The sequence below is a fragment of the Wyeomyia smithii genome, chromosome 1 (genome assembly GCF_029784165.1).
Source record: "Wyeomyia smithii strain HCP4-BCI-WySm-NY-G18 chromosome 1, ASM2978416v1, whole genome shotgun sequence".
In the NCBI taxonomy this organism is placed as follows: Eukaryota; Metazoa; Arthropoda; class Insecta; order Diptera; family Culicidae; genus Wyeomyia; species Wyeomyia smithii.
In genome coordinates this window covers 82,763,790-82,835,878 of record NC_073694.1, presented here as the reverse complement: position 1 = coordinate 82,835,878, position 72,089 = coordinate 82,763,790, and the positions used below count along the sequence as shown (strand labels likewise).

General features: G+C 39.2%; 5 protein-coding genes and 1 long non-coding RNA gene across 9 annotated transcripts; 1 reads left to right on the top strand and 5 right to left on the bottom strand.

The window, feature by feature from the left end:
• Positions 1-21,611: 21,611 nt before the first annotated feature.
• Positions 21,612-28,878, bottom strand: LOC129718622 (uncharacterized). Its single transcript, XM_055669558.1, has 4 exons — positions 28,793-28,878; positions 27,879-28,149; positions 27,262-27,594; positions 21,612-21,893 (listed from the first exon to the last, which is right to left on the bottom strand). The coding sequence occupies exons 2-4, from the start codon at positions 27,966-27,968 to the stop codon at positions 21,738-21,740; spliced, it is 579 nt and encodes a 192-aa protein (XP_055525533.1). The 5' UTR covers positions 27,969-28,149; positions 28,793-28,878; the 3' UTR covers positions 21,612-21,737.
• A 3,219-nt stretch (positions 28,879-32,097) lies between these two features.
• On the top strand, positions 32,098-46,325 carry LOC129718620 (uncharacterized). 4 transcript variants are annotated; one of them, XM_055669555.1, is made up of 4 exons: positions 32,098-32,946; positions 33,014-33,242; positions 43,220-43,540; positions 44,598-46,325. In XM_055669555.1, the coding sequence occupies exon 4, from the start codon at positions 44,848-44,850 to the stop codon at positions 46,177-46,179; it is 1,332 nt and encodes a 443-aa protein (XP_055525530.1). In that variant the 5' UTR covers positions 32,098-32,946; positions 33,014-33,242; positions 43,220-43,540; positions 44,598-44,847; the 3' UTR covers positions 46,180-46,325. The 4 variants fall into 4 exon arrangements, 2 of the variants coding, with proteins under 2 accessions (XP_055525530.1, XP_055525531.1); XM_055669556.1 differs by lacking the exon at positions 43,220-43,540; XR_008726981.1 differs by lacking the exons at positions 43,220-43,540; positions 44,598-46,325 and adding an exon at positions 35,167-36,489 and having other exon boundaries at positions 32,152-32,946; positions 33,014-35,100.
• Positions 46,326-49,029: 2,704 nt separating this feature from the next.
• LOC129716884 (uncharacterized protein K02A2.6-like) lies at positions 49,030-49,638 on the bottom strand. The gene has a single exon (XM_055666728.1). The coding sequence runs from the start codon at positions 49,636-49,638 to the stop codon at positions 49,030-49,032; it is 609 nt and encodes a 202-aa protein (XP_055522703.1).
• Positions 49,639-52,508: 2,870 nt separating this feature from the next.
• Positions 52,509-54,628, bottom strand: LOC129716883 (uncharacterized protein K02A2.6-like). Its single transcript, XM_055666727.1, has 2 exons — positions 54,143-54,628; positions 52,509-53,111 (listed from the first exon to the last, which is right to left on the bottom strand). Exons 1-2 carry the CDS (start codon positions 54,626-54,628, stop codon positions 52,509-52,511), a joined length of 1,089 nt encoding a protein of 362 aa, XP_055522702.1.
• Positions 54,629-55,218: 590 nt separating this feature from the next.
• LOC129716882 (uncharacterized protein K02A2.6-like) lies at positions 55,219-56,577 on the bottom strand. The gene has a single exon (XM_055666726.1). The coding sequence runs from the start codon at positions 56,575-56,577 to the stop codon at positions 55,219-55,221; it is 1,359 nt and encodes a 452-aa protein (XP_055522701.1).
• A 10,980-nt stretch (positions 56,578-67,557) lies between these two features.
• Positions 67,558-68,325, bottom strand: LOC129718623 (uncharacterized). Its single transcript, XR_008726982.1, has 2 exons — positions 68,233-68,325; positions 67,558-68,131 (listed from the first exon to the last, which is right to left on the bottom strand). It is a non-coding gene; the product is annotated as an uncharacterized LOC129718623 (long non-coding RNA).
• Positions 68,326-72,089: the final 3,764 nt, after the last annotated feature.

The window sequence follows — 72,089 nt, the reverse complement described above, 5'->3', positions numbered from 1 at the left end:
GAACTTTTCGCGACGCGTTTATAGTAACTACGGAAGAGTCTCCATTTTCGATGTTGGAATTTTCAATGGCTCTCCTGTCGTGCAACAATAAGGCTCCAGGGTTAGATAGAATAAAATTCAACCTATTGAAGAATCTACCCGACTCTGCAAAAAGACGCTTGTTGGACTTGTTCAACAAGTTTCTTGAGCTAAATATTGTTCCGCATGACTGGAGGGAGGTAAAAGTCATTGCTATTCGGAAACCCGGGAAACCTGCCTCTGATCACAATTCATATAGGCCGATTGCGATGCTCTCTTGCCTCCGGAAATTAATGGAGAAAATGATCCTCTTACGGTTAGACAAATGGGTCGAAACAAACGGTTTGCTTTCAGATACTCAATTTGGCTTTCGCCGGGGCAAAGGGACGAACGATTGCCTAGCGTTGCTTTCTACTGAAATTCAACTCGCATTTGCTCGAAAAGAGCAAATGGCTTCTGCGTTCTTGGATATTAAGGGGGCTTTTGACTCTGTCTCTGTAGAAGTTTTAAGCGCGAAACTTCATTCGCAGGGACTTTCACTAAATCTGAATAACTTTTTGCTCAATTTGTTGTCAGAAAAGCATATGTATTTCTCACATGGCGATTCGACAACTTCCCGAATTAGTTACATGGGCCTTCCCCAGGGCTCATGTTTAAGTCCTCTCTTATATAATTTTTACGTCAATGACATCGATGAATGTCTTGCAAATTCATGCACGCTAAGGCAACTTGCAGACGATAGCGTTGTATCCATTACTGGTAGCGTGGCTAGCGATCTGCAAGGACCATTGCAAGATACCTTAGACAATTTGTCTGAATGGGCTCTTAAGCTGGGTATCGAATTCTCTCCGGAGAAAACTGAGTTGGTCGTTTTTTCTAGGAAGCATAACCCAGCTCAGCTGCAGCTCCTACTAACGGGTAAAACGATCTCTCAGGTTTTAGTCGCTAAATATCTCGGGGTCTGGTTCGACTCTAAATGCACCTGGGCTTGTCATATTAGGTATCTGACACGAAAATGCCAACAGAGGATTAATTTTCTTCGTACGATTACCGGAACCTGGTGGGGAGCCCACCCAGGAGACCTTCTAAGGCTTTACCAAACAACGATATTGTCAGTTCTTGAGTACGGCTGTTTCTGCTTTCGCTCCGCCGCGAACACGCACATTATAAAATTAGAGAGAATACAATATCGTTGTTTGTGTATTGCCTTGGGTTGCATGCAGTCGACTCATACGATGAGTCTTGAAGTGTTAGCGGGTATTCTTCCGTTGAAACATCGTTTTTGGAATCTCTCTTACCGGTTGCTAATTCGATGCACAGTTATGAACCCATTAGTAATTGAAAATTTCGAGAGGTTGGTCGACCTTCAATCTCAATCCAGATTTATGACTTTATATTTTGACTATATGGCTCAAGATATTAATCCTTCTTCATACGATTCCTCCAATGTCGCACTTTTAGATACTTCTAATAATGCTATATTCTTCGACACCACCATGAAACAAGACATTTCTGGTATCCCGGATCAATTGCGACCCCAAGAGATCCCTAAGATTTTTTCCAATAAGTTTAAACATGTTAGTTATGATAAAAGGTTTTACACTGACGGATCTAATCTAGATGAGTCCACTGGCTTCGGTGTTTTCCACGAAAATTTTACCGCCTCCTACAAACTCGATGCTCCTGCTTCCGTGTACGTCGCAGAACTTGCTGCTATTCAGTACTCTCTTGGAATCATCGAAACTCTACCCACAGACCACTACTTCATCTTCACAGATAGTCTCAGTGCCATTGAGGCTCTGCGATCGATGAAGCCTGTGAAGCACACCCCGTATTTCCTGGGGAAAATACGGCGGTTTTTAAGTGCTTTAACAGATAAAAATTACCGGGTTACCTTAGCGTGGGTCCCTTCTCATTGCTCGATTCCGGGTAATGAAAAGGCTGACTCTTTTGCTAAGGTGGGTGCTATTGATGGCGATATTTATGAAAGACCAATTGCTTATGATGAATTTTATAGCATTTTGCGTCAGAGAACACTCAACAGTTGGCAATCATCATGGAACTCAGATGAACTGGGACGGTGGCTACATTCCATTTTTCCTAAGGTATCGACGAAAGCATGGTTCAAGGGGTTGGATGTAGGTCGGGGCTTCATTCGCGTGATGTCCAGACTTATGTCCAATCACTACACGTTAAACACGCATCTCTTTCGTATAGGGCTTGTAAACAGTAATCACTGCGTTTGTGGCGATGGCTACCATGACATCGAGCATGTTGTTTGGTCGTGTACCGAACACTGTGGTGTTAGGTCCGAGCTTATAGATTCCCTTCGGGCCCGAGGAAAACAACCGAACGTACCCGTTAGAGACATTCTGGGAAGCGGTGATCTCCAGTACATGACACAGCTATACTGCTTTCTGAAAAACGCTGACATTAAAATTTAAAATTTTCTTTGTCTATTTGTCAGATTAAGGATACAAATATGCTATGCTGAAGACACGGAAACGAAGAGCCCGCATCTATGCTTACACAAATATTTTGAACCCACAACAAACAAGAATACAATTGCTCTACCAGTCGAAAAACAAAGTTCCAAAATAGTTTTAAGTCAAAATTGTATCTTCCCTCCTCTCACCTTAAATCCCCACTAGCTCGTAGTCGGCCGCGAGAATAAAGAAAAGGCCTCCCTCTTTTCCCTGCTAACGTAGAATTAATACGAATTGTACTTGGCTCAGTAAAACAGAAAATGTATCGTGCCGTGTCAAATAAACTAATTTAAACCTTCAAAGGCATCGCTCAATAAGGTTGTGCTTTTTTCTTGCTCATCACAATGCCTACTAAAAAACTGCTGTGATGTAATTTTTGTGTTCATAAATGCACAAAGATGAGTAAGTGGACAAGACTGGCCATGATATATAAAATAAAAGTCATGGGACAACTATGTCTATAAAACTCAATTTTGAAGATGCAGGAGACAGACATAGAAACGATGCGCTGTAGACTTTTGCGGTACTGGAAAACATTTATGTTATCTCAGGAAACAAATTTTCAAAAAAAAAGACTTTCTGAAGCACCGGAATTCTCAAGCTGGAACCAACAGAAGTTATGGGGAAACTAGGCCTTCGAATTTCGTTTAGCGGTAGGGCTCAGGTTTTTTCGAAAAATGTCCTCAATGGTAAAAATAAATTAAAGCTGAGAGAGTTCCCAGCTGTAAAATATATAACTATTTTTTCTCTACCACAAAAGATCAAAATAATGGTCGCAGTTATCCAAATCTTACAAAAAAAAAAACACTAGATTTTAACGTTTATTGCATCTCTAAGAAATTTGACATCACAATTTTTTTTATCGAACATTTTTTCATTGGTAAAAAAGTATAATTTTACCCGCACGACTTCCCGAAGTCCGATTGTGCTGAAATTTAGAATAGTGACTTCTTTCGAGAAGACGAAACTCTTGAGCCGTACCTCTAAATCTCTGAACGAAATTCAGAGGCCTTTTTCCCATATATCTCATCGACACATTTTTTTGTTGTGGTTTCAACCGGCGGTCATTCACCAGTCAATGAAAACTATGTTATATTGCATACTGTTTAAGCAACATCAAATAATGGATTATAACTAGTTTATTCGTAGAACATTCTGATTGCAAACCATATCAATGCGGCTCTGCTGCATAGTCGAAGGCAAGGAATCAAGGGGGCTTCAATGCTATTCAATTTCAATTGAAGTAAATTAAGAGTCTGCATACGCTTTGACAAACAAGTTCATGAGTCGCATTTTATCGGTGCTGTCTGAAATTGTCATTTTCGGTTGTCAGTTGCGGTTGTCAGTTAGAGCGCAAAACTCTAATTTTTCTCTGGAATCACCAGGGGGATTTACCGCTGTCAAATTTCATATATGTGTGCGTTAACGCAGATCAACTCTGGTCCATGAAGTTTGTTTGGTCCATGACGTTTGATAAATTACCAATGTGGCGATAAAACATCACCAATTTTCGTTAAAAACTAGTTGCTGTCCCAAAATTTCACTACGGAACGCATTATTAATAAAAGTCGAAATCTGAAATCTGAAAAAAAATCTACCCGTGATCCGAAAAAATTTCGCTCGCGCAGGCAAAAGTCTGTAAAAATCTGCACACATTTCATGAAAATCTGCGCAAATATAAGGAGACTCTGACAAGAATCTGCAGAAACCGTGGAAAAACTGCAAATATCTGCAAATCAATAAAAATCTGCACACGGACTCCAAAAATCTGCGTTTTGCAGACAAATCTGCACATTTGGTATCCTTGGTTCCATTTTACTACGATCAAAACGACAAAAACCAAAACAAACAGACGCCTTGTTGCCAAATGTGTTGGTTTCACGATATTTGACAGATAGATTCCCCCTGGAAATCACAAAATATCACATTTTATCACCTCCCTGACACCGTAATCCCATTACCTATAGTTTGATAGTACTCCCATTATGACGAACCCCTCGATGCCGAGCCCCAAACAACAATGGCCGCAAAGGGAAGACATCTGACGTGCTCTTCACTCCCGTTCAGTGTTGCCTAATCTATCGATGTCGCTGTTTATAGCAAAGTGAAGCACAGCAGTGTAACATGCCATTTCATTCCCTAGTATACAAAAATACAGGCTACGAACGTGTCAGGGAGGTGCATATAATGATCATTTAACAAGACCAGAGAAGCCAGATATTTTTAAAAAAATTTTGCAACTGCTCGAAAAACCAAAAAAAACTGCTTGAAATCTGAAAAAAATTCTATCTGTGATCCGAAAAAGTTTCGCTTACGCAGGCAAAAGTCTGCAAAAATTTGCACACATTTTGAGAAAGTCTGCATAAATGTAAGTAGGCTATGACAAAAATCTACAGAAACTATTGAAAAACTGCAAATATCTGCAAATCAATAAAAATCTGCACATGCACTCTAAAAATCTGCGTTATGCAGAAAAATCTGCACGTCTGGTGTCCTTGAACAAGACTAGCGACGTTCCAATACACTCTGAAAAAAATGCACGTAAAATTTACCGCGAAAAGTGGCTGATTCTCATCCACCTTCTTTTCACGTAACTTTTGCCGATTTCTCGAAAGCCGTTCATGTGTTAGTGTGTTAGTGTCAACTTCAGTGTCAATCGTCTACGTGTTGGTCAGGTGATTATAACCTGATTTTCACGTACCTTATTACGTGATATTTAGGTGAAACCATAAACAGAACGCATAAACCCCACATGATATTCGCGTACTTTTTACGTGTTATTCAGATGGAATCTACGTGAATTTTAAGTAAATAAACTAGACAACGCGTATAAAAAATATAATTTTTTTCAAATACTAAAATATAATTACATGTTTAAAATCATCAAATTTCCGACAGGAAAAAAACAGGAATGGCCGGAAAGATGTCGACCGTTCAACCGGCAGGAGGTGTTCCGCTCGAAAATGACCGTTGACGATTCCAATCGTCTGGAAAGGATTCACCAACTGAAAATTCGGAAAATGTATATGTTTTTTCTGTTAATATAAATATTATTCTGGCTACTTACATTGCGTGTTTTCCAATATAGAATTAGCTGAAGCAGCTTACGAATTCTTTGTACGCCATATTGACTTTTTTTGCCTACTAAAAATTCACGTAAATTCCGCTGTCGGAAACGTCACACCACAGTCGCACTAACACTAACAAAGTCAAAACACACAAATACCAACGCGCTCAAACTATTCACATTATAATTTGACCGATTTACGTGAATTGACAGTGAATCGTACGTGAAATTTAGGTGAAAGTTACTAATGTCACGTAAAATGGCAGATTCTCTGAAGGTCAGTCACTTACGTGATTTTTCAGGTGGATTTTACGTGCCTATTTTTTAAAGTGTAGAGATACTCAGAGAGAGAGAGAGAGAGAGAGAGAGATAAACGATGAAAAAACCGCCTGTTTGCCAACTACACTCAAAATATTTTTCACGTTATTGTTAAGTTAAAGTTTTTATACTTGTTCATTTTCTGTCATTTTGCATGATTTATGTGACAAACATGAAAATCACATGTATGTCTTGGTTTATCATGATCATCTACGTGAACTTGACAACGTCAAACATGATGTATCGCGTGAATTCTCTGTGCGAAAATATCCACAAACCAAATTGTCTGATTCAGTGTCAGAACATAAACAGAATTTCTCGATGGTTTGCAAATAAGTGTGTTTTGGGAAAATCTAAATAATATTCAGTCTTTAGCTTACAGATTTCACACCGCTTTAGTTCGGTGGTGGAGAAGTTACCTGAACACAAGCAGCTTCAGCGGGTAGTAACCATCGCCGATGAATGTCGTAATATTTATCAGTTTTGATATTGTTTTATGCATTCACGAATTGACGAATTTGTATACCCGAGATTTATTACGCAATATATTTCGATAATGTCGGATAACCATTTCTGATCTATTAAAAATTATAGAAATAAATAAAAAATATACGTTGCATAAAACGTGATGGCTATCGGATACTCGAATGCTTTTCACTTTACCAGTAAATGAATTCTACGTGAAATTCACATGAAATGCATATGTCTACTGCATAAGATTCATAGGATAAATCATCTCATCAGTTCATGATGAACTCAAATGACAATCACGTGAAATCTACGTGAAAATGACAGTGAAAAATATTCACATAACTTTTCCGGTAATTATAACGGGAAAAATATTTTGAGTGTAGGTTTTACGTGTCAGATGCGCCAGATCTCTTCTCAAAGCGCATTGTTGACTAACTTTTTCATTCGATTCGTAGAACTAATTTTGACGGTGGAAGTCCTGGGGAATAATAAAGTGCATCGCAAAAAACGTGAAGGTGTTAAATTTTATATTTAGGTTTAATTTTATGTACTTGCACCATAATTGATAATTATTTTGTTGACCATACAAAAGGTTTGTGAACCACCAGTTTAAAGTCACTGTGGTAAAGCAATTTTAGGGCATTCTCAATTCATTCATTCATTCATTTCGTAATAGAACACGAAAAGCGTGTGAAAATAAAAATATCCATTATTGTACCTGATTGCAATACCTCTCAATGTGTTACCTTTCTTGTTCGTCTCACGACATTCTCTTCGCATATCTTTCCCTCTGAGTATTGCTACGTTGCAATTGGGTTGTTTAGTTACTCACGGATTTCAGATTTTTGTACACGGTTATAGGATTCTAACTATGTTTAGGTTGAAACTACTCAAAATGCCCTTAAACCGCACATACTCAGATTTTGAGTAAAACCACCATACTTGCTTCTAAGTAAAGTGATCGTACCCAGATTTGAATAACTGAACGTACCTAATAATGGCTTGTTTCTACAAGAAAGTGAATTTATGAGTCCATTGAAAAGAAAGAGGGTTACGAGTAAATTTGATCAAACTCTCTGGATACTACTCAAAAAAAAAATATGGCGCCCAACCTAAAATTTGTGTGTTTTTACGAATAAATGGTTTATTGTTATATTATTATAGGCAAACTCTTCTGTTTATTGTTTTGCCAGATTAGGATTTTTTATCTCATAAATAAGGGAATGTCTTCCAAAAATAGGTAATATGTATCATTTTCTATCGATGATAAATTTTTATTTTTAACAGACAAATAAGTCAATACTGCCAAGCAGTTTTATTTTCACAGTCCATTATACCTCATAAATAAGTAGTTGCTACAAATAATCGAATTACCTTTACCCATATTCAATCAGTTTCTACTTAATATCATTAACCAAAATTGGAAAGTTTTATTTTCATGATGAGTTAGTGGAATCGACGTTTAGGCAAATTGGAGCGCTCATCACCAATCATAAATATGTATTTTTGACGAACAAATTTTTTTACTACCCGAACTTAAACAAAAACTAGGAAGGTTTAACTGATCATTTATATACATAAAAACCTAGTTTTAGTAGATTCAACAAATAAATGGAAAAACTCACACTAAAAAGAAGTAGTTTTGCTGATTAAACATAACCATAATTGAATAGCTTTAGCATTTTTACAAGGTGCTTGAGCCCAAAAGTAAGTAGTTTCAGGATTCAATCACTGAATATAAATGTGTATTTTCAATGAAAGAAAACGACAAAAACACGCAAAATACATTAATTACATGCACAATTCAAACTATACCGTAAATAAGCGGACATAACGAATAAATAAATAAACTGCAATCAAAAGAAGGTACTATAATTTATTATTTATTCGTCTTAGCTTTTTAGTGTGTTTAAAACGTTTCAAATTGTTTTTTCTGTTATTATTGATCGTGTTTTTCGTTACCTATAGATAATTGTTACTATTCATTATTATATAAAAATACCTAATTTCAACAAAGTATATATCTAGTAAGCGATTATATGTAGTGTTTATTATAAAAGCATTCACTTGCCAAGCAATTCGGTATTCACTGCTTATCACCTTGATTTTAAAGTAGTTTTTATTGATAATTGTTTTTATAAGCTACGTAAATTATGATGTATATAGATGAAATGGAAAATTTTAACAATGAAGAAACAGGCATTTGTTTTGTTTTATCTCAGCCTGGGACGTACTATATGCATTAAAAAAGGAGAAACTATCCAATAAAATGTTGAAGAAAATAAGTACGGCATTTTCTGCGTTTTTGTTTTCTCTAATTCTGGTCAATCATTCAGTTGTGATAAAGCATTACAAAGATCATTCACTCTGTTACGTGAACTGTACTTAATTGTTTTGAAGACACATAGCTCAATGAGATCAATAATTTTAGCCTGGCCAGAATTAGGTTTGATGTTAAAAACAGTAAATGATTTAAAAAAACAGGAGGGTCGTGTGCAAAGCCACGACCGCAAGGTTGAAGTAGAATACTTTTACAAGAAAGATAACCTTGCGTGTCAGTCATTTTTTCTAGTAAATAAACGTTGACTAATCAGATCAATCAAATTTTGCGCTTCAACAAGGATTGACAATTTTCAATAATATAGTAAGTTGCTTGTCATGGTTGGGGCTTGACAATTTTTATGTTTTGAGATGAAATTTTTTCGGATGTCGTGCTCATGACTGAAGAAAAAGATTATTCAGTACGTTCTGAGACACGGAAATAAAGTAAAATTTATAACTTTTACAAATTTAAAAATGTAAATTAACTCATTATAAAATATTAGCTCTTCAATCAAGTTTTTTTTTCATCCTGAAAAGGACAATTTGTTGTTCAATTTAGTATCGGATAAGATGCCGATTACATCTTTGCGTTATCACTGATAGTGCGAACAAAGCATTCGTTGTGATAAAGTAAACAGTGAAATGCTGATATAACACTCAAAACTAGACGGATCACGTGTTGTCAAAATGAGTCAACTTTTCATTGAATGCATTTACTAGTGCCCACTACCGCACAGAGACTGCATTTCACTAAAGTGCCTCACTGCATCAGCCGCTATCGATGCTGAGATCCGCTGCAACTAGTTCGCTATCCATATCCATGCCACAGTTGTGGCCGCTATACGCTGCCATTTGGTATCCGCTGTCCATGCATCAGCTGGCCCAGCTGCTATCGTTGCTGGGATCCGCTGAAAATAGTGCGCTATCCATTCCTACGGCACAGCTGTGGCCGCTATCCGCTATCGCTGGTGCTGCTGCTAAGGGAGGACGACTGCTGTTGTCGCTGTCTAGAACTATTATGAGCGGCTTCGATTGATTGATTGATTTCTTTTGAAGGGACTTCAACCCCAAACGGTCATTCGTCCCTAATATAAGCGGCTTCGACTGAAACAGGCTCTTATATAGAGATGAAAAACTTATCGATAGTTATCGATAGGAGTAAGAAATCATCGATAACTATCGATAGCCGCATCAGTTGATATTTCCCATCGTTACTTTTATACTGACAAAGAGCACATTTCAAATTCCAAAGTCTATGTTTTTGTCGACTGTGCTTGGGAAGCAATCATGTTAACGACTAATCAATCGATAGAATTTTGCGCTTCAACAAGGATTGACCATTTTCAATAATATAGTAAGTTGCTTGTCATTATTGGGGCTTGTTTTTCAATTTTGATTATGCGAAGAATTGATTTTTATGCAGATAGTAAAAGTTTCAGCTGTCGTGTTCATGACTGAACGAAAAGATAATTCAGTACGGTCTGACACACGGAGATAAAGTAAAATTTATAACTTTTACAAATTTGAAAATCCGAATTAACTCATTAGAAAATATTAACTCTTCAATCATGTTTTTATCTCATCCTGAAAAGGACAGTTTGTTGTTCATTTTAGTATCGGACGAGATACCGATCACATCTTTGCGTTATCATTGACAGTGCGAATGAAGTGTTCCTTGTGATAAAACAAACAGTGAAAAGCTGATTTAACACTCAAAACTAGACGGCTCACGTGTTGTCAAAATGAGTCAACTTTTCATTGAATGCATTTACTAGTGCCCACTATCGCTCAGAGACTGCATTTCACTAAAGTGCCTCACTGCATCAGCCGCTATCATTGCTGGAATCTGCTGCAACTAGTGCGCTATCCACTGCTACGCCCAGACTTCCTGTGCACGTGCTTTTTTTTCAAGCGACGAGAGAAATCTTTCTCTCGCTCGTAGAATTTCCATGTATGTGCGACGAGACGAGACACGTCACATGCAATTTGCAGGTTGCTCTTTCGCTTCTCTTTCGCACTACGAACTGAGCGAGACGCCCGTACTGTACATACTTGATACAGCTTGTGCGCTACAGCTCGTGACTCACTGAGTCGTGAGACTTTCTCGTGTACACAGACTTCCTGTACACGCGCTTTATACTCAAGCGACGAGAGGTTTCTTTTCTTTTTTTTTCGGTAAGAGACTGCGGCGCACCAGACGATGTCTCATAGCTTTACGAACTGAGCGAGACGCCCGTACTGTACCTTAGTGAACTTGTATATTAGAGAAATGACAAAGCATTCACCGTTAAGAAAACTGTCAACATCAGAACGGGGGAGCTGTATAATTTTGCATTGCCGTTATCCGTTTTGATGTTGACAGTTGCCTTAACGGTGAGTGTCTCTGCGTCTCTCTGGTGTATAGGCTGCCTAACGTACCTACATACGATATATGCCGTCAAACCCTTCTGTAGGTGTATTAATCGGAAGAATTCACAAAACTATATAACTACGATCAGATTATCACGAACCTTCAGAACCTGATTTGCAATATCTATACACTAAGGTCGCTTTTTACGCGGCTTTTCTACGCGGATTCCGGAATTTATTCGATGTTTTTAACGCGGATTCCGGAATTTACGCGGTATTTTTTTTGTGCGGATTCCGGTTCCTCTTCACTCGGATTGCAGAATTTACGCGGTTTTTTTACGCGGATTCCGGAATTTACGCGGTTTTTTACGCGGCATGTATTTCCCGCATAAGAAGCGACTTTAGACTACTCAAATCGAAAATTCTATCCAACATCAACATGTACTAGAAAATATAAACAATTTTAATGGTTTTACTGTTTTTAACTCCGAAAAACTTATGTTGTATTTTCAAACCACATTTTTTATTCTTAGAACTACAAAACAGAGTTCTATCATAAGATAGTCAATGACATCTAAACCGACGCAGTAGCGTAGCTAGGGGGGTGCGGTTGGTGCGGTCCGCACCAGGCCCACCACTCAAGGGGGCCCCAAAATGTTGCGAACACCGAACCGGTCAACATGCCCATCTGAACTTAAACTCATGTATCTGTGCTCGCCACTCTGCTCTCGTGATCCACACGGACGAAGTATACGTGATACCGATGTTCATTTTTACCATGATTCGTGATTCGACTGACGCCGAAGTTGAATGTTTTGCGATCGCAGAAAACATTCGATGCAACACGGAAACACGCAACGAAGGAGCGATTTTTTGCAATGCTGAAAACCAGACTTGGTAAAGCACGCACCGCACTAGAGGCGGAACAAAAATTGAGCTCTTGCTCTCAGATTAGACTAGGTATCACGCATTTGAGCGAAGAATGAAGAACACCACCACAGAGCGGATATCTCTTCGTTGGTGTTTTTCTAAAGTTACATATAGCGCACGGTGATTTTGCTTGCTTTTTTGCTTCGTGGCATCTCCGTCTCCTTTTACTCTGCCTATCTTTGCTATGTATATTACATTATTGATTTTGTGAATAACTTTTTGACAGTTCCTTATGGGATTTTCTTTGGGGCTCGATAAGGCCGAGAAAAATAAAATTCATTTTGTTCATTATTTATCGAGCAGTTTGACAGGGCGAGGTACGGAGTACTATGGGGCAACGTGTAAAAGAAAAAAACGCCAGTGTTACGTATGTCTTATGTATGTGATAATACCACATACATAAGACATACGTAACACTGGCGTTTTTTTCTGGTACACGCTGCCCCATAGTACTCCGTCCCTCGTCCGTCCAACTGCTCGACAAATAATGAACAAAATGAATTTTCTTTTTCTCAGCTTTTTCGAGCCCCAAAGAAAATCCCACAAGGAACTGTCAAAAAGTTATTTACAAAATCAATGCAGCATTTTTCGAGTTGGAACGAGACCAACTTTTTTGGAAGATTTCTTCCTGAGTGTTACGTATGCCTTATGTATGTCATAATACGCTCGTGGTGTTTGGTGTCTATGATTTGGCGATGTCACCGAGCGGCTCAGAGCGGTGCTTTTACCAAGTCTGGAAAACGCTGTCTATCTGTGTTGTTGTGTGGCTAACTTGAAAACATGAAACAGAGCGAGGGAAATAATCTGCGTTCACGCGAGACTATATGCACCCGAAAATAGTTGGTTCTAATTTAAAGTTGATCAAGTTTCTCTAAGTTAAAGTTGATCAAGAACTATTTGGGTCAACGATGAGTAACTTGAGATTAACAAACCTTGCCATTTTATCCGAGCCTTTGGCATCCCTATATCGAGTAACAGTGAATGACAACGAACTCATGTCCTGGACGTCCTGGACTCAAATTAATTTGTGCCCGCTGTCAGCAGTAAAATAAAAGATGTATGAAAAGAGGCGATGATATCTATCCCGTTTACACATATGTTGAGATGTTAGCCCTTGAAGCATGACACGATGCCGAAGTGGTGATTTTATCAATCGAACGTGGAATCACTGATTCCATTGATTTTAAATCTGTAATTTTTGATTTTGCCAACCAAACGGCTCGGAAAGTGAGTATCTAAATGCCTAATTATTGATTTTGCGGACAACGAAATAAATAAGTAGAAAAATCTAAGTTTTTTTGTTCGTCTCAATTCCTTTTATGGAAGAAAAACCTGCCCAGTCATTTTCATTGGGGCCCACGTTTTTGTTACCGCACCAGGCCCACCAAACCGTAGCTACGCCACTGAACCGACGAAAGAAACACTTCTGTTAACCAACGTAACACTCTGCATGCGGTGAAAAAAAAAATATTACTCATTTTCGTACCGTTAGCATAATAAGTATAGTAACAAAACGTTCCTAATTCATGTTAACAAAAGTCGGATGAATTAATCATAGAATTTTGAATTGATAAATAAATGAAATTGGTTATATCATTGATAATTCTAACGGTGTTTTGATGCATGCTGCTATAACACCGTAAATAAAAAAACATAAAATCCCCTGCCTGTATCCTTCTGCGCAAAATCAATTTCCTTCTCGCACCATTTGCGCGAAGCAACATGCGAGGCAAGCTCGCGAGACGAGCTCACGAGATTTTGCACGCAAGCTGTCTCAAGTACGCGTCGCACTGCACTCGTTAAGTTGAGAGACGAGGTATCTTCGTGTACGTCGCAAAAAATTCCCATGTGACGAGACATGGCTCGTACGAATGGTAAGTTTCCTCGCTCGCACGCTGCACACAGCACGTAGCGACTGAATGAGAAACGAGACTTGTAGCGCAAAGCACACTGTCTCTTCTTTGTGCGAGCGAGATTTCAGGAAGTCTGGCTACGCCACAGCTGTGTCCGCTTTCCGCCATCGCTGGTATCCACTGCACTGCTACTGCTGCTGCTAAGGAATGACTGCTGTTGTCGCTGTCTAGAGCTATTATGAGCGGCTTCGACTGAAACAGGCTCTTTTATAGGCCAAATAGCATGTTTAAAATTGCAAGCTATATGATTCTGTCGACCGTGCTTGGGAAGCAATCATATAACGACCAATCAGAGGTCGAATTTTTTGTTTTGACAAGGCTTGACTATTTTCAATAGTACAATAGTGTGAATAATAAAATTACAATTATCTTCTTTTGGGAAGAATCTTAAAAGACTTTCCAATCTATTGCTGCAAGAACGAAGGAAATCCATCGAATACTAACCGATTTATTAGCATTTGAAATTGGACATATTTTTCACTTTTTTCGGTTTTAGATTTTCATTTCACATCCCTATGTAGCCGAACTTCCTGAGAGAAGTATTCTACTTCAAAATTTCCACTGCTTTCTCACTGGTAGCAATTTCGACATGATGTGTTTCGTCTATCATAATCACGTATCGACCGGCTTTGAATATTTCTGCAATGCATATGAGAATTGGACCTTCAGATTTGTGCTGCAGCTCCGCCCACTCATCTTCCTGAAAACACGAAATTGGAAATTGTTAGAAGATTATTATTCGATGAATTAAACCAGACACAATCGATATTTATCATATTATATAATTTATATATAGATAACAGTTCTATGAGCCTTAGTTGTACTCTTTATCGCGTATTCTATAGCAGGATTACAGTTTATTTTCAATAGAGAGCAAGATAGTTGATTACCGTCAGTGTGAGTCAGTGATTACCGTCAGTGTCAGTGATGATGATGGATGATGATGATGATGATGATGATGATGGTCCCACCTCATACCCCTACATCGGTTTGAGCTGGTCGATTTATCTAAGTAAGATATTATATAGAGTCATACAATGTAACCAGTTGACAAACAAATAACGGACTGGTTAAATTTTTATTTTTAACAGACAAATAAGTCAATACTGCCAAGCAGTTTTATTTTCACAGTCCATTATACCTCATAAATAAGTAGTTGCTACAAATAATCGAATTACCTTTACCCATATTCAATCAGTTTCTACTTAATATCATTAACCAAAATTGGAAAGTTTTATTTTCATGATGAGTTAGTGGAATCGACGTTTAGGCAAATTGGAGCGCTCATCACCAATCATAAATATGTATTTTTGACGAACAAATTTTTTTACTACCCGAACTTAAACAAAAACTAGGAAGGTTTAACTGATCATTTATATACATAAAAACCTAGTTTTAGTAGATTCAACAAATAAATGGAAAAACTCACACTAAAAAGAAGTAGTTTTGCTGATTAAACATAACCATAATTGAATAGCTTTAGCATTTTTACAAGGTGCTTGAGCCCAAAAGTAAGTAGTTTCAGGATTCAATCACTGAATATAAATGTGTATTTTCAATGAAAGAAAACGACAAAAACACGCAAAATACATTAATTACATGCACAATTCAAACTATACCGTAAATAAGCGGACATAACGAATAAATAAATAAACTGCAATCAAAAGAAGGTACTATAATTTATTATTTATTCGTCTTAGCTTTTTAGTGTGTTTAAAACGTTTCAAATTGTTTTTTCTGTTATTATTGATCGTGTTTTTCGTTACCTATAGATAATTGTTACTATTCATTATTATATAAAAATACCTAATTTCAACAAAGTATATATCTAGTAAGCGATTATATGTAGTGTTTATTATAAAAGCATTCACTTGCCAAGCAATTCGGTATTCACTGCTTATCACCTTGATTTTAAAGTAGTTTTTATTGATAATTGTTTTTATAAGCTACGTAAATTATGATGTATATAGATGAAATGGAAAATTTTAACAATGAAGAAACAGGCATTTGTTTTGTTTTATCTCAGCCTGGGACGTACTATATGCATTAAAAAAGGAGAAACTATCCAATAAAATGTTGAAGAAAATAAGTACGGCATTTTCTGCGTTTTTGTTTTCTCTAATTCTGGTCAATCATTCAGTTGTGATAAAGCATTACAAAGATCATTCACTCTGTTACGTGAACTGTACTTAATTGTTTTGAAGACACATAGCTCAATGAGATCAATAATTTTAGCCTGGCCAGAATTAGGTTTGATGTTAAAAACAGTAAATGATTTAAAAAAAACAGGAGGGTCGTGTGCAAAGCCACGACCGCAAGGTTGAAGTAGAATACTTTTACAAGAAAGATAACCTTGCGTGTCAGTCATTTTTTCTAGTAAATAAACGTTGACTAATCAGATCAATCAAATTTTGCGCTTCAACAAGGATTGACAATTTTCAATAATATAGTAAGTTGCTTGTCATGGTTGGGGCTTGACAATTTTTATGTTTTGAGATGAAATTTTTTCGGATGTCGTGCTCATGACTGAAGAAAAAGATTATTCAGTACGTTCTGAGACACGGAAATAAAGTAAAATTTATAACTTTTACAAATTTAAAAATGTAAATTAACTCATTATAAAATATTAGCTCTTCAATCAAGTTTTTTTTTCATCCTGAAAAGGACAATTTGTTGTTCAATTTAGTATCGGATAAGATGCCGATTACATCTTTGCGTTATCACTGATAGTGCGAACAAAGCATTCGTTGTGATAAAGTAAACAGTGAAATGCTGATATAACACTCAAAACTAGACGGATCACGTGTTGTCAAAATGAGTCAACTTTTCATTGAATGCATTTACTAGTGCCCACTACCGCACAGAGACTGCATTTCACTAAAGTGCCTCACTGCATCAGCCGCTATCGATGCTGAGATCCGCTGCAACTAGTTCGCTATCCATATCCATGCCACAGTTGTGGCCGCTATACGCTGCCATTTGGTATCCGCTGTCCATGCATCAGCTGGCCCAGCTGCTATCGTTGCTGGGATCCGCTGAAAATAGTGCGCTATCCATTCCTACGGCACAGCTGTGGCCGCTATCCGCTATCGCTGGTGCTGCTGCTAAGGGAGGACGACTGCTGTTGTCGCTGTCTAGAACTATTATGAGCGGCTTCGATTGATTGATTGATTTCTTTTGAAGGGACTTCAACCCCAAACGGTCATTCGTCCCTAATATAAGCGGCTTCGACTGAAACAGGCTCTTATATAGAGATGAAAAACTTATCGATAGTTATCGATAGGAGTAAGAAATCATCGATAACTATCGATAGCCGCATCAGTTGATATTTCCCATCGTTACTTTTATACTGACAAAGAGCACATTTCAAATTCCAAAGTCTATGTTTTTGTCGACTGTGCTTGGGAAGCAATCATGTTAACGACTAATCAATCGATAGAATTTTGCGCTTCAACAAGGATTGACCATTTTCAATAATATAGTAAGTTGCTTGTCATTATTGGGGCTTGTTTTTCAATTTTGATTATGCGAAGAATTGATTTTTATGCAGATAGTAAAAGTTTCAGCTGTCGTGTTCATGACTGAACGAAAAGATAATTCAGTACGGTCTGACACACGGAGATAAAGTAAAATTTATAACTTTTACAAATTTGAAAATCCGAATTAACTCATTAGAAAATATTAACTCTTCAATCATGTTTTTATCTCATCCTGAAAAGGACAGTTTGTTGTTCATTTTAGTATCGGACGAGATACCGATCACATCTTTGCGTTATCATTGACAGTGCGAATGAAGTGTTCCTTGTGATAAAACAAACAGTGAAAAGCTGATTTAACACTCAAAACTAGACGGCTCACGTGTTGTCAAAATGAGTCAACTTTTCATTGAATGCATTTACTAGTGCCCACTATCGCTCAGAGACTGCATTTCACTAAAGTGCCTCACTGCATCAGCCGCTATCATTGCTGGAATCTGCTGCAACTAGTGCGCTATCCACTGCTACGCCCAGACTTCCTGTGCACGTGCTTTTTTTTCAAGCGACGAGAGAAATCTTTCTCTCGCTCGTAGAATTTCCATGTATGTGCGACGAGACGAGACACGTCACATGCAATTTGCAGGTTGCTCTTTCGCTTCTCTTTCGCACTACGAACTGAGCGAGACGCCCGTACTGTACATACTTGATACAGCTTGTGCGCTACAGCTCGTGACTCACTGAGTCGTGAGACTTTCTCGTGTACACAGACTTCCTGTACACGCGCTTTATACTCAAGCGACGAGAGGTTTCTTTTCTTTTTTTTTCGGTAAGAGACTGCGGCGCACCAGACGATGTCTCATAGCTTTACGAACTGAGCGAGACGCCCGTACTGTACCTTAGTGAACTTGTATATTAGAGAAATGACAAAGCATTCACCGTTAAGAAAACTGTCAACATCAAAACGGGGGAGCTGTATAATTTTGCATTGCCGTTATCCGTTTTGATGTTGACAGTTGCCTTAACGGTGAGTGTCTCTGCGTCTCTCTGGTGTATAGGCTGCCTAACGTACCTACATACGATATATGCCGTCAAACCCTTCTGTAGGTGTATTAATCGGAAGAATTCACAAAACTATATAACTACGATCAGATTATCACGAACCTTCAGAACCTGATTTGCAATATCTATACACTAAGGTCGCTTTTTACGCGGCTTTTCTACGCGGATTCCGGAATTTATTCGATGTTTTTAACGCGGATTCCGGAATTTACGCGGTATTTTTTTTGTGCGGATTCCGGTTCCTCTTCACTCGGATTGCAGAATTTACGCGGTTTTTTTACGCGGATTCCGGAATTTACGCGGTTTTTTACGCGGCATGTATTTCCCGCATAAGAAGCGACTTTAGACTACTCAAATCGAAAATTCTATCCAACATCAACATGTACTAGAAAATATAAACAATTTTAATGGTTTTACTGTTTTTAACTCCGAAAAACTTATGTTGTATTTTCAAACCACATTTTTTATTCTTAGAACTACAAAACAGAGTTCTATCATAAGATAGTCAATGACATCTAAACCGACGCAGTAGCGTAGCTAGGGGGGTGCGGTTGGTGCGGTCCGCACCAGGCCCACCACTCAAGGGGGCCCCAAAATGTTGCGAACACCGAACCGGTCAACATGCCCATCTGAACTTAAACTCATGTATCTGTGCTCGCCACTCTGCTCTCGTGATCCACACGGACGAAGTATACGTGATACCGATGTTCATTTTTACCATGATTCGTGATTCGACTGACGCCGAAGTTGAATGTTTTGCGATCGCAGAAAACATTCGATGCAACACGGAAACACGCAACGAAGGAGCGATTTTTTGCAATGCTGAAAACCAGACTTGGTAAAGCACGCACCGCACTAGAGGCGGAACAAAAATTGAGCTCTTGCTCTCAGATTAGACTAGGTATCACGCATTTGAGCGAAGAATGAAGAACACCACCACAGAGCGGATATCTCTTCGTTGGTGTTTTTCTAAAGTTACATATAGCGCACGGTGATTTTGCTTGCTTTTTTGCTTCGTGGCATCTCCGTCTCCTTTTACTCTGCCTATCTTTGCTATGTATATTACATTATTGATTTTGTGAATAACTTTTTGACAGTTCCTTATGGGATTTTCTTTGGGGCTCGATAAGGCCGAGAAAAATAAAATTCATTTTGTTCATTATTTATCGAGCAGTTTGACAGGGCGAGGTACGGAGTACTATGGGGCAACGTGTAAAAGAAAAAAACGCCAGTGTTACGTATGTCTTATGTATGTGATAATACCACATACATAAGACATACGTAACACTGGCGTTTTTTTCTGGTACACGCTGCCCCATAGTACTCCGTCCCTCGTCCGTCCAACTGCTCGACAAATAATGAACAAAATGAATTTTCTTTTTCTCAGCTTTTTCGAGCCCCAAAGAAAATCCCACAAGGAACTGTCAAAAAGTTATTTACAAAATCAATGCAGCATTTTTCGAGTTGGAACGAGACCAACTTTTTTGGAAGATTTCTTCCTGAGTGTTACGTATGCCTTATGTATGTCATAATACGCTCGTGGTGTTTGGTGTCTATGATTTGGCGATGTCACCGAGCGGCTCAGAGCGGTGCTTTTACCAAGTCTGGAAAACGCTGTCTATCTGTGTTGTTGTGTGGCTAACTTGAAAACATGAAACAGAGCGAGGGAAATAATCTGCGTTCACGCGAGACTATATGCACCCGAAAATAGTTGGTTCTAATTTAAAGTTGATCAAGTTTCTCTAAGTTAAAGTTGATCAAGAACTATTTGGGTCAACGATGAGTAACTTGAGATTAACAAACCTTGCCATTTTATCCGAGCCTTTGGCATCCCTATATCGAGTAACAGTGAATGACAACGAACTCATGTCCTGGACGTCCTGGACTCAAATTAATTTGTGCCCGCTGTCAGCAGTAAAATAAAAGATGTATGAAAAGAGGCGATGATATCTATCCCGTTTACACATATGTTGAGATGTTAGCCCTTGAAGCATGACACGATGCCGAAGTGGTGATTTTATCAATCGAACGTGGAATCACTGATTCCATTGATTTTAAATCTGTAATTTTTGATTTTGCCAACCAAACGGCTCGGAAAGTGAGTATCTAAATGCCTAATTATTGATTTTGCGGACAACGAAATAAATAAGTAGAAAAATCTAAGTTTTTTTGTTCGTCTCAATTCCTTTTATGGAAGAAAAACCTGCCCAGTCATTTTCATTGGGGCCCACGTTTTTGTTACCGCACCAGGCCCACCAAACCGTAGCTACGCCACTGAACCGACGAAAGAAACACTTCTGTTAACCAACGTAACACTCTGCATGCGGTGAAAAGAAAAATATTACTCATTTTCGTACCGTTAGCATAATAAGTATAGTAACAAAACGTTCCTAATTCATGTTAACAAAAGTCGGATGAATTAATCATAGAATTTTGAATTGATAAATAAATGAAATTGGTTATATCATTGATAATTCTAACGGTGTTTTGATGCATGCTGCTATAACACCGTAAATAAAAAAACATAAAATCCCCTGCCTGTATCCTTCTGCGCAAAATCAATTTCCTTCTCGCACCATTTGCGCGAAGCAACATGCGAGGCAAGCTCGCGAGACGAGCTCACGAGATTTTGCACGCAAGCTGTCTCAAGTACGCGTCGCACTGCACTCGTTAAGTTGAGAGACGAGGTATCTTCGTGTACGTCGCAAAAAATTCCCATGTGACGAGACATGGCTCGTACGAATGGTAAGTTTCCTCGCTCGCACGCTGCACACAGCACGTAGCGACTGAATGAGAAACGAGACTTGTAGCGCAAAGCACACTGTCTCTTCTTTGTGCGAGCGAGATTTCAGGAAGTCTGGCTACGCCACAGCTGTGTCCGCTTTCCGCCATCGCTGGTATCCACTGCACTGCTACTGCTGCTGCTAAGGAATGACTGCTGTTGTCGCTGTCTAGAGCTATTATGAGCGGCTTCGACTGAAACAGGCTCTTTTATAGGCCAAATAGCATGTTTAAAATTGCAAGCTATATGATTCTGTCGACCGTGCTTGGGAAGCAATCATATAACGACCAATCAGAGGTCGAATTTTTTGTTTTGACAAGGCTTGACTATTTTCAATAGTACAATAGTGTGAATAATAAAATTACAATTATCTTCTTTTGGGAAGAATCTTAAAAGACTTTCCAATCTATTGCTGCAAGAACGAAGGAAATCCATCGAATACTAACCGATTTATTAGCATTTGAAATTGGACATATTTTTCACTTTTTTCGGTTTTAGATTTTCATTTCACATCCCTATGTAGCCGAACTTCCTGAGAGAAGTATTCTACTTCAAAATTTCCACTGCTTTCTCACTGGTAGCAATTTCGACATGATGTGTTTCGTCTATCATAATCACGTATCGACCGGCTTTGAATATTTCTGCAATGCATATGAGAATTGGACCTTCAGATTTGTGCTGCAGCTCCGCCCACTCATCTTCCTGAAAACACGAAATTGGAAATTGTTAGAAGATTATTATTCGATGAATTAAACCAGACACAATCGATATTTATCATATTATATAATTTATATATAGATAACAGTTCTATGAGCCTTAGTTGTACTCTTTATCGCGTATTCTATAGCAGGATTACAGTTTATTTTCAATAGAGAGCAAGATAGTTGATTACCGTCAGTGTGAGTCAGTGATTACCGTCAGTGTCAGTGATGATGATGGATGATGATGATGATGATGATGATGATGGTCCCACCTCATACCCCTACATCGGTTTGAGCTGGTCGATTTATCTAAGTAAGATATTATATAGAGTCATACAATGTAACCAGTTGACAAACAAATAACGGACTGGTTATTAATACAGACATAGTGAACCTTCAAAAGAATACCAATTATTTGAAAATAAATAAAAAATAAACGATTTTTCAATAACATTGATCCAAGGCTCATCCAGAACGTTTCCAACCCGAAAATTATCTGGACTTGGTTAGGAATTGAACCTAACATTTAGGAGCGTTAACTAATCAGAATTGGTTCTGGATAACGATCCAGAACTACGAGAGAGATCCTATGACACTATAGTTCCCGATAACGAGCTCTACAGTCCACAGGCAAACCCAAGCCTTTTCAGTTTTTTTCTCCGAACCCTTTTTTTAAATCGTAAAAGCAAATAAATTAAGAAAATAAAGGTGACAGCAACCCAAAAAGCAACTTATCAACCCGTTATGCTTTTTGTTTCAATTTCAGGGGTTTCAACCTGATGTACTCAATATCCAGATTGTCTATGTCAGTCTACGCGCGCGTGGCTCAAACATGTGTAACCGACTCATTTTTTTAACTCTAATATTAATTATTATATAAATATATTCAAACAAAAATCCATCATCATCAATGAACATAATAACTTAATGTACCCAATAAATTAAAAAAAAAGTTTAAATTTTACAATCTTCGTCATTAATTTACAAGAAATTCTATATAATCTGTCTACAAGACAGACTTTATGTGTGAAATACAAAGCCTTTTAAACTCCGCCATTGTTGCTGAACGTTTTACTTGTCTTGGCATCGAATTGAAAAAGTTTATTCCTTTGTACAACAGAGAGTTCTGTGATCTTCCGTATAAAAAATATGGTGTTCTAGCATCATCCGCGTTTCTAGTGTTGTACCTATGAAAATCACTTCCTTTATCAATTCGATCACACAAATAGCGAGGCAGCATATTGTTCAAAATCTTATATAGAAACACCATTGTCAAAAAATATACTCTTTGCTTCACAGAAAGCCATTGCAATGCGTCCAGCATAAAACTCGAGGAAGTGTATCTATTACATATTAATATTAATCCAAATATCTTAACATAACAATATAGTTCACTCTCGAATTTCCCATATATTTCCGTGAAGACAGACAGGGAACACCCCCTCTTGTGGTGAAAAAGGTAACTAAACTCATTGCACAGTGGTATAGTAAGGCAATTAAGGCGGACATGAGCTTTTCGTTGCGATTTTGGTTTGCGGTTTAAAGCCATAGTTTTTGTAAAAAGTTGTTTCTTATACATAGTCCTCTATTTATGTGCAAATGAAAATTAGGGTGGTCCTAGAATCAACGAAATAAAAACAAACTAACTTGTTTTTATTTGCATAAATAATTGTAAACATTCTTTGGCAATCTTGTAGATCAACTAATTCTAAGTAACTTTGCAAAAAACTTTTTTGTAGACATTAAATTTGGTTTCCAAAAACAGTCTTTTCGCTCTATTTCTTCAATTCAAATTTGAAAACAAAGTTTTCTTCGGTAACTTTAATCAAAAATACGCCAATTTTGACGAATAAACATTGTCGATATATTGTACAGATGAAGAGTTTTCACTATTTTTATTTTAAAAATAGGCCCTTTTAAAAAATTGATGTCTCCGTTTAGGGCAAACATACATAATATTTTTTGGTATCATTCGAAAGAACAAGTATTGTATAAATATTGTGAAGAAATACCGAAAGTTGCTTAAAATTAGTTGATCTACAACTGTGCCGATCAATGTATACATTTATTTCTGCAAATAAATAAGTTTCCCCTAATTTTCATTTGCACATAAAAAATAAACTAAATACAAGAAACAGGTTCTTAAGAAAAAAATTTACTTCAAAACCACAAAATCGCATCGAAAAATTCATGTCAGCCTAATTTGCCTTACTGTACCACTGTGCATTGTTGTTAAATTTCTGTCAGCGTGTGACATTCTCACACACGAAACTGAATTTACTCAATTTTAGATTTAGTTGACTCAATTTCATACTTTCACAGAAAAAAATATGTTGTAGATTTCGTGCGTATATTGTTTGTATGTGAAACTAACGCCATTCCGGGAGTTAAATATTGATAATATAATAGATGTCGCTTATCGAGGCACGAAGAAGAAATATTCAAATAATCAGGCCACGACGTGTAAATGGTAAACTAATCCCAAGTTGCTATATACGTGGTTCCCTGTGTAACTTTACTAGCTCAGATCCATCACGGGAAGCAATTACGAATTTTGCGGCCGTCAAGCTCAAGCTCAATAATCAGGCCACGAAGTGTACAATTAAATGAATATTTCAATTACCTCGTGGAAAAGGTAAAAGGTGAAACCGCACAATGGTTGTCAATAGTCGTATATGGTTGTTGTGCAACTTTCTGCTTAGATAACACTTGAATGTTCTATCAATTTACCAATTTAAGTATGGATACATATAATGTTGTAATTGGTTTAAAAGCTTTATTATATTATATATAAAAGATTTTCAACAAAACAAACATAATTAGTGATAACAACTGTTATGCAAAAACGTTTATTTAATGTTTAGTTTTCTTCGTTTTGAAAGTATTTTTTGTTTTTTTTTATCCCTCCGAATTTTTTGCTCTCGAGTTCTAATCTTCGTATTCATCACTTGCAGCTTTGCTTTAACCAGTACATTTATGTATTTACTAGCTGACCCGGCAAACTTCGTCCCGCCTATTTTTGTGTTCAATTTAATAATTTTCAACATTCCAAATTCATTGATTTCTTGCGATTTGTTTATATCGTTTGAAATTATTGGTTTTATCGGAATGACAACATCCTCGACTTTTGCCTTTAGTACATCACCTCTATTCCGAAAACACTCTTATTGGGTGGTATGCAGTTATTTTCGTTGTTTTCCAGAAACTGAAAGTGGTCATCTTCGAATTCAAGATGGTGTCCACATTATTTCGATTACGAAAATATTCATATGCAGTAGTATTCGGCTGTTTCCCAGAAGTTGCCATCTTACAATTCAAAATGGTGTCTGAGGTCAATTTTTAGCTCCATGTATCATTCTGGTTAAAGAAACTCTCATATTGGGTGGTATTTGGTCCCTTTCGGCTATTTTCCAGAAACCGGAAGTCACCACCCTGGATTTTAAAATGGCATTTGGAGACAATTTCTTGCTCTGAGCGTCATTCTGGTTTAAGGAACACCAATAATAGGTGTTATTTAGTCATTTTCAGCTGTTTTCCAGAAACCGGAAGTCACCATCTTAGAATTCAAAATGGTGTCTGTGGTCGATTCTAGCTACTGTGTATCATTCTGGTATCGAAGCATCTCATATTGGATGGAAATCGGCCGGTTGAAGAAATACCCATATTGGGTGGTATTTGGTCATTTTCGGCAGTTTCCCATTCACCGGAAGTCGTCATTTTACAATTCATAATGTTGTCTGAGGTCGATTTGTAGCTTCAGTGCATCATAAAAATCACGGAAATACCCATAATGAGTGTTATTTGGTCTTTTGCCACTGTTGCTTAGGAACCGGAAGTCGCCATATTGGATTTCAAAACGGCATTTGGAGACAATTTCTGGCCTCTGAGCATCATTTTGGTTAAAGAAACACCCATATATGGTTGTTTTTGGGTCATTTTCGTCAGTTTTCCAGTCACCAAAAGTCGCCATTTTACAACTCAAAATGTTGTCTGAAGTCGATTTGTGGTTTCAGTGCATCATCACGATTTCGGAAACACCCATGTTGGGTGGTATTTGGTCATATCCGGCTGTTTCTCAGAAACCGGAAGTCGCCATCTCGGATTTCAAAATGGTATTCAGAGACAATTTCTGGCCTCTGAGCGTCATTCTAGTTAAATAAACATCCATATTAGGTGGTATTTGGTCATTTTCGTTTCTTTCCCAATCACGAAGTCGCCATCTACAATTCAAAATGTTGTCTGAGGTCGATTTGTGGCTTCAGTGCATCATAACAATCGCAGAAATACCCATATTTGGTCATTCGCCGCTGTTTTTCAGATACGGGAAGTCGCCATCTCGGATTTCAAACTGGCATTTGGAGACAATTTCTGGCCTCTGAGCGTGATTCTAGTTAAAAAAACAACACCCATATTAGGTGGTATTTGGTCATTTTCGGCAGTTTTCCAGTCACCGGAAGTCGCCATTTTACAACTCAAAATATTGTCGGAGGTCGACAATCGTACAAACCGTGGAACACCACCCATGGATTGCCTCATACATAGGCGAACTTTATTTTTATAAAATATTCGGCCGAGTCCACTTCACAATAAAATGTGCATTTTTTTCAGTGTACCCATTAGGGTAATATTATTGTCAAAAGTTACTCTTTTTCGCATGTCGTGTAGAACAAAATCAGAAGTGGCGCACCTAGCGGTCGAAAAGGTGACTAACGCTTCTGTCATTTTCAATTTGTCTTCATATTTTCACGTAAGTGAACTATATTGGTATTTAAGATATTTGATTAATCGCAAGTAGCTCGAAGTAGCATTAGCGTACTGTTCATCAGAATCCCCCTCGATGTTTATTTACGTTTGAAATGACATCCCAGTTAGCGAACCGATTTCAATAACTTCCCAGTGCTCTTCGCCCAGTTAGCGAACAGTTACTGTACTTGAAAGAATCCTGGAGAATGATATATTTTTCATTTGCATTGTGTGCAAAAAACATCTATGTATATGTATATCGTTTTTTTTTTTCACGAAGGCGAGAGTAACCGCCAAAAATATCTTGATTTTTACGATGAAATAAAAAAATAATTTTATAAATAAAACCAATATTAGCTCGGCAAGCGCTATAAGCTTTACGCAAAAATATGTAAAAACTTATGACAGTATTTTCCGGAAAATAGTGCGAGTGTTAAACGAATATTGTTTGCTTCATGAAGACCCACGCACCTTTTTCACACAACAGAGAATAAGTAGAATGAGACGCGAGCTGATGACGAACAGAAAATAACAGTTAAGTGAGTAGATTAGTTCAAGTGCAAAAACAAATTTGCAACCTGTAACATCAACAACCGAAACAAATTAATTAGGTACTTATTTCTCACCATGTCTCCTTCGAATGACAGCAAATGCGGAAACACCGATATGATATCACTAAAAGTTGCTCTGGTTGTGAGGAGATATTTGTGGTAGTAAAAAGTAGATTCCATTAATTCTCCAATTCTCCTAACATTTTCCGTTACCGCACTTATCGCTGCACATAGCTCTGCTTTTTCGACAATGTCGTCATCAACTGCTGCCATAATGACTAAATCTTTATCGCGGGTGAATTTCCGTTTTTCTCGCGGAAGATCCTTTCTCATATTGTTTGTTCGTGTTTCGATGAGGCCTGTGTGCGCTCCTCTCAAATTACCGCCATTTTTCCAGAAGAACGCCGACTTAAACAAAGAAAAAAAATGAAGGATCAATCAACAGGTGAATTCAAGAGCAAATTAACATCTTAGATAAAAAACATTGTCATACGTGTTGGGTTTAAAAATAGTGAAAAAAAATCTAATAAGATGAGACTTTTGGTGAGACTTTTCTGAGACTTTTTTAACCGGCTTGATATTAGGAACCAAGGCACTTAAAAAAAACCTACTAACAGCCTATATCTATCTGGCAAGCTCACCGGTAAATTGTAAAAACATAGTGTCCCATCAAATCCAATTTATTCAATTACCTCTTTCGGGGCCTCTGGCATCCGCCTTGTGCCTTCTAATTGCGGGAAAGTACCCAGTATGGATTTTGCCAAGTTCCACTTCTCATGCATTGTCGGATATCTATTAACAAGATTACCTATGATGTTCAATCATATTTTGATAAAACCATCGGTTACACAAAATTCTTGTCATTTGTCGTATTTTGTTAATATCCGGTATTTTGTTATCATATAATTCATTGTAGAGTGTCGAATAAAATCCTGGAGCGTTCTCTAGCGTTTCCTTGATCATCTAAGAATAAGAAAAAATTCTTTCATCAAGCATTCGAGAAACATTTATAGACAAAAAGAATAGCATTGCTAGTCTTTCTTGAGGGCCCCTACAAATGTAGAAAAAATAAGCTTTTCCCAAGCAAAACCGAACTTCAAAAGTCTTGGATCCCCAATAAGCAGGGTGGCCACCCAACCGGGAAAACCGGGAGAACCGGGAAAAAACCTGGAATCGTTTGGAACCGGGAAAAAACCGGGAATTTCACTGAACATTATGAGCCGGGGTGAGATGGGGCCAGTGGGGGTGAGATTGTGCCATACAAATCCATTGTTTTTCAGCCATCTCATGGCGATCACAAGACCAAAATTTCTTGAATTAGTTTCCTCGAATACTTAACCAAAAAAGTCGACTAGTCTTCTGACCCGGGAAGATGGATGACGAGTCACGGGCTGGATGGCACAATCACACCCCGGCTGACGCTATATTCAACTTATTTCTTACAGTACATATATCAGTTTTTGTTTTCATACATCTTCCTCTTGAAAGCAACCTTGACCACTCTCTGGAATTAGCTGCCAAATGGCTCAAATTTTGTCTGTAGCAAATGGTTCACAAAGATAATCTCTGGGAGCTGTAACTGATAGATGTCGCCAAGAATACTCACAACTATTTAGTATGCATTCGACAAAGACGTTGCTGACTTCCTACCGCCGTAGCGAGAAGCGCCTTGATACTTTTTGTAGAGATCTGATAGATGGTTCAGGCAAGAACCTTAGGAAGATTTTGATTCTATCGCATGGCAATGCCACGTTGGAGCGAGGTTCCTCCGTGAACTAGCAGTGCGTAGTCATTAATCTAGAAGAAGAAAGACTTGTAGCGCAACGCTTGGTGCATAAAGCAGTACAGAATGTCGGTGGAGGAGACGAAATTGATATCACCAAGTCGTTGATCCAATATGCTCGCATTTCACATAGCCGATATGTTGAATCGTTGAAGGCAAAGAAGAAGGAGCAGTCAGATCAAGACGAAGAAGCCCGGAAGAAGAATGTCACGGCCCGTGCTATTTACCCTCTAGTGCCCAAATTAGTTTTCAGACGGACTTCGAAAAAAACACTATGAAGTTTTATAAACATTTTTTAAGTTCTTATTGAAGCTGTTTTAGAGGTTCAACTGAAGACCGTCTAAAGGCGGCACTGGGCACTAGAGGGTTCAAACGATAGAAGCCAAAAATGCAAAACTTCTTGCGGACACCCAGGAAGAGGCAGCAGAAGTGATGTGTTTCAAGTGTTGTGAAAATCTGATAGGCCTGATTAAAATTAAGTTTGTTTAGCAAGAAATGTGTAACATAATTTTTTAATAGGGTAATCGCTTCATTATTCATCTCAACAGCTAGGTGCACCTTTATTCATCTTATATCTCTCATTTGTCCAATTTACCGATAAATTTATACAAATTTTTGAAAGTAAATCTATTCGCTTCTTGATTTTGTCAAGTGGTTGAAAGTTTTACGTTGAAAATATTGTAAAATTTGACGATTAATTTATCAAAAAGGGGTGATGAGATGAATATAGGTACTGAGATGAATATAGGAACGATTACCCTATATTGATTCTTATATGGTTATGGTAAGAACGGTTCCTACAAACTTAGTTTGGCCTATAAGTCCACGGTAGTGAGTATTATATGCGTTGTTTATAAGATACTTGTAGACAACATCTCCTCTCGGAATAGATGACGTCCGTCACATTTTTCTCTTGATTAAAATAAGACTGAACACGTTTAAGAAGTAGCTTTGAGCATTTTCGGATGCAAATCAAAAGTTACGCTTTTTTAATCTTTAACTGTATAAAAAACTACAGAATTCAAAAGTACAATTAACCGGGAAAAATATTTGAACGAACCGGGAAAAACCGGGAAAAAACCGGGAATTTAATTTCAGGTTTTGAGTGGCCACCCTGAATAAGAGAACTGACTTTTTAAGCAGATTCAAAGTCTAGAAAATATTTCCTTTAAATGACAAAGCAATGTGCAAATTGTATTCTAAACACTGAAACTAAATAGATAAAAAAAACACTGAAATTACATTGCGTATTTATTTAAGCCTAATAGTTTTGAACTGAAGGGGGGGGGGGGGGGGTTCCGAAACTGATTGAAAATATGATTTATGGCATTTAAAAGTTGTAAATACGGTTTACTGAAGAAATTGTGTTGTGGTTTTGTAATTAGTAAGTTTTCAGCTAAAAAATCACATAAGATGTTCTGAAAATTTGTAAAAAATCATACAGTCTAGAAAAACATATTTATTTTTTGAAAAAAAAAGTTAAAAGAAAATTTAAAAATTAATTATCTAAAAAAGCTCATTTTATGGTAAATTTTTATGGTCAAAACGACTTGTTTGATTGGCATAGTTTCCTTGGCAAAGTTGTAGATAATTATTTCATCTTTCCAAAGAAAAAAAGTGTCACCCGAAAAATATTTAAAAAAAATTGTTTTTTCCAAAAAATTTGTATTTGTGTTTTTCGCTTCTCAAAAATGAGTCGTGTTCCAAAAATTCAACCAATAGCACAAAATGACATCTTTTACATAAAGAAACGTCTATGCTAAGTGTCAGCCAAATCAACAATGATAATTTTAAAATACATTAAAACTGGGAACTGCTCAGCCCTCGTAATCGCAAGAGTTAATCGGAACCCCATTTTCTTAAAACTTTGTATGGAGTGGTACAACTGTTTGTCTGTGCTTCGAATAATAATCACTTTAGTCGGGCGTGAATTACCTGAACATCTGGCGATACACACGGCAGCGCAGATGATGACCGCGAGATGATGATGCGATAATACAGGCGACTTATTACGTGCAATTATATCCTGCGGTTGTGAAGTAGTTGAGGTTATCACCTGGATTAAATCCAATATCACAACTCGTGGCTCCATCTCGATACCGTATTTACCTAAATTTGCCATCACTGCAAGTCTAGGAATTCATATTGAAAAATATATGATCCCTGTGTTGAAATCCCCTAGCTGTAGTGCACTAAGGCTGGGTGCTCCGGGTTTTCTCGAAATTTGGTGGACTCGCTACCAGCTCCGTTTTAACAGTTACTATTTCCTAAAAACTAACGAAACAACCGGAACGTGTCATTGCTACAACTAGCGCTAACGCTGCAAGTGCAAGTGCAAGTGATTATGGACACGCTTTCGCTTTTCTGTTTGTGTTATTGGAAGGCCTGTCACCGTCACATCGTCACCCAATGAAGTCTACATAGGTACAGCCTAGTTCAAATCCCAGGCTAAAACTAGGGCTCAAAGGGCTTTTTTTGTTAACGTTGATGTCGTAGAAAATAAAGTGAATACCATCTCAAATGGTTTGGAGAGCTACGTTACAACCGAGAAGCACATGTTATTTGCCTATTTTTTGCTTCTAATACAGGAAAATGTCTGCTTCTTCCTTACCTTTATATACCTCATTGGCATGTCACAAAGCATGGAAATATCAGAGTCTATGTTTAAGAGTCCCGCAAAGATGAAACCAAAGGAACCAAATCAGTGTCAAACGAGGGTACCAATCAAGCAATGTAAATAAACAAGGTGATAATGTTAGGATTGGATGAAAAGTGTTGTAATTGAGCGTAATAAAGAATATGTGTTTTTCCGAAGTTTTACTTACACATTTTCATCCAACATTAAACCTGTACACTGGTTCACTTAAATTTAACAAAACTTCACCGGTGTAATCGTTCAAAACTGTGTACCTTGTGAAGAATTTCAAAAAATGATATTCGCTTATGCATGGTGAAAAACAGAACTTCATAGTTCTTGGCAACAAACGGCACAAAAACTGTGTTGCCGAAACGATAGATTTTCTCTTCGCGCGACTCTATATACCATAGACTCTGAGTAATATAACTCACGTAACGGATAGGACTAAATAACTATTGGGGTAGGGATGGGAAAGCTAAAAATAATTATCGATAATTACCAGGTACGGTACAGAGGGTTCTAGGGACTCTGTAATGTATAGAGACGTGTCATCTCTAACCCAAAATTCGAATTGAGCATCAGCCTCAGCTGGCAATATAAAATTGAAAAATTGGATTTTCTTTCAACAGCTGCTCTTATTAAATTACATATATTCTCGGTTTAAGATGACACTACTCTTATATCAACTAGCTAGTGGGATCTATCTGTCAAAGAATATCTTAACCAACATAATCCGAAATGAATAAAGCTACCACGACAAGGGGAAATTGAAAACGAACAGTTTGGTGTGTAACATATCCCCGAAAACTATTTTTCCTAAACACATCATCCCGAATGTTTTATCCCCGAATGTACCGTTTTTCCGAATGTAACATTCCCTCAAATTTAATTGTTTTTCGAAATCCCCCCACCCCCGCAGAAATCACCTTGTGCAGACAATATGTAAAAGAGATAAGTTACTGCTTTCCGAAATTTCAATTTATACGCTACCTCTTTCAAAAGTGTACTCAATTTTAAAGTGAACACAGTTAATAGAAGACATTTGTCATTTTACGCTACAAAATTGATCAATATTATCAATACATAAAGAATATCGATATTCTCGATTAATATCGACAACTTTCCTCCCCTATCGTAAAAAGTAAATAAATAATCTTTGAACAGTGAAAAGTGAAAAATCCTCAGCAGTAAATCTATGCCTACATAATTGTAACAATCTAACGTTATGAATTATTAGTAATAAGTATTGCCAAAAATCAGTTTATGCTGGTTCTATCTAAAGTGGCAATTATTGAAAACTTTATAGAAAAACAAAAAACTCACAAGAAACGACAAGCAGGTAATTATTGTTGAATTTAACCAAAGAGGCATCTATGAAAGTGATGAAAATATATACTTTTTTACAGGTGTGAAGGCTGACAGGAAAAAGAGAAAAACAAAATCATCTGAAAAAAAACTGAGAATGTTAGAGCATTTGCAATCACAAAAGCAAACGATTTCAACATAAGGAAGATATTTTTTAACTGAAAAACAGCTTATTCCCCGATAGATAAAACACCGGAAGAACCTGCTCTGTTTTGAACGCCGTCGTTAGGCCTCGTTGAAAAATTTGATAAAGAAATCACAAAATTAGGTGTAAGTGTAAAACACCAAAATCAGGTGTAACCTTCAGGGCTTCTGACCTCTTTGAGCTTTGCTACCAGAAGTGATATGAATAGTAATTTTCACCGATGTGAGAATGTGTACATACGATTTTGTCAATCATCATTATATTTCAAGCTGATGTATAAAGAATCATTATTACTGAATTTCCAAAAGTTATAGGTTTTTCTGGTCAAAAGGTTTCCTACAGACGTTCTTATGACATTCTGAGTAAAACTAGTTTTGAAAGCATATTGCTGTGCACAAAACTGCGTTTTTAACTCTTGTACTATAGCTGTAAATTGGTTGTTCAAACTTATGATTGTCATCAAGACACCGTACATTTTTTTGTTACACCTCACATATTTTACAATAAAACCTGGTCGGAAATCAATGTTATCAATACGGCAATGCTTCACTGTGGTTAATCTATCGGGCAAGTCAAACAATATGCTTTTAAATTCAAGATACTCTTTTGAAATTTGTTCTTCGCTTAGAATATGAATTTTACCTAGTGTGTAATCATGTTTTAAAATATCATAATTCTGTTTTAGATTCATTCTCTTCATAAGACTACAGGTAATGTTTTTGAAATTTATACAGTTTCTGGTTATGCTTTTAGAAGCTTTGAACTTGGCTTCGAATGCCAAACAGCTTCCAAAACATATTGGCTGATTTTTCTGAAGTATCATCGGGTAGTGACTAATATGGCGAAGTTTATTTATTGGACGTAGATTAGTGAAACATCTTTTAAAACAACTGTGTAGATCAGATATACAAAACTTCAAATCCTCTAACGTATCAGAAGAAACTTTACTAGAAAATGATATGAATGTAAGTTCGAGTAAATTTTTTATTATAGCCGCGAAGTCTGCATTACGGTCAAGAATATCATTAAAAACGAATGGGAAAATTCTCAATAACAGCCATGTCTGCGAAGCTGATTGACTCAAAGCATTACCTTTTGTTTTTAATAACTTTGACGATAAATTACTGGATGGTTTATCGCGAATTTCAATTGCACCATAATCAAAATTATCGATTCTTGAATTAATTTCATCACAAGTTAATAATTTTTGTTCATTTACAGAAATGTTCAATATATGTTTGATCATCATGGGAGCTATGCCCTCTAATATATCATGCATTGGATCGAAACACCAATTGTCCGCCATATTAAAATGTACTAAAGAGTTTAATATGCACCGATTGGCAACACCACTATCGGAGGGCATTTGGATTTTTTGTTCAACAGCTGCTAAATCTCTAGCCATACTTGCAGCAGTTCTTTCTGGAAACGTTGCCCCGAAATTACCCTCCATTATATCGCCCCGTGAAATGTAGCATTGCCTGCAGAAATACGATGCTTGAGGACCTAGTAACTGAAAAAAATCATGCACAGCCAGCGTATCACCAACTACATTGCATAAAACTGCTCTCAATGTGAATGTTTGTCCATTTATGATTAGCGGTATTCCTTCATCGGATTCCAATCTTTTCAAATCTCGTAATAACGGTTTTAGAACCTTCTCATAGCCATATTTTTTCAAAAGGACGGATCGAACCATGAGAATCGTATAAATGCTACGCGGTGATGAATTCACAACCGGATGAAGGTTTTGAATTTTAATGCTAATGTTGGTGATTTTCTTTTTTCCTTTCCTGGATCCCAAAGGGTTGAGATATTCAACGTCATCAACGTGTAGTGATAGGCGCAGAGCATTCGGGTATCGTTGAAAATAAGAATGGTTTTTGAACTGCCACCCATCCTTGAAGGAACATGTGCCATCATTTCGCGGTTCTTCAGTATTGACCATCTTTCTCGCATCACCATTGTTCATTATTAATCGAAGTATGCTGATAATCGATATATAATGAGCCATGTCATTGAGTTGAACAATCTTATGCCTAATTTCAGATTTTGGTAGCGGGCTCTTCGTTTCGAACCTAGACAAACTAGTTTCTTTATTTTGCGCTTCGAAAGTAACACTTCCTCAGTAACTGGCATTGCGCATTTACTTTGCATAGCGAGCTGATCTATAGTGTCGTTAAACGATCTTATGGCCCCAAAAATTTCTGGTATTTCCAGCTCATTAAATAATTTTACCACCGATGAATCATTGAATTGAATATTGGATCTTGAAAAAAATCTTTTCACAACCGTTAACGTATATTACTGACTCAATTCCAATCCAGCAGCACAGCCGTCCATGAAATGTTGAATTTTATTCTCTGGCAAAGAGTCATCGCAACGCATGCGTGTGACACGGTCTATCTTTTCAGTGGTTAGCTCTTTTATACCAACAGATTTTTCGTAATATCGTTTTTTTATTACATTCGCATATCCCATTTCATTATCAAGATTTTTATCATCATTCTCTAAAATGGGATTGGGAATGGTTTCAGGAGGTGAATAGATAATTGGATGACGTTTTATTAGATGTTCCTGGAGATGATAAAAGCTGGCGTAGACTGCATTGCACATGCTGCATTTAAGCGGTGGCCAACACTTGCTGTGTGTTTTCAAGCCATGTACTGACTTGCAATGTTGTTTTATCTCATTTATATGGCCCTCGATGATCTGATCACATCCGTCAACGGAACATACAAATCGTTGAGAATCTGGTAATTCAATAAAGTTCTCGATATAGATAAGTTCTTAACTATGGTCAGGCCCGGATTTGAGGAGGGCCTAGTTGCAAATGCCCCGGGCCTCCCGACTGGAGGGCCCCCCTTAGACGAAGTGAAGACCTCTTATTTGGCTCGTCACCTTACAGCGGTGCGAAGGTGTAGCACAATTTTTCGTCGAATTTGCCCCGGGTCCCCTAACGCCCAAATTCGGCCCTGACTATGGTCTCTGTTTAATTAAATTTAATTTAGGTTTAATTTCAGAATAAAAATTATTGCGTCAGCTAAAAAATCCAAGTTTAATGATATTTAATTTAGGTGTAGTTTAAGAATAAAAATTATTGCGTTAGCTAAAAAATGTTCGTTGAAACTATAATTTCTAAGTATTTCAAGAGATTGTGGGATAACAATATCTGTTAAATCTAAGCGTATCACTAACCTTTTATTTTTTCAAATGTTTCGGAATCCAAAATACGTTTTAGCTGATCCATGGTTCTGGAAGAATGAAAAAAAAAAAACATATATATCCTATAAACAGTTAGTCAAGCCTAAGGCAATCGAAAATATATATTTTTCAATTAAAGTTTAATAAATACCTTTATTTTTCCGTTAATCCGTTATTTATTTTTCAACTTGCTCGGCCTTTAACACACTTAGTATACTGTACACCCGTTCTCGATCGCGTTGCAGCTTATATTAACTAACCATGTCTTGACAGCACTGGCAGTAGCAGATACAAAATTTTCATCCGAAATTAGGTAGAATAAATCCTTTCGAGCAGCAAAAACTGTTAATGAAAGAGATCGAAGGAAACTACCAATTTCATTGGTAAATACTACCTAAAACATTTCACTCAGAAAAAGGTATGCCGTATTTATCCTTCATGTAGGTAATTTCTACCAATTTCGCTAGTTAGAAATTACTCATAATCGATGTTGGCTTAGGCGAACTCAGAAACTGGTAGTCTTTGTACTCATAATTATTTAGCTTCATTTAACCGTGTATACCATCTGAACGAGTGTAATTTTCTGAGCAAAACGTGATTTTTCAAAACTTTATAGCATTATCCTTCGATATTAAAATGAAGAATAAAAATTCGTTCTAAAATGCTACAATGACAGTTGGCATATGGGCGAACTGTCATTGTAGCAATTTCGAGCAGTTTTAAATCGTGATTTAAAAAACGAAGGACAACGACAGAATTTTTTTTTAAATCACTTTTTACTTAGAAAATGCAGATCTTTTAGAGAGCATAAAAAACTGATATACACTCAAAATATTTTTCACTTCAATGTTCAGTGAAAAAGTATGTGGATATTTTCCACTTTCATTTTTCGTTGATGCTACGTGATTGTCTTTTAAGTTCATCATGAACTAATGAAATGATTTATCTTATGATGCTTATTGATTTGACATATGCATTCCAAGTAAGTTTCACGTAAGATTCATCTACCAATAAAATGAAAAGTACTTGATTATCGGATAGATCCTGTGTTTTACTCAACGTAGTTTTCAAATGGAGTTTCTATAACACTTAAGTAATGAGAAAAGGTTTTTAGAAGCGATATGAATTATTTACATGGTTGATCGGATGAAGTATAGAACTTTTATACATTTTTTTTTGACGTGGGACTACGTCTGTCTTCACTATACTAAGGTACATTCTGTGAAAACTGGATTGGTTTTTGGTTGGCGGAATGGAAGATTTTAGATGCTAATAGCGCTCAAACAACTGTTCCGATTTCAATAGTTAATATACCATTGGAAAGCTAAGATATACAAGATTTGTATAACATGATAATTTTAGTTACCATTTTCTTAATACTCCGTGAAAATTGCGGAAAAGTTTGAAGGTCGAATATCCACATACATTTTTCATACGATTGGTATATTTCCCTAACGCAGACTTCAGAAACATAGTGTGAGATGCACGCTAAACTCAATTACATTGTAATATTCTACCTGAGAGCTACACCTCTCAGTTGACAGCAGTGCTGAAAAGGCCTAATCAAAACTGGCAGAGCATTACACTCCGTTGGCGCCAAACTTCAGCTGCTACCTCAACCGCTACGGGCAGAGCATTGTCTAACGGCGGCCATTGCCTAGTGAAACTTAAAAGAGGTAAGTCACGTCCGCTTTCAGTGCGCGATTCATTGAACGGCCATGTTTCCCGTTCCGAGTGATTCCGCTTCGATCGGCGAATTTTACATTGGCGATCCTGCCAGGAGCTCTTTCAAAATTGTCGACAATTCGCACTCACAAAATTTAAATCAAGAAGTGGAATCACTCGGTTCGAGGAAAATAAATGGGTTCTGACCACCTTGCTAGCGGAAAGTGAATCGTAGGAAAATGGACGTGTCGGGACAACCGCCCAGATAGAAAATAACACCTGCGTTCGATGACGGATACGACGGCAGAGCATGACGCTTTTTTGAATATGAAGCAGGCAGCTGACGAATCTGTTGTAGGCTTTCATGCGAGACTTGTTGAGAAAGTGCGCTTGTGCGGGTTCAGCGACCAAAAAAGTTTCTTCAGGGTGCAACTGCTTAAAGGTATGAGAAGCCATGAGCTCGCAAAGACCGCTAGAACTCTCGGCTACGAAACTAATCTCATAGTCCAGGCGGCAACAAGAGACGAAGCATATCAGAAAGAAAGCAACGTAACAACGGAATTCGAAGTGCATAACCTTTCGGTAAACCGCTTGAGTAATGTAAGACAGTCAGCCAAGCGTGATAGTCAAGAAGGTCTATCCACAGGAGATCGATACAAACAACCTCGTAACAATCGCTTACCGCTCAGAAGCCGCCGTGAGCGCTGCTCTCGATGCAACAGAGCAACCCATTGGAACAGAATGCGCCCTGCAACTAACCAGAAATGTAATTCATGCGGTATGCGCGGTCATTTTGCTGCAGCTTGTAGGCAAAGACGTGTTAATATCGTTCAAGATCAAGAAATTTCAAACGACGTTAAAAACGTATCTAAAACAGATGAGTTGAATATGCTATCTATTGAGGATGTATTGGTTGACTGCCATTAGGGTCGTCGAGTGCAATCAAATTCCTAATCGACTCGGGGGTGGATGTCAATGTCATCGGCGGAACCGACTGGGAACGGTTGAAAAGAGAATGTGATTCCGGATTAGTGAAATTACAATCCATTCCGAATCCCACGAATTGGAAGTTGCAAGCGTACGCTACCACCATCCCAATGAAAATTGACCATTCCTTTAGAGCGGGTATACATGCTGCTTGGTCTACGCACTCGGTAATAGCTGACTTTCTGGTAATCGTCGACGGCAAACGTTCATTGTTGAGCAGGTCCACAGCAAGTGACTTACAACTTTTATTCGTGGCCTCTCAAGTAAGAAACTGTGAGGAGGTCCAGCAAGAACTATTCCCTAAAATGCCTGGTGTGAAAATAAAATTTAGCATTAATAAATTAATTCCGCCCGTAAGAAACCTACTACAACATCCCAACAGCCTACAGAGAAGGAGCAAAACGTCGTCTGGCTGAGATGGAGACTAAAGGTATCATCGAAAGAGTTACGACTGCACCCCAATGGATCAGCGGCATGTCTGCCGTTGCTAAAGGAAAGGATGATTTTCGTCTGGTTGTAAACATGCGAGCACCGAACAGGGCTATTAATCGCGAATACTTTCGCCTACCGACACTCGAAGAAATGAAGACCAAATTGCATGGAGCTGAGTTTTCACGAAGCTGGACCTAAAAAACGCATTATATCATCTTGAGCTGAGCAGCGAATCACGTGATATGACGAAGTTTTTTTGCGGAAAACGGAATGTTCAGGTTCACACGGCTGATGTTTGGTGTCAATTGTGCACCAGAGATCTTCCAAAGAGAAATGTCGCGCATACTAGAGAATCCGTAATAATATTGTGTATATAGATGACGTTCTACTTTTCGCAGACAGCTGCAGAGATGCTGCAAATTCTTCGGGAAAACCGCCTTACTTTAAATGCCACCAAGTGTGAATTCGACAAAACGAGGGTTACATTTTTGGGGCACGAACTGGACCAGAACGGATTTCACATCGATGAATCGAAGATAGACGCCATTCGGAAATTTTGACGTCCAACGTCAGCTTCAGAACTAAGAAGCTTTCTAGGATTGGCATCCTATGTTAGTCCCTATATAAAGAATTTCGCCAATATTACAAACCCTCTGTGGGCGGTTGCAGGAACAAAGGCATGGAGTTGGGAAGAACAGCAAGAAAAGGCATTCAACGATGTGAAAGAACACATATTTCGCTGCACTTTGTCCTTGGGTTATTTTTCAGAACAAGAGGAAACCATCCTGTACACTGATGCTTCGCCAAATGCGTTAGGAGCTGTATTGGTACAAGAAGGGTTAAACAAAATTCTTTGTATTATAAGTTTTGCATCTAAAGCCTTGACACCTACAGAGCAGAAATATGCTCAGAACCTTTGAGGCTTTGAGCGGCGTTTGAGCACTTCTCGTGTTTTTTACTAGGAAGGCATTTCACTTTGCGCACCGATGCTAAGGGTATCACATTCATCCTCGACCGTTCACGTGAAAACACGAAAAGAGCCTTCATGCAAAAGTTCAAGCTTTAATCATCCAATGTGTCCTTTCAATTCGCACAGAATTTGCTCTGACTTCGCACAACCAATGCGTGATACGCATAACGCAAAAGTTGCACAAGGAATACATTAACAGAGATCAATATCAGAATATGTATCATATACACAAAAATCGTAATGTCTCGGTAAACTTCGTAAAAAGTACACGCTTGGCGAACTACAAAACCGACAAGTTCCAGTTCATCAACAACTCCAATACCCGATACAGCCTATCAACCAGTCGAAACAGTCTCAACACGCCCGTCCAGAGAGAAAAAGGCACCGTCGTACTTAATAGACTTTGCAAGATAAAAAACAAGGAAAATAGTTATGCGAGATACTTAAACCCTGAAAAAAATTAAAATAAACATTATAAAATAACAAAATTCTCAAACCTTTGCAACAAGTACACTTTCATATCCTTAACTTCTTTTCTGAGAAAACACCAACATGATACGTCGGTTATTACTAATTTTGGACTTGCGTAAGCACACACCATTCGGCCATGGCAGAGTCCCGTAACCCTCCATTCGAAGTAATATTCGACGGTACGGAACATACCTGGAATCACCAGGGGCCTGAAGAGAAGTGATTTTACCGTAACACAATATGGCGTCGTTTGTTTACATTAATTAAGGGAGATTGACCCTCTATTGTGATGTTGGGAATTCTAGAATATTATTTAATTAAATTAACTTTAAACTAAGATTTGGATACGGTAATAAAAAAATTATTACCGGTATTCGAACCGGTGATGTCTTCGTTATCGAGCATATCCAATTCGGTAATGCCTGCAACCATCAAACTCGGAACTGCACTCGGCAATCACTTACGCTTGCCGTTCACTGAATAAAAATCTTGTTCGCAGAAGTGGCGAGAACAAATCCTTGGGCTTGTTTTGCTCCCAGCAGCAGACGGATTTGACAGTCCGGAAATGGAGAGAACTCGACACCAACGACGATTTCTTTTGTGATCAGTTGGAAATCTTAAATATCAATCTATCAGTAAGGCTTACATGTGATTCAAGCTGTACTATTCACTTGTGTGTTGAAACTCCACATTTACTCCATGCAAAATGTATGTTACTATCACAGGACGGAATAATGCACTTCATCTTTTACAACATCACACGATAACCGTTACAATAACGGTATATTTATTAAAAAATCGCAACAAAATTAGCGAAAGAACCCGAAACTTAAATAAACAAACTCGGATATATGAAAATGTAACCACGGTTACCAATCTCCCCTACTCGTGATTGCGCGTGAAAAGAAACGTCAAGGAACCATTGGTTGGTTCAGCATGGCGGCGGATCTTGTTACGCTCGCTTTATATGTAATCTGACAGCCACTTCTAGCCCCTGGAAATCACTAATCGCAACCTTTTCAACTGTACTGCCTTACTGATAGATTGATATTTAAGATTTCCAACTGATCACAAAAGAAATCGTCGTTGGTGTCGAATTCTCTCCATTTCCGGACTGTCAAATCTGTCTGCTGCTGGGAGCAAAACAAGCCCAAGGATTTGTTCTCGCCACTTCTGCGAACAAGATTTTTATTCAGTGAACGGCAAGCGTAAGTGACTGCCGAGTGCAGTTCCGAGTTTGATGGTTGCAGGCATTACCGAATTGGATATGCTCGATATCGAAGACATCACCGGTTCGAATACCGGTAATAATTTTTTTATTACCGTATCTAAATCTTAGTTTAAAATTAATTTAATTGAATAATATTCTAGAATTTCCAACATCACAATAGAGGGTCAATCTCCCTTAATTAATGTAAACAAACGACGCCATATTGTGTTACGGTAAAATCACTTCTCTTCAGGCCCCTGGGTTTCCCTTACAAATTTGATAAGCAGTGCGCCAAGCGGAGACAAAATCAATCGAATTCAGATAAACTTTAAATTGGTAGGGGCCCCAACTAGAACAAAAAACAATTTTGGTTCTGGCTTTGTATTATTAGGTTTCATTTTTTCGAAATAACGAAGCATTACTCTGATATATACATACTCGCACCTTCCCAGCAACAGATAATTCACATGTAGTGCGAAAATGTCTGATGGACTACATTTTGTTCATATGTACAGGAAAAGATAAGATTTTTTATTTCTATCATAAATCTGGTTCCTAAAAAAGAATGATTCATAGCTGATTTTTGTTGTCAATACCGCCGATTGCACAAAGTGTGGTAATATTTTTTAACTATAAGGCATACATTCCAGAGTAAACAAGCCTATCACAAGGCAATACAGTAAACACACAGGCTTTTTAGGAAGAAAACAGGAAATCTGCTTAGGAACTGAATCATATATAACCTGTTATCATCTCATCTACGCGATAATAACTGATGCCATAAAACACCTAACATCTTGGACAATAGCACCCTCGTTTAATTTAGGTTCGTAACTGGCTCGGCTATATTATAACAGTGGAAAAACTATTCGGTTCTTTAGAAGTATAACTCTCATAATGCACTTAACTTTCTAATCATACTAGAATATGTTAAATTTCACCATACTTTGATTTCAGCATGTTACGATATCTCAGAACTGACCATGACGATTAATGTGGATGCGAATAATTGTACCACTTTCAAAACAAATGTAACATTCTTTTGGCACAAATATTTTTTTATAATTGCAAAATCGAAAATATATTTAATTTTTATTTAAATGGAATAAATTTTATTTATGCGTATGCTTTTTTTATTCTCGCTTATTTTTCCGTCGGTCTAGTTCCGCCACTGTTGTTGTGGCAATCACCGACGCCCGAGGAGACGACTTTACTCAGGACCCTAATCTACGACCCGTTGTTTAACGGACCGGCACCAACGGCTTTACTTCCTCATGCGATGGAAGGCGTGAATCCTGGAAATTTTTCGCCTCAGAAAATCTCCCGGTGTCGGCTAGGGTTAAATCTAGACCAGTTGGGTTGGTTGTGAGTGGATCACGCCACCTCACAACCATCGACACTTATGTCAGCGTTGGGATTTGAACCCAGGCCACCAACGTGGTTTGCGGAGACGTTACCAACTACGCTAGGCCCACTGCTAATGCGTAAGTTGACAAATGTTCTTAATTCTACATACTTTACCCTACGCGGCACAAATCATATTCCGTTATTGATTCAAAATTTTATACTACTATTTATTATACATTTGTCATTTTGACTGTTTGGCAGATTTGTGAGCTGTGGAACGTTTTTGTCCTCTGATCTCTATAGTTTAAGTAAATAACGATCAACTTGCATGCCACGGTGGGCATGAACTGGCACCGTAGCTTCAAGTTTATCGTTAATAGGCACACGGCGCAGACACCTTTCCCAAATGAGTCGTGATTAAAACAAAACAAAACTAATAGCACAAAATGGCATATTTTGCCCACAGAAACATCAATGAAAAGTTTCAACCAAATCAACAATGGTCGATTAAATGAGTTGCCCGTTTTTTGTCTCATTTTTTTCTCAACAAAAACCAATTGAAAAATCTTAATTTAATCAGTTGCTTAAGTGTAACTTTTGCTAAAGTAGAGTTGTTTTGTTTTCCTTTTGTGAAACAGATTTTAAGAAAAGTTAAATTATATTTTATTGGTTAGCTTCTTATTTGTGACAAAATGTCATTTATTTTTAAATTTTTAAGAAACAGTTTGTTAATTTACCCTAAAAATTCACGCAGTTTGACGTTTTGGAAAAAGTAAAAATGCTAATCAAACACAAAAACTTTAATTGTTTTTGTGTTTGATTAGCAACACAAAAACTTTAATTTTTAATTGTCACAATATGGACATATTGTTTAAATTATTCACATAGAAACACAAAGCAGTGTCATGCTTCATGATTTTTACAGGTGGTTTGTTTACGATCCTTCAATACACTGTCCGGTTGAATTGAGCTTATGCGATATATTGTTTATTGCTGCAATGGCCTTATCAATCTTGGCGGTTTTATTAAAGACAGGCCAAGATCGGAAATGACTTCAGTTAGATTTGAACATTCACTTTGGTCACAAATCATTACTTCGGCAATGCGTACTTATAACTTGTACTTGTTTAATATGGATTCTGTATTTTTAATCAGTGTGTGTTGTGTTCTTTTATTTTCTATTGGTAACTGTAGTGATGGTTGGGAGACATTGGTTCCCGAAGATCCGATCGAATCAGAATCGTTTCAGTGTGTGGCACAAGGACGATTTCCAAATCCAGCTTCAATAGATTGCAGAACATACTACTTTTGTAACGCAAATGCTCATAATGAACTGGTAGCTACATTACTGTTTTGTCCTGGATGGAGTTTGTTTTCAACAGATGTGAATAAATGCGTGTTGAACACATCATACGCTTGTTCAATACAGACACCGTATACCGAAATGGCTACTCCAAAATCATGGTTTACGGAAACAAACACAACTGATGAATTCATATGCCCAGATACAGGACGTTATGAAAATCCTTCATCCACAAACTATCAGTATTACTATTTGTGTGCAGTCGATGCATCAGGAAATCTTTATGCAGTGCTTACTAAATGTCCATCATCAACAGTATTTTCACCGAAAGTGAAAAAATGTGTGTTAATAGAACAATATCAAATTACTACTCCGGCACCAGAAACACGTACAGCGGATAGAGAATATTCCATCGAGGAGCCGTTCCAATGCTCAAAAGCTGGTAGATACCCGCACAGACAATCAATTGATTGTAAATCTTATATAATTTGTACGCTCGATGAGTCTTCTGGAGTTTTCGTAAGCACATTGGCTGAATGTCCCAGCAATACAATATTTTCTTGGAAAGAAAAAAGATGCGTACTGAATCACCAGTACAGCTGTTTCAACCAATATCTTCAGAATGATGATTTAATAGCTTCCTCAACTGAATCTCTTTCAACAACTTCGTTTGAAAGTTTTGAGCAACCACTCGTAAATTATGAATGTCTTACCACAGGACGTTTTCCAAACTTGAATTCGTCAGATTGCTCAACATATTTCATTTGCACAATGGGACTAGATGGAATTATATTAGCGATGTTGGCTAGCTGTCCAACCAATACTATTTTCTCGTGGGATTCCAATAAATGTGTTGTAAGTTCGTCCTACGTATGTCCAAATTTTTCTACTTTGTCTCCCACAACTTCTGATGTTCCGGAATTGTCAAGTTTGACCGGAGGGAGCTTCACTACAACACCTTTGACATCTAGTACTTCTACAGTCCACGAAGAAGACGACAAAACAACTGAGTTAGCGCTAGAACCGGAAACATCAACAATTGCGCCATCTTCTCCTACTGCCACACCTGCGTCCGAGAACTTTGAATGCACTTCTACAGGACGTTTTCCTGATACGGAACAAGCTGATTGTATAAGATACAAATATTGCCTAAAAAGCTCACAGGGGGCTTATTTAGAATTTATTTTTACTTGCCCAACGGCAACATTTTTTAACCCGGTGGAATCTCGTTGCTCTGCTAGTTACACATGCCCCTTGACACCGGTATCAACTATAGTGATATCATCAACCCCGCACCCATTTAAATGTACCGAGGATGGTCGTTTTCCGGATCCGGAATCTATAACATGCAATACATATATATACTGTTTGCAAACTGCAAATGGTGAGTTTCTGAAACATACGTTTAATTGCCCAGCAGGATCATTTTTCAGTCCTTATGAAGGACGGTGTTCAGTTGCATATGTTTGCTAACTTACTTTTGATACTATCTTAACGTTCCGTTCCAAAACATAAATGAAAAGACATGAACATGTATCGAATCTTATACTGAATCTTTTGTTTTATATGACCTTCTAATGTAAACAATTATTGGTGGATAAATAAATCATTATTTGCAAATCGTCTAATTCATGTTCACTTTCATCACAAAAGAAACACCTGAAGATCTCTAAGAGCTACTTGAAGCCTGATAGTATACGAAAGCATGAAATACGACTGCCATGCCATATACCATAATTGCCATGCCATATACCCGCCTGTTGCGGACTATTCAGTACCGTGGAATGGGGTGAAATTGATCGCCTGAAAATTCGTGATAAAAAATACTAATCAAAAGAAACTGATCTTACAACACAGCTTTTGAAAAATTTACATATCTGTCAAAGTGATTTTGGATCAGGAACTCGGCTGGAACGCAGATATTGAATATGTCATCCGTAAAGCTACAAGCGCACTTTGAACGTCTAGTAAAGCCATAGACAAAAACTGGCCATGTTTTGTGACTTAACGACCCGAGCACTACTTCTCGGAACGCTAATATGTACAACTTAAAAGCTTTCGGACAATCGATCCAATTAAAACGCGTGCTTACATATTAAAACACTTTATCTAACTAGGTATATACATATGACATAAGACAACTTCCTCTCAATCCATAAGCGCTGTTCAGCATCACTCGGTGACAGGTATGCTGCCGCCTATCCGCCCAGCGGCGTGCGGATGCAATGGGGGCATTCCGCTATTCCAGTTGTCCCCAACATTCCCCCCCTTTAATAAAGGTGATAGGGGTCAAACCACTGCGGCGGCCTTCTGGTTCTAGAAGAGCGGCGTGGACCTTCTCGTATTCTGGCTGGCTCACTATCTGCTGATTCAAAGTCTGACGAAGATGACGATGACGAATAGATTGATGGAGTTCCAGTCAGAGATGCGTTTCTGTTGGCAGACGGGGATGTAGCATTGGATGAAAGGTTCATCGGTGTAGTAGTTACGCCACTACTAGACTGCGTGGAACGCATGGATTGTTTAGAAAGGCTCCACGAATCCAACAAAACATCTAATGGAAGCGGCTGTTGTGGAGCACCACTTTCTAATTGTGACTCATTTCTGCTTCGAAGTTGGTTGATGTGGGATCAATCTGCGTTCTTCAACCCAAACAGTGTATAAAACATTACCAATACGGTCGCAGATGATACCTGGAGTCCAATACCATTTACAGTCATGGAGAAAATAATAAATACACTTGCAGTGTTGGATAATTTTTCGTATTTGCGCACTGATTTTAATTGTTGTATGATGTTATGTTACGTCATTATGATCCACAGACTCTCTTTTTAAAGAGGCACGGAGAAATGACCGGAGAAATTTCTTTGTCGGTGATTCTGAATAATTTTTGCGTGAGTTAGTTTTTGTTTTGCAAAGCCATATTCAATCTTCCGGGTATGTTTTCACGAGTAGAAGCTGAACTAGCATTTCACGGTGCCTGTCCGACGTTCCATAAGTCTGTTTTATTCTTTGGATGATGCTTTGCAACCTAGACTTTCCCAATCTTCCATAGAATTTCTAAAGGATTAAAATTAGGAGTCTGCGCTGGTCAAACTAATAATTTTATATTTTCGTTTGAAAATCATCTTCGTGTTATCAATACTGTATGTTTGGGATCTTTATACTGCATAGAGATCCAGCAAAGTGGCATGTTTTCTTCGGCATATGGAAGCAAAATCGACCACCTAGGTACACAGGAAACTTTATTCTATTTCAAAAGCGACACATTTTGGTAAGAACTGAATTTTCTAAATAGTTTTTAGACTAGGATGCAACTAAATGGCACATCGTGTTTTGGTCGGATGAGTCGAAATTCAACCTTTTTGGTTCAAACGGTCAGCAGCTGGTGAGAAGACCGGTGAATACTGCCTTCAACGCACAATCAACCACGAAAGTAGTAAAATTTGGAAGTGACCACAAAACGGTGTAATACTCTTTTCTGATGCTGGTATGGAACCCATTGATTTTATAACATAGACTATGAATACTAACGACTGTGTAGATATTTTACGTAGCGCAATGCTTCCGTATTCCAAAGAAAACATGCTTCTTCGTTGGAGAGTAACGGTCCTAAACATACAGCATTGAAAACACGAAAATGATTATTGAACGAAAACATAGAATTATTAGTTTGACCAGCGCAGACCTTTAATTTAAATCCTTTAGAAATTCTATTAAAGATTTGGAAAGTCTAGGTTGCAAAGCATCATCCAAAGAATAAAACAGACTTATGGAACGTCGGACAGGCAGCGTGAAATGCTAGTTCAGCTTCTACTCGTAAAAACCTGGTGGTAAACATACCCGGAAGATTGAATATGGCTTTACAAAACAAAGGAAAAGCCACAAAATTTTGAAAGTGAGTTTTGTAACGTTAAAGGTAACTTTGCTAACGATATGTAGAGAAATAAAGCTAATTTGGATTGTTTTGTATCTATATTCCAATAGTGTATTTATTTTTGTCGCCACTTTAAAAACACTAACTCACGCAAAAATTATTTAGAATCACCGACAAAGAAATTTCTCCGGTCATTTCTCCGTGCCACTTTTAAAACGAGTGTCTGCGGATCATAATGACGTAACATAACATCATACAACAATTAAAATCAGTGCGCAAATACGAAAAATTATCCAACACTGCAAGTGTATTTATTATTTTCTCCATGACTGTATTTTTACTGTATATTTTTGCGTACACTAAATCATGCGGAACAAAGTGTCTTTTCTGTTTATTGCTGTATTCCAATGACGAAACCAACTGTGGTGGGGGTGGTCGCAACAAATCTAAATTAGTTCGAATATTGCAACCTCGGCTGGTGACATATCGCTTTGAACCTGCCGATTCGGTGTGGTACGATACGTTAAGAGAAATATCTCCAAAGCTTCATCGATGTTACTCCAGCTCTTCCCTTCGCTTATTTTTCGTACTGCACGCTTGAAGGTGTCCACGAAACGCTCCACCTGGCCGTTTGATTGTGGGTGGAACGGTGCTGTGGATATATGCTGGATACCATTGCCAACGCAAAAATTCTGGAACTCGACACTCGTGAACTGTGTCCCGTTGTCACTAACGAGCGTCTCCGGCATACCAAAACGAGCGAAGATATTCCGCAGGATTGCAATCGTTGCTGCTGACGTAATACGGCGAGTACGAATCACTTCTGGCCACTTGGAAAATGCGTCCACAGCTAGCAAGAAATAATCAGCTTCAATTGGGCCTGCAAAGTCCACGTGTATACGCTTCCACGGCCCAACTGGCTTGGGCCACGGAATCGGTGCTGAATGCATAGGAGATTTCGCCACCGTCGCGCAATGCTTACAATCTTTTACGTATGAGGTAATATCATCGTCCAGCGACGGCCAATAAACGTAATTTTTGGCTATCGCTTGCATCCTCTGGATACCAGGGTGCCCCTGGTGAAGCAGCTTTAAACAACGTCGCCGATGCTGGACTGGGATTACCAAACGCTCTTCAAATAGAATGCAACCACCTACAGTGCTCAGCGAATCACGTCGCGAGCTGAACCGCCTGACATCCGAATCGTTGAGTTTAGAACTTTGCGGCCAACCTTCTCGAAGATAACGATAAGCTGCGAATCAGCTTGGGTGTCTCTTTCCACTATCCCAAAACTGAGCGGAAAAACATTGGTAATTCCATGTGCCACTGACCTTACATCTTCTTCAAGGGTGATGCTTGCGATAACGTCCCGATCAGAAAGAAAAAACAAAAATGTAACAGAAGTTGTTAGTTTGTTACGGGAAAAACCTTACAGGCTGTGTTTTCAATTTGGTCCCGTTAGGTGTTAAAATAACAGAAATTATAACAGAAATGATTCTACTAGTATCAAACACATATCAAAATTTGTTACTAATATATCAGCTTTCTAACAAAATAAGATAGTATATAAAACAATATAATAACAAACATTGTTAGAAACAACCGGTTTTGATAAAAACGGAAAATTAGTTGGGCTTGTTTCAGAACTACTTCATTTCACGTTTTGTTGTTATAACTCACTCAGATTCAATTTTGTTATCAAAATTATATGGAATAATACAAAATTATATCAAAATATGTGATTTGTATCTCACGTTGATAGAATTTTGTAATTTTTCAGTTATGCTTTTCTGATCGGGGTAATCCTCTTCAGGCTTTGTATGGCTGCCGATAAGTTGTGACAATACGTCTGCGTGACCAAATTTGTCGGTTGGTACATGTTCGATTGAAAAATCGTACAACAAAAATTGGAGTGCTCAACGCTGTAACCTGTTTGCTGTATATACCGGTATGCCCTTTCGTGAACCAAATATTCGGACTAAAGGCGCGTGATCAGTTTCTAGTCGGAACCTACGACCAAAAAACATCTTATGAAATTTGGTTACGGCGAAAATGATAGCTAATCCTTCTTTGTCAGGCTGACTGTAGCCCTGTTCCGCTTTCGTTAAAGCACGAGCTGCATGTTGCACAACCTTTATCGAGTCATCTGGGAATCTATGGGAGATAGTAGCGCCTACTCCAACTGATGAAGCGTCTGCTGAGACGATAATCTCGCGTTTTGAATCATAATTTGTGAGTAATAAGTCTGAACCAAGAATTACCTTGAATTGGTCGAATGCTTGCTGACATTCAGCGGTCCACCGAAACTTAGCGCCTTCTTTGAGTAATTCATCCAACGGAAAGCGTAAGGTACGCATGTTTGGTACGAACTTACCGTAGTAGTTGATCGCTTCCAAAAACGACCGTACTCCACTGATATCCGTCGGCACCGACAACTCTTTTATGAGCAGAATCATTTCAAATCGCCTGGAAATACGCGAAAATTTAATCGTCCATTTTTGATTTGAATGAAACTTTGCACACGTATTTGGCTTAGCAAACTGAGCATTTTTCACAGGTGTAGAGATTTTTTACACCCATGAGTTACATTCTAAAAGGGCGTATGCCTTTTGGCATAGGTTTTATTCGAAGCATTGTAGCCCAGAAACCGTTGGTTGTATAGAAAAACTGTCTGAGAAAGAGTTGTAGGGAATTGAAAATGCACCATAAAAAAAATATACACTGTACAAAAAAAAATATTTTTGACCAAAAAAAAATAAAAATAAACATTAAATTTCAATTTAAAAAAAAAGAGTTGATTTTTTTTTTATTTTTTTTTAAAGAAGCTTGACGTTAATACGCAACTTTAAAAAAAAAAGTCCAGGATGGAGAAATGAAAAATATTTTTTTTTATGGTAGATTAATTTTTTTATAAAAATTCTAATTCAAATATTTTTCAAAATATTTGTATTCTGATGATTTTAAAAGATGCAGAGAGTCATTTTGAATCAAAAAGCTCTTGGTAGTAAACATTCTAAAGGCATTGGTTTTCGAGTTATTTTTAATTTAAGCACGAAAAATTATAATTATTTAGGAAAATACACGTTTTTTCTTAATTTGTCCATGGTTCTCCAGCAAAAACCATACGTTCATTGGAATGCTTGTTTAAAAATACACAGTTCACTCTTTGACAACAAAACGATTGGGCGAACGGTTCTCAAGAAAAGAGTTAAATGTTCTAAGTGATATAAATATATATAAGAATCAAATATTTATTTTCGAGTTTTATTATCTTGAGAACATATTTTTTTATGACATAGATACTTCACAGAACTAGTTTCGCTTTATATTTTATATTCTCCATCCTGGACTTTCTTTTTAAAGTTGCGTATTAACGTCAAGCTTCTTTAAAAAAAAAATAAAAAAAAATTCAACTCTTTTTTTTTTTAAATTGAAATTTACTGTTTATTTTTAATTTTTTTTGGTCAAAAATATTTTTTTTTTTGTGCAGTGTATATTTTTTTTATGATGCATTTTCAATTCCCTACAGCTCTTTCTCAGACAGTTTTTCTATACAACAAACGGTTTCTGGGCTACAATGCTTCGAATAAAACCTATGCCAAAAGGCATACGCCCTTTTAGAATGTAACTCATGGGTGTAAAAAATCTCTCCATCTGTGAAAAATGCTCAGTTTGCTAAGCCAAATACGTGTGCAAAGTTTCATTCAAATAAAAAATGGTCGATATTCGACCACAGGCGATTTGGCGCGATCTTGCTCTTATGGCCTCGATTTTTGCCGGGTCCGGTCTTGATCCTTGCCGATCGAATAAATGACCTAAGTAACGAATTTGTGATTTACCAAAGGAACACTTCTCTTCACGGATCGTAAAACCAAAATCTTTCATTCTTTGTATCACTGCACGAAGGTTCCTTCTATGATCATCGTCAGTAGGCGCCCACAATTACATCATCTAAATAACCACATATGCATGGCAGGCCTGCTAGCATTGCATCAATAATTTGCTGAAACGCTCCAGGCGCAGCTTTTACACCGGGTGGCAACCGATTATATTGGTATAGACCACGGTGTGTGTTAATAGTGAGAAGGTTACGCGAGTTCTCATCTACCAGCACTTGTAGAAAAGCATCTGTTAAATCGATCTGGCTGAAAACAGTGCAGTTCGCTAGACTTGCAAAAATATCCTGTGGCAAGGGAAGTGGGTATTGATTTGGTTGTAGCGCGTTATTGAGGCCGGTGGAGTAGTCTCCACAAATACGTACGGCACCGCTCGCCTTGCGCACCACAACTATCGGCGCAGCCCACTCCGAGTAGTCAACAGGTGTAATGATTTGCTTCCGCTCGAGGCGGTCTAATTCATCATCAACTGCTTGATACATTGCAACCGGACGCTTTGGTCTAAACACAGGTGACATTCCAGCTTTGAGTACCAAACTAACTTTCGTCTTCGTACAAACTCCTAGCTCACCACAGAACACTTCAGGAAATTCACCTTTCAGCGAATCTACATACGATGGCGTGCCTGCCACCTGATTACAGATAGTTGTTAACGGAACTGACCATAGTTCAAAAGCATTCATCTCGTCGGAACCCAGAAGATGAAGGTCCTCTCTTGTGACGCGAACCAAACAGCATCTAACTACATTCTTAATTGAAATTTCACACGAAAATTCGCCATCGATTTTTAACGGTCTGCCAGTAGCCGTTTTCGCCATAACTGTTGAGGCACGTAAATCCGGTTTACCAACCTTTTCCCACGATTCAATTGAAATTATTGTAATGTCTGAACCCGTGTCCAGCTGCATTCGTACCGATGTTCCGTTAATTTTTACCGGCACATATTTTCTACGTTGTTGCACACTACAAGTATTTACTGTCTCTACTTTCGCTGCTGCCACCTGCTTACTACTTTTGTTTCGATCGTATCTGCCAAATCGAGTCTTGGCTGCACTCCGACAGTAACCTCTCTTATGGCCTAATCTCCCACAATCACTGCACTTATTATTGTTGAAAGTACAGTCTCTAGCATAATGCATTGCACCGCATAACCAGCAAGCTGTTTCCGGACTACTTTTTTTCTATAGGTAAATTGGTTTTTATAATCACTTCCACTCTTAAACTTAGCTGGAATGTTTCCAAATTTTTTTCTTGATGACAATACACTGACGGTTACTGGATTTTCAATCATGGCGGTAACGTGTCTCAAGTTCAACAATCGTTGACACTCCTCTGATAGTTGCTCTAACGTAACATCACACCGATCTTCAATCCTGGTAAGTAGCCTGGTCCTTACTTCAGCGTCACGTTCGGATTTCAGGCCACAAACGAACAATAAACATTTGAACTGTTCTTCAGTTAATGTAGTTAGTTCAAACTCGACGCCTGACTTATTAATACGACAGGCATAAGTCACATAATCTTCACCGGATTGTTTTCCTATCTGCAGGCAGCGATATCTGCAACTAATAACGGACTCAGCGGCACCAAATAAAGCAGTGAGTTTTGCCACTGTTTCCGCAAATGTATGATTCTTCGGCGATTTTGGAAGTATAAAACTCACATAACGCTCGTATTCCGACATTCCCATCTTCCGCATGAGCAGTCGGACTTTAGCACCTTCGTCAAAGCGATTAGCATCTTTTTCGAACAAGTCATCGTAGCGTTTGTACCACGCCGCGAATGTTACGTTGTTTTCCGGATCGTATCTAAATTCCTTAATGTTGTTAGCGAGTGAATCTAGAATCACCTTCGGATTTGGCGGTACCTGTACCTGGATCGATAACATAATGGTACGCATAATTTCCTCTTGCTGATGCATAAATGCCTGCTGCTGCTGCTGCATCGCTTCCCGTTGACGATTAATAGCCTCTTGCTGCTGCCGAAAAAGATCTGTTACATAACCTTGCTGCTGCTGGAACCACTGCGAATACGGATTTGGCTGCATCGGTGCTTGCTGAAGCAAAGGCGGGCGGATAAACTGTTGTTGCATCGGCTGACCATTTGCCGACTGCTGGTTTTTGTCGTGCTTGTCCCGTTTGCCCGTCATTTTCTGCGTCTGTCTTTGTCAAACTTAACCAACTGAATGAAAAAAGGAATCACTCTTTCTCCGAAGTCCTTCTTACCCATTAGTTGTCTGGCATGCATCCTCTCATCAAAGGTATACGATCATACTCACACTCATACCGAATTTCTTGTTGCGTATAGCCTACAGACTGTACACTACCAAGATCGTTCTCTTTCGCTCGCATCCGTACTCTCCCAGTTTATTCAAGCCAGACTTGCCTCATTCTCGTTATCACGAAGACATGTAACTCGCGCTTCGAACCGTTCTTTTCAGTGCTCGAATCTTGATTTCCAACAAAATAGGGTTGTGCGGTATTCGTCAGAAATGTTGCCAACACTCGCACTTCTATTAGGATTTGTGAAATAACTCACACAATAACTCTGTCCACTACAATATTCTCTATGTCTACTCTTTCTTTTTGCTGTTTTTATTTTTTTTTTGTATATATTTGTATTTCTTAGGACCTCTTCAGTTTCTTTAATTACAAAATCAAATTTGAAAACCGTTATGTTTTTTTTGTTTTATTTTACAACGTGACAATCAGTTCTCAAACGGCATCCTTTTTTTGCTCCTTACTGATAAATTCTGTAGACGAAGAACCTTGCAGGCTTCTTCAACCCAAATCTAGAACGAAGCTTTCGGCCTGTTGAATTTTGAAAATCATCTGTAGCAGGTCCTGGAAAGTTATTAGCCTCTGATTCACCTTCACCGTTCTCTGGTAGTGCAACCATGCCATTTCGGAACTCCGATTCCATCCTCAACTGCTGATTGTTGTTAAAATCGCTCATCTCATCCTCATCCGGTTCTTCCTCATATCTAATCGGTGCTTTTCTCACATCTTGCACGTTTCGAGCGTATTGAACGCCATTGTCGCTTCTTACCACCACTTTTCCACCCTGTCTCGTTATAACCGTGTATCTTTCCGCAGAGAATGTGGGGTCCGTCTTCGATTTACATTGCTGTGCAATTAATACTTCGTCTCCAACACGAATGTCGGAAGTCTTAGCACCTCTGGTCGTGTCAGCATACTTTTTGCTCACTAATGTGGCTTCTGCATCAATTTCACGCACGTCAATACGATCTAACAACTTCTCACTAGTTTCACTCCAAAGGCTAGGGAACGTACCCCGGTACTTCCACCCAACCATTAGTTCAAATGGTGTATCCTTTAGTCTATAGTGGGGTACCAGGGTGTTATGGTTGTGTACAAACCGTTGCAAAGCTGTACGCCAATTGACTCCATCAATTCTAGCTGCTGCCAAGGCTTTAGTAATACTCTGATTTTGGCGTTCGACCATTCCGTTGGATTGTGGACTTGAGGGAATTGACTTTCGTACCTTTACGCCCTTATCTTCCCAAAACTTACGAAAGATGGCACTCTGGAAAGGTGGCCCATTATCGCTCTGCAAAATCTTCGGACACCCCCATAATTTAAAAATCTCGCAAAGTGCAGTGTTCGTACTTTCGGCCGTTGTTCTATGCATTTCTATGACAAATAAAAACCGGGAATACGTATCCACTAGTACTAGAAACTCTCCTGAACCGAATCCCGAAGCCGAAAGAAAATCTATTTGGAGGATTTCCCAAGGGCCATCGGGAAGTTCTCTCGACGACAGGGGTATTGGAGGATTCCTTCTCGCAAGCATGGTGCAGGTTTCGCAATTCTTCACAAACGTTTCGGTTTCTTTAGCCATTCCTGGCCACCAAAAAAATTCCCGCATAACTCTTTTCATGGCCATCTCGCCGACATGACCACAGTGTGCCGCTTCCAAAGCCCATTTGCGTAATGATTTTGGTAGCACGATCTTATCGGCTTTGAAAAGCAGAGAGCCGAGGGAATGAAGATCAAGCTTTTGAGATTCATATGCACGTAATTCTGGAGCCCAATTGTTGAATTTTAATGCTGCACAAACATGTTGAACTATCTTCATCGTTTTCAGATTGAGTTTCGATATCGTGAAGCGTAATATCGATACCTGCGTCAATAGCAAATAATAAATGATTACTATGACCGTCATCGAAAGACTCCGCTGTTTGTGAACAATCAATCAACCGTGATAAAGCATCAGCTGCATTTTCCTCACATGCAATTCTCTGAATAGTAAAATCGTAAGGTTGCAACCGCAACGCCCACGCTTCGGCTCTTGATATCGCTCTTTTTCCAATCCGGTGATTGCAGTTGAATATAAACTCGTTCGCCGATGCGTCTGTCCTAGTAATAAAAGTTCTGCCAGGAAGGTAGAATGAGAAGCGCTCTACGCCCCAGACAACAGCTAAAGCTTCTCTGTGAGTCTGGGGGTACTTCTGTTCTGTTGTTGTTAGCGCTTTAGAAGCGCACGCCACGGTTCTCGGAACTTCTTTGCAGCTGAACTGTACAAGTATTGCTCCGAGTCCTACCGCTGACGCATCCACAAATAACTCCGTGCGATCCGTATTGCTGGAGAATGCCAGCGTTTTGATTCTTTCCAACGACTTGTTCTGCAAGGTTTCAAACTCATTTTGCTCCTTATCGGTCCAATAAAATCTCTCCGCGCTAGCAAGTGCGCGTGAATGTTTTGTCTCGGTCGCTCGGTGAATCAAAAATAGATCAACAAAAGTAATCAATCCAAGAAAACTCTTCATTCCGAACAATTGACAGGTGTTTGAAATTTTTTGATAGCGCTTAACTTTTCCTGCTCGATTTGCCAGCCATTAGGTGTCAAAACAAATCCCAAGAGCTGGACTGTTTGGCTACTCAATACGCATTTCGCTTCATTGATTTTAACACCGTGCTCCCTGAGGCGTTCCTGTACCGCGACCAGATTCACATCGTGCTCTTCCTTGGTCTTACCATACACCAAAATATCGTCCAGGTAATTTCTAACGCCTTTGAATCCTCCCAATATTTTTCGTTGTAATACTTCCTGGAAGATATCTGGTGCATTGCACAACCCAAACGGTAACCGTACACAGCGAAACATACCGAACTCGGTGAGAAAGTTTGTTAGATGCCGGCTATTTTCGTGAAGTACGATATGGTAGAAGGCATTTGTTAAGTCTATCGTGGAAAACCACTTACATCCTTCCAACTCCGCGAGGATTTTTTCGAGTGTAGGCATCGCAAAGGGTGTTCTACGAATGAATTGATTTGGCCCACGAAGGTCTATTACTAAACGAAAGTCTTCTTTCCCTTTGGGAAAGACTAACATCGACGAACAAAACGACACGTCCATTTCGTCTTCCACTCGTTCGATAATGTTGAAGGAAACTAACTGTTGTAATCTTTGCTCCACAAGTGGTTCACTGCTAGTGGTATATTGAAAAAAATGTTGCGGCAAGGAGGCTTTGAAATGACATATTTGATTTCTACTGGGGGAATGTTGAACTTCGGAAACACATTCTCGCATTGTATCGCAGCAATATCATTTTTGTACATGTGGTCATATGCTCTCGAGCGATCTGTGCTCACAGGAACTTGAAGTCCCAATAAAAGCACGCTGTATCGCGTTGTTGTTGGTCTACCAAGGCGGGATCGTGTCTCATTCACGACATAAAATTTCTCTAACAGTACCGGACGATCTTCTGACACGAACAAAAATGCCTCAAAAGTTCCCAGTACTGTTATCTCATCCGCTTTTGCGTAGGCCTTAAGAGGCCGATCGGATCGAGGCTGAATATTGTAGAGTCCATTTCTATATTCATCTCGACTGGTAAGCAATTTGAACGTTTGCTCAGTAAACGTATTCACTTGCGCTCCGGAGTCTATTAGAAATTCACATTTCAATCCTGCAACGGTTGCTATGATTACGCTGTTATCCACATTTTCCGTAACAAGAGCAATATCGCACAATACTCTGCTATTCTCATGACAAACAGTTACAATTTCCTCGGTAGCACTCTCAACAGATTGAACATCAACCTTCGAATTGATAGCTGCGATATCTGTTGTTCCCATCCCAGATGGATTACATCTGAAACAGCGCACAGGTACTTGTCCAGTAACCCCTCTCCACATAGCACCTCCTGAACGATGATCCTGATAATCTTCTCCTCGTCGAGTTTCCTGGGTGTTGTATCTTCCGCGACTGATAGGTCTACCTCTTTCCCGCTGACGAATATTGCCTCCGCTATTCGATCGCCCAACGGCTATGTGAGCGACGATTGCTGACTCCGTGTCACCATGTCTCATATGAAAGAACATCTCGTTCAGGCGGATTGCCTCGAGCTCCCTAACTTTATCGACGAGATCACTAAATGTACCTTTGCGACTTAGTATTTTCAGAGCCGTGGTACGTACTTCATAATTCATTGCGTGTTCTGCTACCGTGCCGACTACTTCCTCGAATTCTTTGTCACCAAACTCACAAAGGCGAGCTGTCGCTCCCACCCGCACGATGAAAGAAAGATCGAGTTCCTCTAGCTTCTGCATCATCAGTGCTAATTTTCGCCTCTGCAGCATTACATCTGACCCTGCTGCATAACACGCTTTCAAGCGATGCATTACGTTAGAAAATGGATATCGTACCTCATCGGGAGCATCGTCACAGGATCTCGTATTTTTGAAAACGTCCAACAGCGGTTGCCCCGCTTTTATCTTAAATATGGTAAACTGTGTTGTTTCGTCCACTACACCCGCGAGCTTCAAACAATCTGTTAGTAAATCCTTCCACGCTTCAAATTCGTGCCGTCCAATTTCATCACCCTCTGTAGCCGTAGCATTTATTAGTAATTTCGAAATCAACATAACTGCTGGCGCCAAGATGTAGGCTAGCTATTTCGGTACACTTGTCGCAATCCCATCGCATAATTTCTCTCTAAGTGTCAGCCGCTCACAATCCCGTTCAGACTCACTTAGCGCGATAGTCTCTAAAGAAACCTCGAAGAAAGGTTGGAAAGGGACAGATAGAGCCAATTTAAGATTCCAAAATAAAACAGCCAAAAGAATCGTAGATTTCCGAAGTAACCCGAAGAAGTTGGCGGGACATTACGTATTTCCTGTAAGTCGTACGGAATCACCTTCCCTTATCTGAGGACTTACATTGCTCGTTCATTTCGTCCTAGTCCGCCAAGCATTTCGGAAGTGTGTCTGTTGTCCGCGTTTTTCCTTTAAGTTTCCAATAGTAAGTCATATAATGTGAACATAGTAGAGTTGTATTAAATTTCTTTATTTTAAAATTAGATAGAGTCGAATAACGTGCACAAATAGTTTCGCCAATTCAATAAAGTGTGCGAGAAAATTCAGATAGGTAAATGTGCTCATTTCATAATGTCAATGACCCGCTCACGTGCTAATGACCCTTTGTACAATAGCCAGCCGGCTACTCACAATTTATTCGACAGCCAAGACGAACGAGAGGAAAGGGGCAGCGAAAGGCGCACCGCGCACTGGTTTTTTCCCCATCGGACGAAATTCCCGACAGCGCTACATCGTCGGAAGACACGCGGTATTCCCAAAATCCGCATCATCGTGTAACATCGTGTAGACCGGGGCCCTCCGGTGAGCTAGTGTCCGTTTCAGGTCGAGATATCTCCCTGTAAGCGGCACTAAGGAAGCGAGTTTATCCCCGCCGCAGTTCATCCCCCGTCGGCGTTTGCCGACCGATCGCATGCCCGTTGCCACATGTGATCATCATCATCAGCAGCCAGCCGTAGCAGTATCCAGCGAAGCAACCAATAGCAGCAACAACAGCGACCGTCGCAGCAGTCTCGGTGAGTCGTATCGTTCTTTCTATCAAAGAGGCCTCCGTAAAGGACGCCCTATAGATGCTGTATTAATTTTCCCGACTTAAGTCGGCCGCGACCGGCATGCTACCGCCGTGTCCCAAAATATAAGGTGAGCAGATTTGACGTGCACGCAATATGATAGAACCACTTTTATGAACGCCACCTTACCGAATTAAACACCCGGGTGCAAGCATTTGCTTAAGCCGGTGACGTCACTGCAGATTCATTATAAAGCAGCTGATTGAAATATAAAGCACATGGGTCCACGAGCACAGTAGGGAGAAAAAGCACACGAACAATAGAAGATAGGCCTAGAGTTAAGAATACATATACCAATACAACACACATTAAAGCATGCTAGTAATATAAAATACAAACCTGTCCTTTTTGTCTCCAATAAATGGTTTGATTAGTTAAACAAATGATGTAATGTGTTTACTGGAAGGATTTAGTACGTTCTAATATGTTCACGTCATTCGTATTCGTGTAGTTCGGTTCGTTGTGTCTTCCGCGTGGCGGAATTTGAATGCCGAGCAAAGCTCATTGTTCGAGATGTTTGCGCCGTCTAGCGGCAAATAGCGACTTTGCCTGTGATGATAACATCAAGGTATGGGTGATTCCTTACCGCAAGCTTTCTTCGCGTTTACGTAGGTGTTGAAGATTTCTGCTGGCTGATAAAAGGGTTTTCTACCCGCTTTTGGAGCATTAAATGTATAAGCCTATCTGGTCCGATCCTGATTCCTTTTCTTTATGGCAACTTTGACTGACCCTTAGGGGAGTCTCACCGGGCAAACATAGCGTGGCGTGCAGTCTCCTAACGGAGTGGCGCTTAAGCTGCACGCTGATTAGGGATCGACCAGGGCCGGCTACATATTGGCGCCCAACGTAAAATTTCAAGGCGGTATAAGGCAGATTATGTTGAAGTTATATTGAAGTTCTGATGAACTTATATAATGTTATATTGAAGCTAATGCACGTTTGTAATTTGGAATATTACATTTCGGCAATTCAAGGTATATAGTTGAAGCCAATGCTACATTTGGAAATTTAAAACTAATTTCAGATAACTACTGGGTATTTTTTCAATAATATAGGTAGAATAAAATAAAAGTAAGGTTGTTAGTTGTTATTGTCGTTATTTATTTCGTATTTTCGTATTGATGTGTATATTTATTTTTGGATAAAGGTGGTAAAGAGAAAGGTTAAAGTTAATTCCGTTGATACAGACGGCAAATTCGAATACTGAAGTTATTGTAGAGTACTGTTGCTGACTTGTGAAACGCTGCAAATCGGAAAATAATCCTACCTAGGAATTAGTTTTATTTATTATCATTTACATTTATTATTATCATTTAGTCAAATATATAAATTTAAAATGGCATCTAAATTTCCGCGTGCAGACCACTTAACCAATGAGGAAGTGGAATACGAGTTGATTTTTCGTGGTAGAGCTGATGAAGTAAACGCGGATGCGGATGCGAAAAACCGGTTATTGCGTAAACTATTTTCGGACGACTTGAGGGAAAATCGGGAGTATCAATCACGGTTCACCATTGATCAAGAATACGATCGGGTGTCTAGCATTGTCAATGATTTGAGAGGAAAGTTAGAAAGGGGTAAAGATACGGACCGGTGTATCTCGCGCCTCAAGCACTATGCACTGAGGGTAGCGCGGAGTTTGGCGGACGATCGCGACTCTGACAAAAAATGCGTAGGGAACTCGGGAGTGGAATACGGGAAGTGTTGAACAAATATAGTGTTAGAAAAGATGAGGACCGCTCAGGGAAAGTTGACGACAACCACAAGAAAGTAGAGGAGCAGAAAAATGACGAAGAAAAAGCGCAAAACGGAGCATCTGCTCAAGACCAAGCAGAATCTCAAGGCCAACAGGAAAGACCGACCGGGAAAATTCTCAAGAATTCGCCGCAGAACCAAAAGGAAAAGACTACGAATTTTGAACTGCAACTTTTGAGGCATAGGCTAAAAATGTTAGAACAACAGCTAGTTGAAGCAAGGTCGTCAGCGCGAGCGACAGAAAATAACAATAATAGACGTCGGGGTCGCCAGCGAAGTTGTACCTCTACGGAATCTGAAGATTCAGACAGTGATAGTTCCTGGGTCAAAGGGGAAAATAGATTGGGGCACCATTCCAGAAGAACCGGAGAAAGGCAGTCACATCAGAGAAAAGGTACAGAAAGACAGTTTGAGCGCGAGGAGAACCGACCGTCAAACCGACGCAGCATGGACCGACGAAGTGATAACCAAGATCGCCAAAATGGCTATCAAAGGGACAGACAAGGACAGAGAACAACCCTTGGGAACGATCGGGAAGATCGGGATGAGTCAGATGAGTGCGGAATACATAACGAGCGGCGGAGTGGTAACCGAAATAATAGGAGAAATGAGCAAAACCACAGAGCCAGAAGAACGGATAACGATTCCGATTACAGTAGAACAGGGCAACATAGACAACAAGAGATCGAGGATCGAGAAATCCAGAATGCGGATAGAAGAATGGAAAAGTGGCATCTAACGTTCAATGGAGACTCACGCCAAAGATCGTTGGAAGATTTTCTCCAAAAAATTCAACACTTGGCAAGAATGGATCGGATTCGTGAGGACACGCTGTTACAAAGGGTACACACGATACTGCGAGGAGAAGCCTATGACTGGTATTTGTGTTACGCAGACGAATTCATTGACTGGCAAGACTTCGAGCAGCGGATCCGTTACATGTACGGCAATCCAAATAAGGACCAGGGAAACCGTCAAAGAATTTACGAACGGAAGCAGAATCGCAACGAAACCTTCCTATCGTTTAAAATGGAAATTGAGCGGTTAAATAAATCGCTAACAACTCCGTTGGATAGTCAGAGGATTTTTGAGGTGATATGGGATAACATGCGTCCCCACTACCGCTCGAAGCTGGCGTGTAGAACAGTGAGAGACCTTCGGAAACTGGAGTACTACACATACCGAATAGATGCAAACGACCCATCACTGCGACAATCAAGGGAAGGACCAATCCGTCACACTAATGTCCACAATATCGAAGCCGAAAAGGAATCTGACGATTCATATTCCGAGACAGAAGAGCTGTACGCGTTAGACAAACGGTTCAACAGAAACCGGCAAAGTGAGGCAACCCAAACCACGAAGTCAACAACCGATTACGGAGACACCTCCGAACGAGGATCGACAAGGTCCAATGTGTTGGAATTGTCAGAAGCGTGGACACATTTGGCGAAATTGCAGAGAGGAGAAACGGATGTTTTGATACCTTTGCGGTACTCCGAACAAAACAACATGGACATGTGAGAACCATCAGAGAGGAAACCGACGTACAACTGAAAATCTGTCGGGAAACTACCACGGGAATGCAATCTAGGGAACAGGAGCATTCCGTCGGCGGGAAAAGTTCCCAATTCTAGTCCGTATGAGGACCCGTTTAAGCAGGTGTGTGAGGTAAAAATCCACACGGCAAGTTGTCCACACGTCAGGGTAAAAATATTTGATATAGAGCACGACGCTCTACTGGATTCGGGAGCGAGCGTATGCGTAACGAGCATTACGGATATTGCGGAGAAACATGGACTTAAATTGCAGCATAGTCCACTGAAAATTGTAACGGCTGACAAAACGATACACTAGAGCTTGGGCTATGTACAGCTACCGATGGAGTTTCGCAGAATTACAAGAGTGATACCAACGCTAGTAGTACCGCAAATTTGTCGTGAACTGATTCTGGGATATAATTTTTGGAAGTCTTTCGGAATTGAGCCAATGATGCGAAACACAGGTGGGTTTGAACCTGTCACGACGATAGGATGGGAGGCCAAGGAGAGGCCGACAGAAATCATTGAGTTCACGTTATTACCGATCGAAACACTGCCAGCGCTGAAAAACGTCGAACCAGACACAACGTTAGACATACCAGCATTAGAGCTACCTGAGCCGTCTAAAACAACCCCAGAGACTATTGAAACGGAGCACGAGTTAACGCGGAAAGATCGGAATGATTTGGTCGAAGCAATAAAATGTTTTTTTTCCTTGTACGACAGAAAACCACTTAGGCAGAACATCGCTGATACAACACGAGATAGTACTGAGTGAGGAAGCGAGACCAAGAAGACAACCATGGTACCGGTGCTCACCGGCCATTCAAGCGGAAATGGAATCGGAGATTGAACGATACAAAAAAATGGACGCTATCGAGGAGTGTTCGAGCGAGTGGGCTAGCGCTCTAGTCCCATTTCGGAAAGCGAACGGTAAGCTACGAGTTTGCTTAGATTCTCGCACGATAAACGCCTGGACGAAAAAAGATTCCTACCAAATGCGGAATATGGGGGAAATCTTTCATCGGTTGGGAAAGGCAAAATACTATTCGGTAGTGGACTTGAAAGACGCCTACTTTCAGATTCCTCTCAAAGAGGAGTCGCGAGACTACACGGCGTTTAGAACACCAAAAGGTTTGTTCCGGTTCAAGGTTTGCCCATTCGGATTGACAAACGCACCGTTTACGATGTGCCGATTGATGGACCGCGTGATCGGGTTCGATCTCGAACCGAATGTTTTCGTTTACCTGGATGACATAGTCATTGCGACGAAAACGTTTGGCGAGCACGTGCGCCTGCTTAAATTGGTTGCAGAAAGATTGTCAAAGGCCAACTTGACTATTTCATTAGACAAGAGTCGGTTCTGTAGGAAACAAGTGATGTACCTGGGGTACCTGTTGACTGAAAATGGTGTATCGATCGACAACTCACGGATCTCGCCAATCCTAGATTACGTTCGACCAAAATGTGTGAAGGATGTACGGCGGTTACTTGGCCTAGCGGGGTTCTATCAGCGGTTTATTCGTGATTACAGCCGCATTGTCGCACCAATATCAGACCTGTTAAAAAAGGCGAAAGCTAAAAAGTTTGTGTGGACGGAAGCAGCGGAAACTTCGTTTGGAGAGCTTAAGGCCGCGCTGATATCCGCTCCGATTCTGGGGAATCCAGATTTCAGTCACCCATTCACCATTGAATCTGATGCTTCGGATAATGCAGTAGGTGCCGCACTGACACAGCAAATTGAAGGACAGGCGAGAATCATCGCGTACTTCAGCAAAAAGCTAAGCAGCACGCAGAGAAAATATGCAAGCGTGGAGAAAGAGTGCTTGGGGGTTCTTTTGGCCATCGAACACTTTCGACATTTTGTCGAAGGCTCTCGGTTCAGAGTTATAACTGACGCTCGTAGTCTGCTATGGCTGTTTACGATCGGCGTAGAATCGGGTAACTCAAAACTATTGAGATGGGCACTCAAGATACAGTCGTATGACATTGAGTTAGAGTATAGAAAAGGTAAAAACAACATACTCGCTGATTGTTTGTCTAGGTCAGTAGAAACGATTTTCACCGTGAACGTGGACTTGGAGCATCAAGAGTTAATGGAGATTTTGAAGGACAAAGCAAATTATCCGGATTTTCGCATCGTGGATGGACAAATATTGAAATACGTGAAGGGAGGCGATAAGGTTGAAGATAAGAGATTTCAGTGGAAAAGATACCCACCGAAAACTGAACGCCTTGAAATCATCAGTAGGATCCATGAGCAGGCACACCTTGGCTACGAAAAAACTTTAGCCGCCGTGAAGGAACGGTATTACTGGCCGCGAATGAACGGGGAGGTGAGAAAGAAGTGCCAGACTTGTCTACAGTGTCAGACTAGCAAGGCCACCAAACAAAACACGACCCCACCGATGGCCGAACAGAAAAAGATTGCCCAGTACCCGTGGCAATTCTTAGCGATGGACTACGTTGGCCCGCTTCCTGCCTCAGGGAAAGGGCGTAGCACATGCCTTCTGGTTGTGACGGACTTGTTCAGCAAATTTGTGCTAGTGCAGCCATTCCGGCAAGCAACCGCTGAAACAGTGGTTCAGTTTGTGGAAAACACAATTTTCCTGCTTTTTGGTGTCCCAGAAGTGATCCTTTCAGATAATGGAACTCAATTCACGTCGGGAATTTTTCATGGTCTGTTGGCAAAGTACAACGTAACACACTGGCGCACCCCGAACTATCATCCGCAGGTGAATGACACCGAGCGAGTCAACCGCGTAATAACGACAGCAATACGAGCATCCATTCGTAAGGAACATAAAGAATGGGCAAATAATTTACAACAAATTGCTAATGCCATCCGCAACTCAGTTCACGAAGCTACTAAATATTCTCCGTACTTTGTAGTGTTCGGACGAAACATGGTGTCTGACGGTAGAGAATACCGGCACCTAAGGGATTCCACACCGGTCGGTAGTAATCATCCTAATGCGGTTGAGAGAGAAAAGCTTCTTGAAGATGTCCGTGAAAATTTAAAAGCTGCGTATAAAAAACATTCGTCCCACTATAATCTTCGGTCGAATGCAAATTGTCCAACTTACTCCGTAGGAGAAAAGGTCCTAAAGAAAAATACAGAACAATCGGATAAAGGCAAGGGTTTCAGTGCAAAGCTTGCACCAAAATACGTCCCAGCAGTGGTTAAAAGAGTGGTCGGAAGCCACTGTTATGATCTTGAGGATCTAAAGGGTAAAAGAATTGGAATTTTTCACTGCAGGTATTTGAAGAAACTCGCTTTGCAGACACCGGAAAATTAAACGAATTTTTTTTCAGCTATGAACCAATCAGTTCACCTGTTTGGGACAATGCACCATGGTGCTTTCGCTCTGGTTGCAAGAAATATTATTTCGCTGTTTGTGAAGTTAGCACAGAAATTTTTCAGCTATGAACCTCTCAGTTTACCTGTTTGGGACAATGCACCATGATGCTTTCGCTCTGGTTGCTAGAAACATTATACCACCATTCGTGAAGTTAGCACTGTCTTTTAGACAGTGCGCCCCCACAATAACATGTATCTACTGGGGGCATCCTTGGGACATTGACTCGTTCAGGCCCAAGAAGAACTTTACGAATGTGTTGGATATAATCAATATTGATTTTCTTGAACAAGAAAGGTATAGCAAGTTTACCTGGCGTTTCAAGGTGAAATGGCATATGCAATCTCCTTGTTTGATGCATTGTAGTACAAGAGTTCGTACCTCTGACCTCTAAACTAACTGACGAGACTTTGGGGAAAGGAGGAAGGGGGATGTTGCCTGTGCAGGATCACCCCAATGTAAATTGTAAAAATATATAAAAAAAAAATTATCGGATAAGTAATGTTAGTTGTAGTTCACAATGTTTCTTATCCTATGTTAGTACTTAAAATTATCGTAAATTTGATCAAAGTATATTGTATATTATTCTATTTATTAGTAGTAATTTATTTGTTTTTATATATATGTTAATTTGTTAGTTACTTATATTAATGTTAATTTATTTTTCTATTTACTTAAATTGATGTTAATTTATTTTGCTATTTATTTATATTCATGTTAAATTATTTAGTTTCGTTATTTAGAGGTTTGGTTTTTGGGTTAAACTTAGAAATAAAAATATGGCAATTTTCGTTCCACCGGCCAATTTTGATGTCGGGGTAAAATCTGTATCCTTGGGTTTAGCCGTCAATCCGATTGTTCCTGAAAGTAAAGGAAAAAAAAAACACAATCAGAAATTGTTCACACCAACCTGTTTCACCAGAAGTCAGCTTTCCTCCGTCAAATTCCAAACGAATGAGGGATAGTTGGCAGATCCATCCACTAGCCGTGAGATAATGCAGATGCAGCTACTGCTCGTCCAGTTTATCCATCCGGTCGTATCAGCAACGTAAACATTGTTTACGTTTTGCAGTCGACATAAATTCAGTCTGAAAATAGAAAATAATAATCAGAATATATTTAGTAACTTACCTGGTATATTGTGGCCAGTAATTTTGCGAAATGTAGAGCCAAATTAATGAATATTTACCTGATTAAATTCCGATCCGCTGCAGTGCCTGTTAGCACACCACACATTACAGTATTCAATCTAGCATTATTTTGACGTTTCTCTTGATTCGTGTTGGTAGTTAGTTGTATGCGTGAGACGAGTGGAGCTTTAATAGGGGTTTTCACATTTTAATTTTTAATTGTATTTCATGTTGCCGATGTGGTTCGGTGTGGAAATATAATAAATAATTGCGTCGAGAGATTTGGAGATATATTTGTTGATCAAGATTATTTGATGTATGTTTATACCAGATCAACTCGATGCAGGGTTTGAGGGAAAATTATGCAGGATTCGCCTTAGCCGAAATATCGGCGTTAGAATCATTGTAGTTTCATGATGTATGTACGGGTTGTCAGAAAGAGAATTTTCCAGGGAGAAGCCTTGGAGTCTCATGATAGGCAAACCAGTTGGCGAATTCGGGAGTAGGGATACTTTCCAACGTTAGGATTGGAGTAATCCTGAAGTCCAATGAGCCGTATTTAGGTATGGATTATTGTAGTGTTTTATGTCTTTGTGAGTCGTAAGAAACACATTGGGATTATGGAGAATTTTATGGTCGGTATGTTCGACTTTTTTTGAATTTAGTTTGAAGTCTTAACAGCAATAACTTAAATACCAACATGGTCGACAGAAATGTTTAAAAATGTTCAGTATTTTCGATTTTGTTGGTGAACCAAGGATTAGCTTTAGTATTATTGTATATTGTTTACCCTATGTAGTTTTATTTTTGTGGAGAAATTGTTTTCGTATGGGAATACAAAGGTCCCTTACGAAAATTTGGTTGTTATCCAACAACCAAAATTCCAAATTTTCGTAAAACAAGTGTGGTGTTATGTAGCCGTAGCATTTATTAGTAACTTCGAAATCAACATAACTGCTGGCGCCAAGATGTAGGCTAGCTATTTCGGTACACTTGTCGCAATCCCATCGCATAATTTCTCTCTAAGTGTCAGCCGCTCACAATCCCGTTCAGACTCACTTAGCGCGATAGTCTCTAAAGAAACCTCGAAGAAAGGTTGGAAAGGGACAGATAGAGCCAATTTAAGATTCCAAAATAAAACAGCCAAAAGAATCGTAGATTTCCGAAGTAACCCGAAGAAGTTGGCGGGACATTACGTATTTCCTGTAAGTCGTACGGAATCACCTTCCCTTATCTGAGGACTTACATTGCTCGTTCATTTCGTCCTAGTCCGCCAAGCATTTCGGAAGTGTGTCTGTTGTCCGCGTTTTTCCTTTAAGTTTCTAATAGTAAGTCATATAATGTGAACATAGTAGAGTTGTATTAAATTTCTTTATTTTAAAATTAGATAGAGTCGAATAACGTGCACAAATAGTTTCGCCAATTCAATAAAGTGTGCGAGAAAATTCAGATAGGTAAATGTGCTCATTTCATAATGTCAATGACCCGCTCACGTGCTAATGACCCTTTGTACAATAGCCAGCCGGCTACTCACAATTTATTCGACAGCCAAGACGAACGAGAGGAAAGGGGCAGCGAAAGGCGCACCGCGCACTGGTTTTTTCCCCATCGGACGAAATTCCCGACAGCGCTACATCGTCGGAAGACACGCGGTATTCCCAAAATCCGCATCATCGTGTAACATCGTGTAGACCGGGGCCCTCCGGTGAGCTAGTGTCCGTTTCAGGTCGAGATATCTCCCTGTAAGCGGCACTAAGGAAGCGAGTTTATCCCCGCCGCAGTTCATCCCCCGTCGGCGTTTGCCGACCGATCGCATGCCCGTTGCCACATGTGATCATCATCATCAGCAGCCAGCCGTAGCAGTATCCAGCGAAGCAACCGAAAGCAGCAACAACAGCGACCGTCGCAGCAGTCTCGGTGAGTAGTATCGTTCTTTCTATCAAAGAGGCCTCCGTAAAGGACGCCCTATAGATGCTGTATTAATTTTCCCGACTTAAGTCGGCCGCGACCGGCATGCTACCGCCGTGTCCCAAAATATAAGGTGAGCAGATTTGACGTGCACGCAATATGATAGAACCACTTTTATGAACGCCACCTTACCGAATTAAACACCCGGGTGCAAGCATTTGCTTAAGCCGGTGACGTCACTGCAGATTCATTATAAAGCAGCTGATTGAAATATAAAGCACATGGGTCCACGAGCACAGTAGGGAGAAAAAGCACACGAACAATAGAAGATAGGCCTAGAGTTAAGAATACATATACCAATACAACACACATTAAAGCATGCTAGTAATATAAAATACAAACCTGTCCTTTTTGTCTCCAATAAATGGTTTGATTAGTTAAACAAATGATGTAATGTGTTTACTGGAAGGATTTAGTACGTTCTAATATGTTCACGTCATTCGTATTCGTGTAGTTCGGTTCGTTGTGTCTTCCGCGTGGCGGAATTTGAATGCCGAGCAAAGCTCATTGTTCGAGATGTTTGCGCCCGCTAGCGGCAAATAGCGACTTTGCCTGTGATGATAACATCAAGGTATGGGTGATTCCTTACCGCAAGCTTTCTTCGCGTTTACGTAGGTGTTGAAGATTTCTGCTGGCTGATAAAAGGGTTTTCTACCCGCTTTTGGAGCATTAAATGTATAAGCCTATCTGGTCCGATCCTGATTTCTTTTCTTTATGGCAACTTTGACTGACCCTTAGGGGAGTCTCACCGGGCAAACATAGCGTGGCGTGCAGTCTCCTAACGGAGTGGCGCTTAAGCTGCACGCTGATTAGGGATCGACCAGGGCCGGCTACACCTCCGCTTTCGGTTTACATTCCGGGAGAGTGATCGAGGAAACTGATATTTGGTTGATAGACGACATAAAGCGGATCACTCGACTAGTTTCCGTTTCTGCATGTTCGGTTCTACGGGTGCTAGATGGTCCCAAATCAACCAAAAAATCTTCACTGTTAACGGAGCTCGGTTCCTGCCTTGGAGTTTTCAAACTGGTTTGCAGTGACTTGATTGTCTCGTTGGCTTTACCCAATTCCTTTTTCAGTTGCGTGTTAATTGATTTAATCTCGGCCAGCTCTTTCAATGCTACGTCCAACTTCAAGTTTTTCTTTTTCATTTTGCTGCAATAACATTAAAAAAATCATTTGTTTTTCAATAGCTTGCGTGTCACACGTCGATTTTTTCATCTTTTTTTTTGACATAAAAACAAATCTTTTTTTTTCTAATCTGTTTTTTTTTATTTTATATTTTTTCTGCTGAGCATTTTTTTTCGTTATCGCCAATCAATTTTTTTCCATTAAAAACCAATTTTTTTGCCATTTTGACTACAGTTTTTTTTCGCCATTTTCCTTCCATGAACGCTATGGTCATTTTCACTTTTTCCAGTATTTTTTTTGCCATCACACATAACTGAATCCATTACATTACCAATCATTTACTTATTGTGCCCACTATGTTTTTCAACTTCATAATCTAGCCCCAAATTTCCATGTAACATTCATTTTCGACTTACCGAGGTGGAGCATCGGCTGCGCCATTGTCGTGCTTGTCCCGTTTGCCGTCATTTTCTGCGTCCGTCTTTGTCAAACTTAACCAACTGAATGAAGAAAGGAATCACTCTTTCTCCGAAGTCCTTCTCACCCATTAGTTGTCTGGCATGCATCCTCTCATCAAAGGTATACGATCATACTCACACTTATACCGAATTTCTTGTTGCGTATAGCCTACAGACTGTACACTACCAAGATCGTTCTCTTTCGCTCGCATCCGTACTCTCCCAGTTTATTCAAGCCAGACTTGTCTCATTCTCGTTATCACGAAGACATGTAACTCGCGCTTCGTACCGTTCTTTTCAGTGCTCGAATCATGATTTCCAACAAAATAGGGTTGTGCGGTATTCGTCAAAAATGTTGC

What these genes read in the sequence shown, in the direction of transcription:
- LOC129718622 (XM_055669558.1), bottom strand. Translation starts at nt 27,968, where the DNA reads ATGCATGAGAAGTGGAACTTGGCAAAATCCATACTGGGTACTTTCCCG. An exon ending in TGCCAGAGGCCCCGAAAGAG is followed by an intron (nt 27,595 to 27,878) that starts GTAATTGAATAA and finishes TCTTTGTTTAAG; the next exon opens with TCGGCGTTCTTCTGGAAAAA. An exon ending in TGTCATTCGAAGGAGACATG is followed by an intron (nt 21,894 to 27,261) that starts GTGAGAAATAAG and finishes TCGTGTTTTCAG; the next exon opens with GAAGATGAGTGGGCGGAGCT.
- LOC129718620 (XM_055669556.1), top strand. Translation starts at nt 44,848, where the DNA reads ATGGCTACTCCAAAATCATGGTTTACGGAAACAAACACAACTGATGAA.
- LOC129716883 (XM_055666727.1), bottom strand. Translation starts at nt 54,628, where the DNA reads ATGACGGGCAAACGGGACAAGCACGACAAAAACCAGCAGTCGGCAAAT. An exon ending in TGTCGGAATACGAGCGTTAT is followed by an intron (nt 53,112 to 54,142) that starts GTGAGTTTTATA and finishes ATCTGTAATCAG; the next exon opens with GTGGCAGGCACGCCATCGTA.
- LOC129716884 (XM_055666728.1), bottom strand. Translation starts at nt 49,638, where the DNA reads ATGCAAGCGATAGCCAAAAATTACGTTTATTGGCCGTCGCTGGACGAT.
- LOC129716882 (XM_055666726.1), bottom strand. Translation starts at nt 56,577, where the DNA reads ATGAAGATAGTTCAACATGTTTGTGCAGCATTAAAATTCAACAATTGG.